The sequence below is a fragment of the Phragmites australis genome, chromosome 2 (assembly GCF_958298935.1).
Source record: "Phragmites australis chromosome 2, lpPhrAust1.1, whole genome shotgun sequence".
In the NCBI taxonomy this organism is placed as follows: Eukaryota; Viridiplantae; Streptophyta; class Magnoliopsida; order Poales; family Poaceae; genus Phragmites; species Phragmites australis.
Window position 1 is genome coordinate 638,673 of NC_084922.1, and position 69,968 is coordinate 708,640.

General features: G+C 43.0%; 6 protein-coding genes across 23 annotated transcripts; 1 reads left to right on the top strand and 5 right to left on the bottom strand.

Moving 5' to 3' along the window:
* Positions 1-475: 475 nt before the first annotated feature.
* On the bottom strand, positions 476-2,362 carry LOC133909734 (aquaporin TIP4-3). Its single transcript, XM_062352294.1, has 3 exons — positions 2,014-2,362; positions 1,099-1,334; positions 476-980 (listed from the first exon to the last, which is right to left on the bottom strand). Exons 1-3 carry the CDS (start codon positions 2,150-2,152, stop codon positions 609-611), a joined length of 747 nt encoding a protein of 248 aa, XP_062208278.1. The 5' UTR covers positions 2,153-2,362; the 3' UTR covers positions 476-608.
* A 2,628-nt stretch (positions 2,363-4,990) lies between these two features.
* On the bottom strand, positions 4,991-11,051 carry LOC133892269 (uncharacterized). 4 transcript variants are annotated; one of them, XM_062332958.1, is made up of 14 exons: positions 10,813-11,051; positions 10,602-10,668; positions 9,966-10,107; positions 8,614-8,873; positions 8,437-8,474; positions 8,258-8,337; positions 8,079-8,146; positions 7,237-7,528; positions 6,835-6,941; positions 6,697-6,762; positions 6,319-6,409; positions 5,769-5,836; positions 5,457-5,494; positions 4,991-5,360 (listed from the first exon to the last, which is right to left on the bottom strand). In XM_062332958.1, exons 1-14 carry the CDS (start codon positions 11,034-11,036, stop codon positions 5,174-5,176), a joined length of 1,728 nt encoding a protein of 575 aa, XP_062188942.1. In that variant the 5' UTR covers positions 11,037-11,051; the 3' UTR covers positions 4,991-5,173. The 4 variants fall into 4 exon arrangements, with proteins under 4 accessions (XP_062188942.1, XP_062188957.1, XP_062188947.1 ...); XM_062332973.1 differs by lacking the exon at positions 9,966-10,107 and having other exon boundaries at positions 10,813-10,956; XM_062332963.1 differs by lacking the exons at positions 10,602-10,668; positions 10,813-11,051 and adding an exon at positions 10,197-10,570.
* Positions 11,052-19,522: 8,471 nt separating this feature from the next.
* Positions 19,523-22,223, bottom strand: LOC133892348 (VAN3-binding protein). Of its 2 annotated transcripts, none has more exons than XM_062333073.1 (7): positions 21,662-22,223; positions 21,162-21,458; positions 20,959-21,054; positions 20,491-20,878; positions 20,260-20,409; positions 20,027-20,134; positions 19,523-19,923 (listed from the first exon to the last, which is right to left on the bottom strand). In XM_062333073.1, the coding sequence occupies exons 2-7, from the start codon at positions 21,453-21,455 to the stop codon at positions 19,718-19,720; spliced, it is 1,242 nt and encodes a 413-aa protein (XP_062189057.1). In that variant the 5' UTR covers positions 21,456-21,458; positions 21,662-22,223; the 3' UTR covers positions 19,523-19,717. The 2 variants fall into 2 exon arrangements, with proteins under 2 accessions (XP_062189057.1, XP_062189048.1); XM_062333064.1 differs by having other exon boundaries at positions 21,162-21,556; positions 21,662-22,221.
* A 1,917-nt stretch (positions 22,224-24,140) lies between these two features.
* On the bottom strand, positions 24,141-33,921 carry LOC133892295 (casein kinase 1-like protein 3). 11 transcript variants are annotated; one of them, XM_062333051.1, is made up of 17 exons: positions 33,651-33,921; positions 33,523-33,563; positions 32,912-32,981; positions 32,685-32,833; positions 30,530-30,625; positions 30,384-30,454; positions 29,818-29,879; positions 29,674-29,737; positions 29,057-29,141; positions 28,847-28,973; positions 28,681-28,745; positions 27,861-27,918; positions 27,165-27,304; positions 26,152-26,349; positions 25,888-26,066; positions 25,553-25,642; positions 24,141-25,418 (listed from the first exon to the last, which is right to left on the bottom strand). In XM_062333051.1, the coding sequence occupies exons 1-14, from the start codon at positions 33,724-33,726 to the stop codon at positions 26,155-26,157; spliced, it is 1,299 nt and encodes a 432-aa protein (XP_062189035.1). In that variant the 5' UTR covers positions 33,727-33,921; the 3' UTR covers positions 24,141-25,418; positions 25,553-25,642; positions 25,888-26,066; positions 26,152-26,154. The 11 variants fall into 11 exon arrangements, with proteins under 11 accessions (XP_062189035.1, XP_062188984.1, XP_062188978.1 ...); XM_062333000.1 differs by having other exon boundaries at positions 24,141-24,423; positions 25,314-25,418; positions 33,523-33,921; XM_062332994.1 differs by having other exon boundaries at positions 24,141-24,655; positions 25,314-25,418; positions 33,523-33,921.
* Positions 33,922-41,631: 7,710 nt separating this feature from the next.
* On the bottom strand, positions 41,632-42,216 carry LOC133909735 (protein SPEAR1-like). Its single transcript, XM_062352295.1, has one exon. It carries the CDS (start codon positions 42,152-42,154, stop codon positions 41,849-41,851), a length of 306 nt encoding a protein of 101 aa, XP_062208279.1. The 5' UTR covers positions 42,155-42,216; the 3' UTR covers positions 41,632-41,848.
* Positions 42,217-46,009: 3,793 nt separating this feature from the next.
* On the top strand, positions 46,010-55,193 carry LOC133892362 (transcription factor bHLH68-like). Of its 4 annotated transcripts, XM_062333086.1 has the most exons (7): positions 46,011-46,579; positions 46,778-47,066; positions 47,877-47,954; positions 48,387-48,452; positions 48,858-48,923; positions 53,350-53,412; positions 54,730-55,193. In XM_062333086.1, exons 1-7 carry the CDS (start codon positions 46,284-46,286, stop codon positions 54,883-54,885), a joined length of 1,014 nt encoding a protein of 337 aa, XP_062189070.1. In that variant the 5' UTR covers positions 46,011-46,283; the 3' UTR covers positions 54,886-55,193. The 4 variants fall into 4 exon arrangements, with proteins under 4 accessions (XP_062189095.1, XP_062189070.1, XP_062189077.1 ...); XM_062333111.1 differs by lacking the exons at positions 53,350-53,412; positions 54,730-55,193 and adding an exon at positions 52,904-53,330 and having other exon boundaries at positions 46,010-46,579; XM_062333093.1 differs by lacking the exon at positions 53,350-53,412.
* Positions 55,194-69,968: the final 14,775 nt, after the last annotated feature.

The window sequence follows — 69,968 nt, forward strand, 5'->3', positions numbered from 1 at the left end:
ACTATTATGCGACCAATAATAGTTCCATTAAAAATTCTCTGCTTCTTCGCAAATAAATTTAGTAATATGTAGCCCTCGCTTAGTAAAAGGTGTCCTTGTGTAGAGAAAAGAACTTGAAGACTCGTGTTATTGGATGTCCAAAGACTATTGATGGAGATCTAAAATGCAAGGAGGTTCCAACAAACTTTGGATTTGACACTGCTTGCAAGGACGCCTTACTGGTCCATATAATTTAGTGTCAGATTTGTCTTTTTTTTAAGTCACGGAATGTCTCAATAGAGAATTTCGGGGTTTTTCGTTTCATTTTATGCCAAATTGCGAATTATTGAGCTAGGAGTTAGTTACAGTAGAGAATCACTTCTGGATCTATTGATGTAAGTAATAGCTTTTGCATATACTTGATATTATTTTGTGTAATTTTTATTTTTGTTGGCACTCAACTAGTAGTAATAAAGCCTTAAAAAAACATGAGAAAGAAAGAACACACGAGACGACGCGTGATACAAGAAACCAAAGCTCGTGCATGCACGCTGTCCAAATTAAAGCCGGCCTGTACTACAGGAAGACGAGCCACACCCAAAACTTCCTTACACTCACATATGCCACGCTCACTCCTGCTGGGGCAGCAGCTGGTGGGTGCCGGCGGCAGCCATGAAGACGCACTCGTAGACCACCACGGCGAGGGGCCCGCCGGCCAGCGGCCCGACCCAGTACACCCAGTGGTGCGTCCAGACGCCGGTGGCCAGCGCCGGCCCGAACGACCGCGCCGGGTTCATGGACGCGCCGGACAGGGCGGCGCCGGCGATGGTGTTGGCGCCGACGAGGAGGCCGGTGAGAAGCGGGCCGATCCCCGGCGCCAGCTTCCTGGGGTCAAGGATGGTCGCGTAGATGACGAACAGCAGGCTGAAGGTGAAGATGGTCTCCGCGACCAAGCCCTGGATGGGGCCCACGCCCTCCGCCAGCGTGTGCACCGGAGTGGCCTGTAACATGACACGTAGGACGTACACCACAGAAAGGTCTCTCCAATTTCAATTTCAACGTGCTTTGACTGACATGATCTATGCGATAAGATCGATTATATATGTACGTAGCACGTACCAATCCACCGGTGAGGTATCTGAGCAGGATACAGGCCACGGAGGAACCGAGCAGCTGGGCGACGATGTACAGGGCTGACCGGAACAGGGTGATGTGGCCGCCGACGGCGAGCGAGAGCGTGACGGCCGGGTTGACGTGACCGCCGGAGATGTGGAACCCGGCCGTTGCAATAACCGCCACCACCAGCGCCTGCCCCAGCGCCACCGCCGTCAGCTCGCCTCCCCCGTTGGTCTTCCCTGCACGCGCGTACAGATAGTTACTAGTTTGGACTACCAACTCTATCTGTGCTAGCTTTAATTTTGATCCATCCCGGCATGCAATTGATTTGATTCAAGTCGTACGTGCCGATTTGCATGCATGGAATTGAAACCGGTGATCGGCTAGCTAGTACTATATACGTGTGTTCAAATATAATCACATGCAAGGTAATGAAAATTTCCGTATATGTGGCAATGAATGAACGAATGAATTTACGTACGTCGCAACAGGAATTAATTAATTTCGTATGACAGCATATCATATCCGTTGACAATTGCTAGCTGCAGGATTTGGATTTGGGAGAGTTGAGGAGGAGGAGGATTTGGGAGGATGCATGGAGAAGGCTGGCAAGCGATCGAGTCTCGTCGATCGGTACGTGTATGTCGGGGGTGTAGAGGAGGAGTTTAATTATACATGCAGGTGGCAATTGGATCTAGCTACACCCAAAGGTTCACAATCTACTGGAGTATTCCCTTCCGTTGTAGATCAACGAAGACATGGAGGCAGGCAGTAATATAATTAATTACTGCGCGCGAGATCGAGTAAATTAATTAATTTACTCATGCGCAATTCGCAATTAAGCTGATATATAGTTGAATGATTGACGACGGACAAGATGGAGCACGTTAATTTTTCTTGGATAGGGAGGATGCATACCGGCGCTGATGGCGGCACCGACGCCGATGAAGACGAAGAGGAAGGTGAGGACGAGCTCGCCGAGCACGCCCCGGAGGAAGTCCGGTTCCGACGCCTCGCCGCGGTGGCCCAGCTCCAGCTTCGCCATACCGAAAGTCATGTATCGATGAGCAGGAGGCGAACGATCTCTGCTGACACACTGTCACTGAAGCTGTTCAATTCGTTCGTGGAAGAAAGCAGCTAGCATTATATATATAGAGTCGTGCCTGTGCCTGTGCTTTCGTACCGGGATCTCACAAGTCAAAAAGTTTATAGTCGTGCGTCCCAATTACATTTCTCAGTGCACTGAATTACTTTCTGGAAAGAAGTTGTGCAACATAGTTGAGACATGTATCGTTCGTGCAACAGTAGTGAATTAATGGTACTGAATCAGGTTACAATTTCGGGAAAAAACTATATCTTACTTCCATGATCGCGTCTTTGATTTGGCTTGGAACAGACATATGTGCTGTAGTAGTGTAGTGGTGTGTTGTGCCTTTAATTTCTTCATGTTGGTCGATCCCCAAACTGTTCCTATAGCCGTGCATGTTCCATTGCTCCTTCCCGACAGTTGCCTAATCCGAGACAAATCGGAGGCCAGTTCACTCCATGTCGGGTCAACAATCACCAGTTCACTCTTCTTTCTTTCTTTCTTTCTTTCTTTCTTCTTCTTCTTCTTCTTTAAGAAAAAAATCTATCTAGCCATGCGTTGCGCAAGAGTAACTTGTAATTATAAATGCTAAAATCTTATTCTGATAAACAGTGATAGAGTTTGCTCGCTGATGCCACTAGGAGCCAGTAAACTGCTGTTAGCTTGGAAAGCGAGGCAGGCATGGCCATCGAGTGGATCGAAGTAGGATTCTTATCTATCGAACCAGGATTGCATGACGTTTAAATCGACCGACTCTTGATCCGTATCCTTAATCCGTCACACGAAGAAACATGGGACGCCAACTCAAATAAACAATCTTATCTATCTCATGCAGTCGGTTTCTCTGAAAAATATGAAAACACACCACAGGGCACCTCCCTCTGAATCTCATTGGCTCGCTCGATTGCCGTGTCGACCTATCATACGCTTAGCATAGCATAGCACGGATGGAAGGGAAGCCGACAGTAGCAGGCCGCGTCAGTCTGCAATGGGTAAGAGGGGAAACGGCAGCCGGACGCCATTGGCCTCCAAAGTCGTTTCCTTCTTCCTGTAGCAATGCCCGCTTTAGTTGTTGGTGAAGTCCGTCTGTCCGTGCATATATGGATTGGTCTGACGAAAAATCGCTGCAATTGGATTTAATTTCTCCATCTCGCACGGATGGAACTTTAACATACAACACGATAGCCCAACTTCTAGGCTTCAGTTTTTGCAAAGAAAAGCCTCCTCTTTAAGCAAAGGCATCATCCAAAATTCATACACAGTAAGCAGAGATGAGCAAGACCTTACAGTAGACGATTCAACTACTGCTGCCAGTGGACGCAAACTAAAATGAAGAAAGGATGAATGCAATGGGCCTTGAATTTGAATTACTACGAGCCACCATTCCAACATTACATGCATGCATGGACTTGAATTTATTCAGAAGAAAACATTCCACAAGGGAGTGCCAAGAAACAAGGCAGCTAGAACTCGGTGTCATCCCTGGGAAGCGGCTCGATCGTGGCCGCTCGGGCCCATGAGCAACGAGAAGGTGAGCACGTCCTCCATGGCCACGCCCACGCCCACCGCCAGTGCGTGCACGGGCGTGGAGACGCCGCCGGTGAGGAAGGTGAGGAGGAGGCAGGCGAGGGTGGAGCCGAGGAGCTGGGCGAGGATGTAGGTTCACCCTTTTTTTTCTTGAGGTGAGATCGACCTCCGAATGATCGCATCCATGGAGAAATCACAGACAGGTTCACATCACAGCTCCTGATTGAACGAACAGTGGAGAGCTGGCGAAAAGCTCCAGGCCCTAGCCGAGGCAGAACACTCTCTTCTCTTGTCATCCATCCTTGACCTTGAGCAGCGGCAGGAAGAAGGCACCAAAAGTTAGAGTGGACACCCGATTCGATGGCACCATCATTCGTATCGTCGCGTCTCCATCCATCTCACTCGATCGTCGACGCCCTTTTGGTTTTGGGCCTCGTTATTTCCTTCCATCGTCTGCTTGTCAAAGTGCTCCATCGTCTAGCTTGCGATGATGGATGGGGTGACGGAACGGAAGGGCCAATGGCAGGGAGGGAGGGAGCCGGAGGCACGCCGTGGCCACGGATGGCAGCGCAGAGTGCACCAGTCATGTCTCTGCTACCAGCGCGAGATCTGCTGTCCTTCCTTTTGTTATCTAGTCATTCATTCCCAGTGTTTGAGGAATCTGGATAAAAAAATCTTAGCACAGGTAGTGCTAGCAAAAACAGCAACAGCTCGAATCTACTCGAGATACTGCGGTGCTCTGTTCTCTCCAGTCAAGACACTGGGCAGGCTCACATGCATGCCGGTCCTTAGTATCTGGACTAAGAATTTGGGAAGAAATAAAGTTGCTTTTAAGTTGATGCATGTGCCATTTGCAACACAGGAAATGGAACCAGTGGTGTAAAGCAGCTCGCTCTATAAGCAGCTAGTAGCAGGTAGGTCAGTGATTTTCTCCTATATTCTTATCACCATCTAAGCACATGTGATAGGGGTCTAAGAGTCATCTCATATTTTGCAGCAGATGAAGAATTGCAAGGAGACAAATTGAGACAAAGCAAGAGCAGTGGAAATCACAACTGCTCCATAGGAGACAGACAACGAATAGGAACTACAGTATGATGAGTTCAAGCCGACTACAGATAGGCCATGGGTTGATTGTACATGGGCCACAACAAAAACAATGTCAAGACTGACCTCAACAGGGAGGGGAACCCTACTACCATTGGCATCCAGAACAACATACAAGGACAAGACATGACTGAAATCAGTGATTCACAACAGTAATTTACCACACACCGGTCCTAAGGGCATAAGGTTCATATACTTAAACCAGAACAACATACAAGGACAAGACATGACTGAAATCAGTAATTCACAACAGTAATTTACCACACACCGGTCCTAAGGGCATAAGGTTCATATACTTAAATTGCTGAAAGGTTTGAGCCCTGCAGTATGATACAACATAGTACGGAATTACATATCTCACCCCCTTTGCATGTCTGCAGGCAAGGGGATTGACGAACAGCAATGGTAGTATCCGCTTTCGTCAAACTTGAATCTCTCAGAAAGATGAACCTCAGGAATGTGATATTCACCCCATTCCTCTTTCCCGTATTTCCTGAATATACCCCGAGCATCAAATGAATCGTTCCATCGGTTCCATTTCTTGCTGCAGTGAGAACAGGCAGACACAATGTAAGCGAATAGTACACATACAACACATTACCAAGGTCCAAGATGCAGCAGAAAAGGTTATTGCTTTCACCTCTTCCTGTGCCGCACATTCATTATGGTCGCGTGCAACTGCCGTTGGAAAAGGACAAGGCAATCAACGTCAGGTGTTAACGGAAAAAAAGGGAATCATATTGTATGGAGTTTGAATTTGAACACGAATTTTTTATGCAGATACAAATGCAATGAGATTTCAGTATGTTTTGACAGGCAATGTTGCTGCCCTGGACTTTTTATAACTGGTTACCTATTTTGGAAAAAAAAGTTGTATACCGTTGTCAAGTAGATTGCCAAAAATGAAAAGCTAAAGAGCTAAGTAAAAATACTTCCATATACAATTACATACCTTCAATTCGTGTCTTGCATCCCTTTCAAGAACTAGGCCTGACTTGACAAAGGCATCAATTATGACTTCTGATAAAGTGGAAGTTAGTCAAGAGAAACATATACAAAATATGGTTTGACTGTATCACACCAATAAACCAATACTGGCAGTGACATCTAACAATAAACACACAATCACTTCTTAGAAACATCTAAAAGATAAACAATAAATAGACAGACTGCTTAATAGTTATCACTGTTGAAATATTAGTGAATTGCCCACCTTTTCTGTCAGCTTAGGCTTTTGGTTGAGTTGTTTGGTGCATGCAACTTAATATGGTATCAAGGCCAGAGATCTCGAGTTCGAATCCTGACGGACGCAATTAAATAAAAAATCGTAGCTGACTCCTATTTCCCCGTTTGAGGCCTGAGAGAGCCTCACGTGAGGGGGAGTGTTGGAGTGTGTTGAAGTATAAGTGAATTGCCCACCTTTCCTTATTAGCTTAGGCTTGTGGTGAGTTAGCTAGTGCATGCAGGTTAATAATCACTTCATCAAAAGATATAAAGGATACTGCAAGCACGTGCTAGGCGCCCCTCTTCACCAACTTCCAGCACTGGAGCATATACCACCCGAGCCTTAGCTGGCGAGCCTTTCATGCATGTCTGAATTTCATTGAAACTTTAAATCATCATAAAGGCTGTGGAGAAACTATCAAAATATCTTGGAATTACAGGCAAGTATCATAGCGCTCTGATATCAAATTTCCCTTCGGTAAAACTGAAAGAGAATACTGTGAACTGTAAAAAAGTGTCAAGAAACGAACATGCTGTTCTTTGGCTCAGATTCTCAACTCAATTTTTTTTCCTCCAACTATTCATGTATAAATAAGCTTCCAGTGCTGATAACAAGAATATTCAATGACATATATTCATATCCAAAGGAAACTCACCAGACCTCTAAGCTGTATGGAGATAGGTCGGTTTTCCAAAGCTTCATCTACCTGGGTAGATATCGACTGCATCCACGAAGCACAGCATTAAATTCCTTACTATTGTATCAGCCATACATCTTCCTAAAATGACAATACCTGGAGCACATCCGAAGCCTTAGCTATACGTTCCTTGTTCCACAACTTCAACATAAGAACCGTTAGGTGGAATGTTTTGGGTTTGATGAATATTGACTTGTCAATGCCTGAAGGGAACGAAACATTGTAATTTGCATAGAACAACAGAAATGATATTTAAAATGATAATCACAAGGACAAGAAAGTTTCTAGAGATTCCGTTTGCAATGAAGCTTTGTGCATTTCATGGGACATTCCTACCATGCTAAAGCATAAGTTTCAAGCATGCAGCTTTTAGGTAGAGACAACACAACTTTTTGAAACAGCATCAAAGTTCCATAACCAAAGTTAATGGTATTAACTCTAGGAATAACTCTAACAAGGAACGCAAGGCACTTGAGGAAACTGACAAAGCTTTTAAACCTGTTCGGGAGCCTTTGGTATCCATTTTCGCATTAACAGACTCTTGTTCTTGGACTTGCGGCTTGACGGAAACGCTTGAGCCATCCGGTTGCTTGTCCAGTTGCTTGTGGTCATGATTCATTTCATCAATAGAACCTTCACTTAGGCTCTCATCTTTATCACTGTCTTCATTAGAAGCAGAAAGCCCAAGGATTGAGCTCTGGAAGTAGTTCAGCTTGTCGACAAGATCCGGGTGGATAGCCAACGGAAGTGATATGAAATGAGAGTAGTCTAGCATTCGACTTTGAACAGACTGAAACATAGGACAAGTACAGAGTAATTATTATGATCCAGTGAATAAATAAGATCAGGAAAATGAGAAAACAGGCTGAATGAGAAAACAGGCAGCAGCTTATTTTTGAGCTGCACAATGGCAAGGAAGGATTCAAATTTATCCAAGGATGATATCTTTTGCAACCATGTGCACAGAAATGAGCAGGATACCATTATGAAACAACTGCTAGTACATAGTAGGCAGTAGCATTCACTTCTATGTGATGCGTTTGATAATTGGCACTAACAATTCTGCAACAGATGTAGGGAGATATGTTGATTTTGCACTTAATCTTTGATACATTATGGAGTTAACATAGCTAACTTATTAAGCTTGTATATTTAATGATGGATGGTATAGATAAGAACATAGAGTTGTCAATCTCACGAAATTTGTACATAAAACCAAACATAGCAAATTACTATTTTCCCACGTTATCGCAGCAAAGATAAATTAACATGTATAATGATTCAGTGAGTGACGTAAACATAAACTAATCATCTATTGCAGCAGTACATTGGATATCTACCTCTTCAAGAACATTTGCAATCTTCTGTGATGCTTTTCTAATACTTTCAGCACTTTTACCTTCAAGGACTGAAAAATATTCCAAGCAGCATTATAAAGTAACTTCATTTAGCTTTGAAGATAACTAGCAGCTTATCACATCAAGCATAATTTCAAAAAGAAGCATGGGTGTATCTATACCAACAGAAGTCTCCTCCGTTGACGATGGGAAGATAATTTTGACTCCAGTATCCTCTTCAATCTGCTTCTGCATAGACCCACTACATACCAAAGAATACAAATTATGCTCACAGATAAAGTCCAAGCATTATCCACAATGAAGAACTGTACACATGTGAAACAGGTCAAGAGATCCATACCCCTTTCCTTTCACAAAGCACATCAGAGGAGCATCTACCTGAAATGGAATGGCTGAATCTATTAATACCGTTCAAACACTGTAAGTGTAAAGATCACTCATATGTCAAGCAGGTAGAGAAAAAAGAGCTTAGTGGGAAAAAAAAAACAGATTACTTAGACGCATCTGAATGGCATACCTCAATAGAGGAGCAATATTTTTCAGAGATATCAGACCCGTCTAGATCCTTATTGAAGCCAGATACCTCCACATTGTCTTCTGTAACTACTTTAGTTGAACTGGATTCAAAACTCAAATTATTTTCTGACAATGAAGCATCGTTGGTGATAACTTCAATAACAACATTAGTTGTTCCATCTGATGTCAAATTCTCGCTAGCAGTAATGCAATCCTCTATGACTTCTTTCCTTTCAGAATTTGATATCTCATTAGTGTCACCTGCATCGTGTGGAATTATAAGATAATTCAGAAATGGGACCAGTGTGCCGCACACACAAACAGGTAAAACGAGACAGGAACCAAAGTAAGACAGGAAATCAATGATAAGTCATAAGGGAAAATGAAGGGACATAGGAAAGGTGCCACCTTCAGTAACAAGGGCAATCAGCTTCTGAAATTGCTTTTGAAGCTTTTTCTATCAATCGCAATTATCAACGGCTTGAAGTTATCAAATAAATAGTAACAAAATGACAGGACGGTAGAATCATCCAAGAGAAATTTCAAGCCAGGTTGCCAATGGATTGAGATCCTAAAGTGATGCCTATAAACAGAATAACAGACCATGAAATTACCAAATCCGTGCAAGTAACAATATCACTTCACACTAGCAGGTAAGCAATGTTCTTCAAGAACACCATTAATTTGCTAACCACTTGCATAGCATCACTTTTGTTCGTATTAAATTCGTTTAACTTACATCTGTATCCTCAATGGCTTCCACAAGTATCACTTATGGGAAAGGGCCAATAATCTAGGACACTTACTTGAAGTGAATAATGCTGGACATCATTTTAACAAGCGTCCTTTCAAGAATAGAACTTTTATGTATTCCTACCAAATCCATATAGAATTACCATTCACCCTATCATCAATGCACAATATGGCAGTATCACAAACTTTTAACTGGTTCCTGCACTCTATAGTCTTCATGGTTCACCTACTACGCAACATTTACTTTTGTTCTTGAACATTTTTTTCCTCAAGGTGAACCCTCCACAACTTCTGGAACCTATTCATGCCTCTTCTCCAATATAAAAAGTCCAAAGTACGCAGCTTCGAACGTCACGCATTTTAAGTTCAGTATGTTAGAAGGGCCAGTTTATAAAGTAACACTTGAACACTCAATAGACATGTTAATACGAGGATGTATTGACATAGGGATAGTATCTCCATACATATAGCAAAAAGTCAGAATTGGGGCACAGCAAGATTGAAATGCAAAATTTTTAGGGAAGGTTGAAATGCATTATGACTCATGATGATCTTGTGTCAAGGTGCAAAAAAGAATGCAGGTAGCAAATGGGCACGCGCCTTTCTGGGGAACTGCTGCTGTTGAGATCGGTCTCCATATCTGAACAGGAGACTTTATTTTCTTGTGTTTTGCCGCATTACTTGGTGGTCCTTGTGCCCCTTCCATCACAAATGAGGCCAACTTATTTTGACCAACTGATCCCTGCAATGATCAAAGCACTAATTTGGTGAAATACCACATTGTTGGATATAATTGTGAAAGCATGAAGTGGGGAATATGAAGCAAGAGACCTGGTCAGAGCATATAAACCACCGAATAAAAAGGTGATGTGTTGAACAATTCAGTGCAAACCTAGAAGATATTCAGATCTACAAGGTTGCTTTGTGCGTAGGCATTCATAATACTGCTAATTAAACTGCCATGCCCAACAAATTCAGGGTCATCCCCTAGTAACCAATCTGCCAACAGCGACCGTGAAATGTGAGATGTCCAAGAAAAAAAATCATCTTTGCAACCACGATTCCTAGTCACTGTCTGCTTCGAATTACTAACAGATTGCAACACGGATGAGAACCAGAAGGATACCACGACGAGCGACTGAGACCTTACTTAAAGACTCGCTAGTACAAATCCGGTACAGAAATTAACAGGGCGGAGCTTGTGCGGGTAAAGAAATTGGGAGCAGAGCGATTAACCTGGTGGAAGTAACGAAGCGGTGAACCGGCGGCGCATGGAATCAGAGGACGGGTGAGTCGGCTAGCCCTAACACAAAACACAAACAAGAAAAAGGAGAAAATAGCCTGGGGAGATAAGTGATTTGCGGACCAAAGATTGGATTTTTTGTTGGCCTTGGCGAGGAGGGGAACTAGGAGGAGAGGATTTGTTAGTAGGGAAGGGATGCGTCACCTTGCAATGAGAGACTTGCAGCTGCAGGCGAACATGGGAAAGCTTTGGGGAACCTTGACGCGGGCGAGCGGACGGACACGCGGCGGCTCGATGGGGCGCCGCGGCGCTGCCTTGCTACTCCGGTTAACAGCGACTGCGAGTGACTTACAAAATGGGCAGACGAACAAGTCCTGATCCAAGGGTTTAGGATGTCTTCTCGCTCTGTGCCGATTGATCGAAAGCATGTCTCGTTTACAAGATGTTCGATGCTACAGCTACATCAGTGGAAAGATACGCATACAAAAAGATAGGTATTAGGTAAAAAAAACTTAATAAAAAAAAATGCCGCTCGAAATCAAAGAACTAGTCCCATGTGGAAATGAGTGTTAGATATATGGGTCCAGCCTAAATCTCAAATGCCAAAATAAATCAAAGAACTTGTTAGATATATTTAAGAAGAATTCTAAATAAATTTTAAATGCTCAACTAAATATAGTTAAGGGTGTTTCTTTTAGTCTCACTTTGCTAGTGGAGGGAGATAGAGATCAACTTAAAATAAATTGTCTCATCCACTCCCTTAACATGTGTGGATGAGATAACTAGGATAACACACGCGCATCCGCTCGCTGAGATATGGGTGCGAGTGCACGATACCTACGTGAATGGTTCATCGAAATAGGATCTAGTAGCTTGCGCAGGTATAGCCTCCTTTTGTCGCCACACATAGTCTACTCCATCCCGCTATGCCGGCATGCACCTACAAATGGGAGAGCATGTCTCCGAAACCCGTCGTTCTTGTGGTCCTGCACTGGAGCGAATAAATAAGATTTTTGAGAAACTCTCGGCGCGACTGCTTATGATTTGCTTCCTCTACATCATCGTGGTCATCTTCCTCTACGTCCTCTTTGTTGTTATCTACTGCATCGCCATCAGGGGGTCTCTGCATCTCACGCTGTTGTTGGGTACGTTAACTATGATCCGTCATGTTCATCATGCTTGTTTGCCTGCTGTTTTTGGCCTAGAATATATTAGAGGGATATATGTCTAGGATAACTCTTACAGTATGATGATGATAGTCGATATGTTACTATTGTATATTTAGAAATTAAATTAAATCTAAATGTGCGTTTTTTCCCAACAATGACAAGAAGAACTTGACAAACTTCGGCCAAAGACCACCTATGGATCTATATGATATTTGTCGAATGATTGCTTTAACATAGTGCTCATTGTTACATCCAACATCCGAACTTCTATCATCGATTAAAGAGATGGCTGTTGTAGGACTGAGAATGAAAACTAGAGTGGCTGAGTGGACGAGGAAGGGGATCAGCCCCTGTGACAGCGGGAAGAGGTAGAGGAAGCATGCCTTCTTGGGAAGAGAGAGGCAAAGGTATTGCCATAGGGAGCAGCTCTGAGTCTCCTGATGCCTTTGAAGAAGTGCATGAAGAGGAGCGAGAGGAGGATAATGTGATAGGGCCTCTGAAACTTCACAGTCCTCTCAAAACAGTTTCACCATTTGATACTCCGAAGAAAACAGTCAACTACATGAAGCATGTTTCAAAGGTGAACTCTGAGAGGCACACAAATCATTTTGATTATGAGAAGAATGTCATTGACTACCATTTCTAGAATGACTTTCAATCGGACTTCTACGAGACGGTCATTCTTACCAAGAAGAAGCCTATAACCCATATGCAATGGATAGATTGGGACTATATGGCACAGAAGGATGATTCTATGTTCAATGAGGTTATAGCTGCATGTGAGCACAAAAAGGTGAAGAATATCATGGCTTTCAAATATGATTGATGCGAAGAAGTAATTGCACAATTCTACGCCACAGTCTGGTTCGATGGATCAGAAAACCCATTCATGCATTGGATCACTGAAGGAGAGCAGTACAAAGTGAGCTTTAGAGCTTTTGCTCACCATTTTCGGTTTGATACTCGTGATACTCATAAGGATCAGATTCACAACGAGCATCAACTCACTTTGGAAGAGTTAGACTTTATGTATCTTAATTATGGAAGAGTTGAGTTTGGAAAACTCACCGATATGAGGCCTTTCTACAGATGTTTGAACTCACTATTTCGACTGACATTGGCACCCAAAAGCGGAGATGCAACCACAGGGCAGAGTATCTCAAGGAACCTTCTCGCCACCATGTCCAATGATCATGCACCTTTTAGTGTTGCATATTTTCTGTGGGAAGAAATAGTCTTTACTTCAAAATCACCTGTCAAGAGTTGTAGGTACGCTCCTTACATCATGTCCATCATCGAGCATGTATCAAGAAGACTTTTGTGAAAGAGATCAAACACGAGCCATATCGTATGAGGCCTCTGAATATCAAAACTCCATCTCCTTCGCCATCTCCTCCTCGTGTCCCCCCGAGCACAAGGAAGATTGCCTCAAGACGTGCTCCTCCACGAGGATCATCTTTTATAAAGAGCGCTCTCAAGGCCATCTTCAATGTGTGTACTCATAATACCACTCAGATTAAAGAGCAGAATGTCGGAATGAAGAAGATGGAAAAGCGCCAAAAGGCAATATATGCTTCAATGAACCTTCAGCCGCCGTGCTCTCCTATTGCTTCAGACGAAACAGAGAGTGCACCCATTGAATTTGAGAATCCGTGGGCTTGGTATGATGAAGCAGCGATTAGTCCCTCTCCTCTTTTTGGTGCTTGATGCCAAAGGGGGAGAGATATCAGTTTCTTAGTTTCTTTCTTTTTCAGCTTTGAACTCTTATCTTTTCATCGCAGTTGGACATTGAGACATATTTATTGTTTGTGATGAACTATGTGGTTTGTTTAAAAATTTGTAAGACATTTCAAGTTAGTGTGATGCTTGTCGTGCTTTATTTATTAGATTGAGTGTGATATATATCTTGTCATATGCATCTTGAATACCTTTGTATACTCAATCTTATATCCCACGGATCCTAGGATATAGGGGGAGCTCGTGCAAAATTTTGTCTTAAATATGTGCATTTGAGCTCAACTCGATTCTCAATCAATGCACACATTTAGAGGGAGCTCGCCATATCTTCTAGAATTTAAAATCCTTTTCATTCAGCTATCTTTTGTAAGCTTTAATCGTGTTGTCATCAATCACCAAAAAGGAGGAGATTGAAAGTACATCTAGGTCCTCTAAGTGGGGTTTTGGCTTATTCATGACAAAACGATAAAAGGAACTAATATGTTTATCGAAGCTATGAACAGGTCTTAGTCTCAATTGTGAAGACTCACGACGATTGACGCCCCTCGAAAAGAAAAGAGAAGCTATGTGTAGTACTCAATAGGATTTAAATTGTTCTATCTTTGAAATTTAGTCTAGGTTAGTCGTACTATTAAGAGGGTTGCAATTGTTAGCTTTCATGGTGTCTCAATGCTCAAGATAACCTTTTAGAACTAATAGTTGAGAGGCACACTCACCCACGGACACCGGAAAAAATTGGCAGTGTGAACTGAGTTTGGAGTCTCCGATGTTCACCGGATACTCCGGTACTTAGTGTTTAGGCCGGAGTCTCCGAGAAAGACTCCGCCAGAGGAGCCTCGGTTCCGAATATTTTTAATTGTCCGGAGTCTCCAGTGTTCACCGGATACTCCGGTAGTTGGTAAATTTTTGGCCGGAGTCTCCGAGGGAGACTCCGCCAGGGGTGGCTTGGTTAAGCATTTATTTTTGATAGAAAAAGGCCAGAGTCTCCGGTATTCACCGGATACTCCGGTAAGAAAATGTTTTTGGTCGGAGTCTCCGAGAGAGACTCCGCCAAGGGTCGCTTGGTTAGCATTTAATTTAAAAGACCGGAGTCTCCGGTGTTCACCGGATACTCCGGTACCTGGAGAGGCCAGAGAGTCTGGCATGTCCCGGACTTTCTCTCCGTGGTAACTAAGTCTGGGCCGGAGACTTCGGTGTTCACTGGAGACTCCGGCAGTTCAACAGAACCGTAACGGCTAGTTCTGACACCGTTCTGACGCCGTTTTGGATTTCAGGCCGGAGACTCCGGTGTTCACCGGATACTCCGGGGTAGGTATGTTAGAACAGTAACGGCTAGTTTTTGAGGGTGAGCTATATATACCCCCACACCCCCTTGCATTTATTGCTTGCTGTTGCTGTGGAGCTCCACTTTCACAAAACTTCTCAAGAGCATTTAAAAGCCCTCTAAACATCTCTAGTGCCTAGTTTGCACCAAATTTGAGAGATTATGTTTGGAGTGAAGTTGAGTCAATTGAGCATTGAGTTCATCATCAAGCGTACATTGTGATCATTTCTCTTGGAGCCTTGTGCTCCTAGATGGCAAGACATCACCCGTAGAGCACCCAATCATTGTGGAGTGCCACGGGAAGTTTGTAATCGACATCGACTTGAGTAAGGAAATTCTAGCTTGATTTTTGTGGTCGCTAGAAGAGGATAGGGTTGGAAAAGACCCGACTCTTTGTGAGCTCCTCAACGGAGACGTAGGCACTTCTTTGTGAGATGGCCGAACTCCGGGACAATTTCTTGTCTCATCAATTGTGCAAGTTTTACTAGTTGTGTAGTTTTTGGATTTTTCCCATATAATTAGTTTTTGTGATCATCTTGCTATTGTCTCTTATTGTTTAAGCATTGTGCTGCTATTAGAACTAGTGTCACCTTTTAGACCTTAGTTGTACTAGCTTAACTTCAGTTGTTCCCGAGATCCTGTATAGACCGGATAATCCAGACTAGACTGGATACTCCGGACAGACCGGAGTATCCGACCTTCACCGGAGTATCCGGCATCTGTTTAATCCGCTATTTAGTTTTAATTTTCAGAAAAGCCTATTCACCCCCCCCCCTCTAGGCATCTTTAAGTACATTCAAAGCCCTATTGCACCGAAGCCCTGCCGCCGCTCTCAATCTCACCACGTCTGCAAGCCAATCGCTGCATACGCCAAAGACTCTGCCTAGATGCGATTTTGACGCACGCCATGAACACCAATCACAAGCCATCATCGCCATGAACACCAGCTGCTTCGCCCCAATTATCGTCTCGCAAGGTGAGCCCGGTTGTGCCTTCCCTTCCTCTATCCGGCCACTGGTGGCATGATTTCGTCGTGCCGCATCGCCGCTGGCCCGAACCTGATCCTTGGCATCCAAATCGGGGGCGATAGCCCAGTGCGATGTGCATGCATATGCTGCTGATTGCCCGGCCTTCGCGTCGGCTTGCTCTTTGTGCTTGCTATGTGCAAAGCGTCATGTCATCCCACCGTTGTACTGTTGGTTTTCCCACCAACCAGTGATGATAAAACTGAGGCCAGACCGCTCGTTGTGTTCCCTGTGGTGCCCCTGCTGCTGTCGTGCAAGGAGAAGAGGCCAGAGGCCATGTGGCTATGCAGATCCTGTTGTCCTGCTATCCTATGGCCACGCTATGCCTCTGCTATGCTGAGCCGCATCACACTAAGTCGTGCGGCGTTGAGATATGTTGTTGTGATCCCTCTGTTGGTGCAATGTGTTGTTGCTATCTTGATTATAGGACGAGTGTGGGCCATTCTCCTACATCCCCATAAATTCTGATGTTCATTGATAGAAGATTGCAGTCAAACAGTGGCTAAGACGTTTTCAGAGGACCATGTTGCTGGTTGTCCTGATTACTTGATCCTGATGCCAAGTGCAGAAAGAATAAATGTTGCCTCTGTGACTGATGCCTTTGTGGGTCATCTGTCATCACCCTGCTTTTGTGGTATAGCGCCTGTGTGGCAATTTGATGACGCTTGTCAGAAAGAATAGAGTGCCCTTGTGGTTGGAGCCTTCGTGGCCCACAGTGATTACCCTTTGCCTATGTGGTTTTCCGCCTTTGTGGCGTTAGCCTTTGTGGACATTGCATTGTTTCCTTTGGAGATGGTCGATGATGCCAAGCTAAGGCCCTCCTTTCCCCTTCCTATGCTTGGACGGGTGATGGTGGCCAGCTTATTTTTTCCTTGTGGTGACCGGATGTTCTTTCTAGCCCTAATGGGTACTCTTCTTCCTGTTGGTGCTGTCTTTCCCGCCAGTCCAATGTGAGCTCCCTGGAGGTACTGATGCTTGTGGCTATCCTTTTGTTGATTGGCCCAGTGTTGTGCTGTAGTGTCAATGATTGCCCCTTTTGTTGTTGCACAGCTCTATGATGTTTTTTTTTTTTGTTATCAGTGATGATCCTGCAATGTTGGCTGAGGATGGATATGACCTTGTGTCATCAGATGGGCTTGTGGTGCTGAGCTTGCCCGGTCTTCTTTGTTATTGGCTGGCATGCCTTTGTGGTTGTCTTATGCCAAGTTCTGCTATTATTTCTGTGGCTGCCTTGAGCTGAGCTCTTACATTGCCTATGTGGCTCACAGGTTATTACCCCGCTTTGTGGCATTGTGCCTAAGTGGCTGTTGGATAACATAGATCGCAAATATATGTGTCATTGCGACAAGAGCCTTTGTGGTCCAAAAAGTGACCACCCTCGCCTTTGTGGCTTTTACCTGTGTGGCGTCAGTTGCCTGTTGTCTTCGGAGACGACCGATGAGGATACGTCCGAGGCCCTGAAGAGGGAGTTAGTGAGTCAATCATGGCATCAGAGCTCCTGGTTGTGGCCACGCTGCCGCTTTCGGTCGAAGCTACGCGTTGTACCGCGCCTCTAGCTCACCTCTTTCTACATACATGATGTTGATGCCATATGTGGCCGATGATAATCTGGGATACATAAACAGTCCAAAAAGCTCATGCTAGACTGTTATCTTGTTTCTTTACTGCTTTTATTTCTAACGCTTACATCACTTGGTCTTTGTTGCATATGACTACAGCCTTGCAAACTTGTAGATGATCTCGATATGACGACCGTTAGCATAACTTAATCGGAGGTAGCCTGAAGAGATGGACGTAATTAACCGGAGTCGTTTTATGAAGCCTAAGGAACCAAGACAAAGCAATCGCCAGATCATTGAGATAGTCAGATAACGTGTACATGTATAATGAGAGAGATTGTACTTTATGAATTCGGCATGAATGAATAAAGTTTACATATTTTCGATTATTACATCCTACTATTTTTTATACTCTATATACTGACACACCCATAATATTACGTTCAAAGTTACATAATACAACTCAACGGCGCAAGTTTCTCTTGAATCCACGGAATACATGTAATCTAAAAATTATCAAATCAAATTAACAACTTTATCAATAACTCATTACATATAACACATTCTAACTTAGTTTCTCAGCTACGGCGAACATTTGGGTTTCCAAGAGACACAATTGACCTTGCACTCTTCCATCGTCCAGTGGCAATACTCTTTCCGACCTCCGTTCGGCCAGCATTAGCAATTCCGATAGTCAATACCACCGAAGTAAGCACACTTCGTTGCGACGCAAAAAAAGAAAAAAAAAAGAAAAAAAAGAAAAAAAGGACATCTTTCTCTCATCTAATGGCGTGAAGTTGACAGCAGCAGCGATAGAACTCGATCCTAGCATCCAGTAGCTGAGGATGATTTGCAATATTTTTGTGTTCATCAGTAATCCTCACATATATATCTGTCATAAATTTAATGATAAGAACACACGATGATCGCGTATACTTACACTGTACAGGCAATGCTAGTGATCCAAAAGCACAGCGAACAAGAACATGGTCATCACGCCGTTGTCCCTCATATTGGATCTTTGGGACCGAGCTGTAAGCATCGAGGAGGAACTGCTCCACTCCATATATATAGAGGTAGAACCTGCCCACAATCTTATATTTACTAATTGAATGTTTTTTTTTCCTCTACGTTAATCTAAAAAAATTCTAGAAATTTCTATAAAAATGCAAAACATCCGACCGTCGAATTAATTGATTGACTAACTGTAACCATAGATCAACAATCAGGTGAAACAACATAGAAGATTAAAAGACAAATCAAAGAGTCCAGCTCAAATACTACTTCTTGCCTTACCTTTCCTTCCCTTTTTTGTTGTAGATATTATTTGTCTAATAAACTCCAACTTAGTTACGTTAGCAATCAACACATTTTTTCCAAATCAATTATAATCAAACATTACAAAATTAAAACAACAGAATGCAAACATATTACGGATTATCACACAAAAATAATATCAAAGAATTTATAATGGGTTTCAAAAAAATAATATGAGATACGCTGACGACATTAAAAATAATAATAATTTCAAAAAATCAAGAAACAAATAAAAAATGAAAATTATAAACTAGATCTATTCCCAAATAATAAACATGATTCCAATATTATGAACAAAAATTATATTTATATTTTGCATTCTAATATTTAAATATAAATAGTTGATGTATCTTAACATACTACCATTATTAATATAAATATTTACAATTTAACTATAAGCTAAATTTCTAACCTGTGCAGACGCACGGGTTGATACGCCAGTGATAACTAATTTGTGTACGTTACCATATTGGCAAAGCTGGAGTATATGCTAAATGATTTCGAGACCACAATTATAGCGGTATAATCATCGATGAGTGAGTGAGCTTCCTATATATGGAGTTCATTATGCAAGAAGTTATAGACTTCCCGTACATGGTCAACAAGATAACAACTGTTTGAATGCTTTTCAGTTTCCGTTTCTCAGTGCACGCATGCCGTTAGACTTTCCTATCATTAGTCAGAGACAATCTGCAAGATTTTATTTACCTCAAATACAAAAATAAAATGGCCACGACTTTTAACGATGTAGCTTGGGAAAGTATCCAAAGCCAATAGCAAATTTATTTAAAGCATTCAAGCCCATATATACATAATCTGATTTAAAACGTCTATTAAGAGATCACTTAGTGTCCGCAGAAATTTAGCGAAAAGAAAATAAAGGAGAATAAGCTATCTTTACTTCGCTCTCCTTGTTCTCATGCAATATCTCACTTCTCAGCACAAATCAGAACATTTTTTATTTTGCTTTATTAGCATTTACAAGGCATTTTTCATGTTATCACGACGGTTGAGCATCTCTGTGATGCCCTGAACCCACTTATGCTGATCATACTTGTTCCTGCACTCGAGTTCGATTACCCTTTCAACTGTCCTGATTCCGAAGTATCCTCTCTTATGGCTTCCATCCTCAAGCTCCCTGCCTGCCCATGCTGGTATCTCAGAGCACACATCAAGGACGACACCTGAAAATGCAACATCACAGGTCATAACCCTGATGATGAGTTGGACGTAGCATCGGGTTTAAGAGTAATAATAAATAAATTACTATAAGTTTTTAAATCTTACACTTTTTGGTTTTGATGAAGGTGCCGGCCATATGTGCACTCTGCATCTTGATCACTACCTGGAAGCTGGAGTTTATGTACACTGTGACAAGCTTCCAGTGGAGGATACCTGCAAAAAAAAATTCACTTACTTTGGACAAATTTGTTGCCATCGTCTGATGTAGACATCTCAAGTTGTGATCAGACGTGTAAAGATCGAGTGTTATGTGAACTGCACACTGTTCATCGCCATACCCTGCCTGGTGCGTTTGAGAAGCTCGCCGCCTCTGGAGACAAAGGCCAACGGCGATATGTCCCTGTCCGCCTCCCTGCCGTCTCCGGGCAAAGCTGTTGCCTGAATCTCCTTGTGAAGCCTCGCCCTCAGCATCGCAGCCCCGCGCAGAGCTGCAACCATCCATGTCCACGTTTCGATACTGTTTCTTGCAGTGCAATTCCAAGTTCAGTTTCTCGGATTGTCGTGCGTACCCGTTGCCGCGCCGGCGGTGAGCGCCATGACGTCGCCGCTGGTCTGCGCGTTCACGGCGGAGTGGATGGCTGCCAGGATCTGGTCGTGGCTGGCGCCGATCGCCTGCGCCATCTCCACGCAGTGCGACGCCACCAGCGCGGCCGCGGACGCGACGGCAGCCGCGGTCTTGGTGGCGCCGTTCGCGCCCCCGTTCTTGGACCGCTGCTCCGGCGGAGGCGCCGAGAACACCGCCCCGGCCACCAGAGCCGCGACCGCCGCGGCGACACCCGCCACGGACGTCGCCGCGTAGGCCTGCGCGTTGCGGGACCGGGCCTCGGCGCGCTTCTTCTCCCTCTGCTCCTTGATCCACGCGCCCACCGTCTTCCCCTTCCCCGCGGCTCGAAGCAGCTGCACAAGCAGCATCATTAATAAGCACAGCGATTTGCATTATGGATTTGAATAAGATGCGTGCAGGTTGTGTTCCGCACCTTGACGTCCAGGTTGGCCCTGGGTGAGACGGGCGAGCTCAGTGCTCCACCGGCTTCACTTGCCTGCGCCGCCGCGGCCATTGCCGCGTCTGCTCTCTGCAGAAAACAACGACAGGATCATGGTTATGGACCCCGGCAGTTGCCAATCCGGCATTCCATTGGACTTGGAGCATGTGCAATGCGCGCTCGCCTATGCCTTTTACCTGTTCATGTTGATGGCTGTCAAGTGGTGGCCTCTGCTCCGTCGTAGCGACAGCGACAGAGGCGGGGGCGTCAGAAGCGGCCTTGCTGCTCAGGACCTTGAGGGCCTTGGAGATCTCTGCGGCTGACAAGCTCCATGACCTCGCGAGGAACTCCATCGTCTCCGTCGGTGTCTCTGGTGGCCGGACTGACGTGGGAGGCCACTTCTCAGCGGGACCGCCTTCCTCCTCGATGCCCTCGAGCCTTGGAAGCTGCGCATTATTGTGCTGCTCCTGCGGCTCAAGGCATCGCTCCATTGCCTGATAAAACTTGATGCTTAGTGTTGATTGAAAGAACTGGACTCAAATCACGCCAGTGATTAGTTTGGAGGAGTAGCGCTAGCCTTTGTATCTGATGGCTATAGATAAGAGTAGCTTGATCAGAAAACAAGTAAACCAGAAGGTGCAATTGCTAAGCATGCCAGAACAAAGGAGAGATCGAGCAACATGAATTCAGAACGTACAAACACTTGAAAGACTCTCAGAGAGGGATCCACTTCCAGAGACTGAGTTAGATGGTAGGATTTGCAGCTAATAGTGTCATCAACTCATGAAGTCATGATCATGTATGCTAGGATCTGTCGGAAGGAATTCAAACAAGTACACCATGTATGTAAAGGGATGAAGGACAGTGTCAGGTTGTCCCAATATATGGAAGATTGGATAAGACAAGCTATAGTCTGTGTTGTTAATTGCAGTACACTTGGGGGTATCATCATCATCTAGTTTAAGTCTCATCAAGTGTCATATGCCTTCCATTCCCCATGGCCTCTCCATAAAAAGGCTCAAAATTTGCTTTTGAAAGTAATGGGCTAGTGGCTAGCATCTTTTTTGTATTGTGCTCTTCTGTGGAGCCCTTGGAGTTTGGTGCCTTCGGTTTGAAAACGCAAGTCTTGTTTTATTATCATAGACACAGGTTTAATCGAGCAACTCAGGTAGTGCGTGACTAATTTTATTTTGCTAGCAGCATGATCCATTATGGTTATGATCGTGAAACATTTGATAAAAAGATGATGCATCTCTGACAGAACCGAACAGTTTTTGCTAAGCCAATTACTGGCCATTAGGCACATACTAGTCAGTCAGGATTTGGCATTCTTGCAACCATTTTTGTCTGCGATTTCTTTGAATAGATGCTCGTGCTTACCTTGGCATGTACAATGTTGGTACCTGCTGTAAGTCTGAACCCAGCTTACTGAATCCATGCAGATCATTCTCAATGCGGTACAGAAGAGTAGAAGGGAAACCTCGATTTCAATTTTCAGGCCGCATTGGCAGAGTGTATGTAATTGGGTGATGATGTTGTTACGTGCGCGTGATCTAAATCATTGGTAAGCAACAAAGGGAATAATTACAAAGTGCAGGCATCTCCAACTTGAGAAAAAATATAATGTTCGGCGCACCACATTTGCCCTTCAATTGCTAAGAAACCATATGCCTTTTTGGTTAGCATTCCTTCTGAATATAGTTAACTCCAATGAGATGATAATCAAAGCGAGCGTCGCATTTAGTCAAGGAGCTTAATTACCCCTTGGCTGCTTTGCCCGGGAGATAATGCAAAGAGGGTTCATATGATTAGGTCCTCACGGAAAGAAGATGATGGCTCCAGCCTTCTTTTTCTAGGTGCAGAGAATGATTCCATTTGTAATCCGGGTTTCCCGCAGTTCGTGCCAAGCATTTTGCACCTCGAATGGAGGGAACCGATCTGTTTGTTTTTTGGACAACCGATTATTTATGGATTTAATGCAAAAGATTGAGGTGTTCTTTTGTAAAATTATAACTTATGCAAAAGAACTGCAGCACGACGACAATCATATTCACTCTGGTTCTGGCAGTAGGGATTTTCCCTACTGTAATCCCCTCAAAAAAAATATATATTCACTCTGGTTGGAAAAAAAAACAGAGCTTACTGTAGTTTCTCAATTTTGATGGATGATGTTCCCTAGGTTTCCACCCGGGGTATTACAAACACCACGCACTTCCTACACATCAAATTCCAATCCAAAAGTTAAGATACCAAACAACTGCTGATTTGGAGAATCCAAAGCTAAATCTTCGGGCCCAAGATGTTGCATATTACCTCTAGGGAAATAGACAAAATGTCAAGAACAGGTCCACCTAAATCATCAGATGAGTCTATTATGAAATAATCTTATCTCTTCCACAAAGAAAGATGCACAAAGGTTTAAACTATCGATGATACATTTAGGCCAATTGTGGCTGCCCAGCTATGATGGTATGCACCAAGGAACGATGTGTAATATTTTCATGATTGCTAAATTTGTCCGTGCAGGGCAAACTAAAGGTATCGGAACAGGAAGGAAATTGAGCGGTTCACCTGCGCTCGAGCCACCTGTTTATAATTATGCCATCATGTTTGTTGATCACATCCAGTATGATAGAGGTTTAGCTTTAGCATGTCCTCACCTTTTCTTTTTCACCACTTCTTAGTGAGCGACATTATGATGTAGAGCTTGTTCTTAGTGCTTTCTGACATCAAGTGGTTTTAAGATAAAACTTGCTTCCTATTTCAAAATTTTGATTTACCCTCAAAATTCTGCTAACCGTACTGAGCAATACAACTAGCGGTGACACTCCAGGCAGTTGACAAAAGATTTGAGATTTCATTTCTTCCCTTATTCTCTTTTGCATGGCAAAAGAAATGAACACATTTCATAAAGCAAACATCTCGTTATCGCCATTCGTGCAACAAAAGATAAAGGTGGTCCATTGTGATAAGACCCTTTCCTAGTTTGGCGATAGTGGAAGGAGTCATTTGCTCCACAAAACCCTAAATTTTAGGGCAGCAACTCCAAGTGGGGAACCAAAGCGACCTTACCGACGTTTTAAGTACATTAGAGAGGAAACAAACAAAGCATCTCTCTTCATTTCAGAATCTAGGAAAGAATATGCATAGACAATGGCGGATCCAAAACAAAAATATTAGGGTGTCCCACTTGTTAAACTAGATGTTCGAGTGTCTCATTTATTAGACTAGAAGATATCATATATAACTGATACATATGATGAATAACTGAAAAATAAAAAATTACAGTATCTTATACACCCTCTAGCTCTAACATGGGTCCGCCCCTGTGCATAGATATAGGTCAGAGGAGAACACATAGGAAGGTACCAGAGAACAAAGGATAAATACAGTGCTTCCGGCAAACCATTAGCATGGACATCGGAAATGCTCCAAGTGGCGAATGGCACAGAAGATAGGCTGCATTGAGAATAACAGTCACTAGCACAATAAATAAAACTGCACTTGCGCTACAAACTAACATAACAGTTTCTCTGTTCCTGCCGAGCACCTTCTCTTTGCTACCGCGAAAACTCCGATGGCATGGCAAGGTGCAGATCAAGACAGCAAAGGAGCCATTCGGGCAGCGTACATAGCTAGTGACAGCAAACAATGAAAATGTACGCAACTGATAACTGCATATACAAAATGACTGCATCTCGACCGTCAGTAACTTATAAGTGATCCACAATTCAAGAGACATGAATGCAGCCTATGTTCAAGGCATTGGAAAAACATTATACCACGATATTCACACGGTGCTAGCAACAAGGTATTTGGTACTCATAAACAATGAAGTTACCGGAGATAAATACACAGGAATAAGATAGCAAAATCTGACTGACAGACTGGTTTATTTTATTTCATTTTCCTTTTCAACTGACAAACAAGATGTTTGATACATCATAAACAATCAAGTTACCCGAGATGGAGTATGCCACGTAGCACTAGAAAAGTGATTTTCCTCCGTACCTAAGGCCTGACGAAATGATACAGCACGACAACACAACCAAGCAAGTAACTAAGTTGTGACTCCCAACTCCAACGGCTGGATGGCCAACACGACAAGATAGTCTCAAGAAATTTTCTTATGCTATTGACATGGAAACTTGGAGTGCCAGAAAGTTTCATTAACTATCCTGAGTCAATTTTGTGCTAGCAAACCAGCGAATTGGACACTATACCTAAGATCCAAAGCTCAAACATTAGTTACTCGTTCTAATGAAACTATGTTCCATCAAAGTAGACACTTCACCAGAAGCAAGTTTTTCTAAAGCTTCACCAGAACTCCAGAAGAATTGGAAACTTACACTGCCAGAATAAGATAAGTGATTATAGCACCTCCCATGTCTTCAATTACCTCACCCCCCTTCGTGCCTTTTCTTTGGCTACTACTTGAACCATTCCACAGCGACCTGATGCCAACAGTAGATTTTCAGCTGAGTTAATATGAAACACATCTATAAGCAGCTTAGCATGTCACTAGTAAAGTTTATGAAAATAAATTTCCACCAGATCCGTTAAAAAAAATCCACCAATTGTGCAGTACCTGCTTAATATGCTCTGGATATCCCAATGTAGACAACATCTACTTAAGAGGAACGTACTCTGCTCCTGTTCAGTTGAGCTTCTTCAGTACCTAATGCTATAAACATTTAGATCACAAAGCTAACCTCAACAGATAATCATATTGAGACGTGTAGAGGATGCGTATGGATAGATAGCAGAAAGTGCATAAACCCACACCATCATTATTTGCAATATGCCCAGCCCATATATTTATTAACATATAAACAATTTACAAGGCATCCAGGATTATGACAATAAATGTTTAAGCAGCAGCCCAATTAACTGCTCGAGCATTCATCACAACAGCGAGCAAACCTTGCATAATTAGCAGGTAGCATCATCATCCAACGCATCAGTAACCACACCTTACTAACATACATTAGACATCATTATGTCTACATTGACTTTGTGATACTTGACTCCAAATCACCACCTCAAGAGAACAGGGGTCTCTGACTCTAAGCATTTCCTCTTTGCTCCACAAGAGAGATGATCTGTATAGGAACAGGAATGCATTACGGATACCGAAAGTAAGAATCACAGCCAAATGCTACTGTTTGACGAATCTTACAAGTTTACCTGTCACTTTGCTGGGGCATTGTGCTGGAATGTAGGAAGCCAATTGCTTGATGAGCTAGTCATGCTCACAAAACCCTGATTATGATGAAAAGCATCAAACTGCCCTATTTGTCTTGAACTACCATTATCTCTCCACCAGGAACTAGGAAGAGCAACAGACGTTGTCAGCTGCGCTTTTCCAGCATCCATGTCTTGTCTCTGAAATGGTCAACCATCTTATAAATAATAAGAATAATAAGATATATCATATAACTAATCAAGCGACAACAATAATTGGAGGAGTTCTGCAAGGAGGGCAAAGTCATCTTCCTCAAACTCACTCCTCACAAAGCAGCAACTTATTTTACAAAACTTGAACAGGAAACCCCGACAAGAAGGGAAAATTGATTAATTTCAAACTTTGTATTCCTACTAGCGACTAGCTAATAGGAAACCAATTAGATACTTCAGGAGAAAAATAACAAATGCAGCCTTATGAAAAACCAGGACCAGGTATAAGTATTTTTTCCCCTGATCAATAATAGTTGAGCCAACTATCGATGCGCTATCTGATAGCAGTGCCTGTCACATTCCAGCTAGCGGTGGTAATGTAATGGCCACTGGTTCCACAACAGCATTGTTCGCGCCTGGTACTGTAGCGTGAACAAGTAAGTGGTGATATTAAAATGGTGACATTGATTTTCCAAATTCTGGTCAACTTTGCCTGGTATTAAAATGTGTAGGTACCAAGCTCCTAGATTGCAGCAGATCCCAGAAAAATGGTGCAAAAAAAGTGGTGCTACATTGCTGTTCTACTCTTCAGAAAAGCTTTTACATAAGCTATCAACAATGAGACTTTCCTTTGTATTCAAATTTGCGTTTCAAAAATAATTAGCATATCATTTTCAATACACAATGTAAAAAAAAAAGAATCTAGTAGTGAAAAAACTGAATCTTGTGACAGTAAATATATGTTTGATACTATTACTCGCATGACAAAAGAGCAACATGAGAAGTGATTTGGTAGAACTTACAAGGTTCTGGGGAGGCTGGCCACTTGAATTGGGATCTTTGTCAGTTGTCTGTTTGCCTTGCAACTGTGTAGCTGTCCCTGCTGGATGGTTTGTCCCCACATGCGCCTGTGCTTCGTTATGATGAAAAACACCATTTACACCTGTTGATCATAAGGCCACTAATACATATCAATATTATAACTACTGATGATCGCTAATCTGATCTACCAAAAACAGATTGAGAGTGAACAGAAACAGATGTTGTGTCCTAATACTTAAGAAAAATGCCATACTACAGCTGATGGATGAAACCATGGCATATCTTTTTTGCATAGATGTCAAAAGAGTATGTCTTTAAAATTATAGCATCAGCTATTAAGTTTCACAAACTACAACATGAAGAAACTTCCTATAGAATTCTATCAAGATAAATAGTTTATCTCGTCGATGATCTATCAATCCTATAACACACCGCAAAAATAAACAAAATGACTAGACAATACAACAGACTAGTTCAATTCATCTAATTAATAATCTCTGAATCCTATAACAAACCAAAACAATATACAAATAAATGCTTGATCTCACCAATCATCTCTAAATCCTATGGAATACGTGACAATAAAAACAATGACCAGACAATTCTGTACAATATATTTGGTTGACCCTACATGAACTCATATGTACATGATTATCTAAAAGTGCAAAGACCATTACCTGCTTGTTTGTGGACATCTGTTGGGATTGGTCGAGTAATAGGTGCCCCAGGACCATGCTGCCAATACAAGAGGATTTGTTAAGTAGCCATCAAAGTTGTACCATTGCCTAAATAGAGTATGATTTAAGAACTGTTATGAGCCGCTTACATTTCTGCATAATGTTTCCTAAAAGACGAAAAATCATGAGCTAAGCCCATTTCTAGAAAAGAAAAGAAAGTGTTGCCTGATCATGAAATGGACTGTTCAGGACAAATAAAACAAAGCATCAGTGCTTTAAAGGCAGAAGTTGCAGATACATCAGGACGAAAAGTGGAATACCATATTCGTCCCAGCGGCATTCTTGCTCTTACAAAACACCACCACACAAATGTATACGGTGCAACCAAACCAAAAGAGATAACTGGAGAAAGGATAATTCCAGAAGTTGAAACATTAATAGAGGTAATGGAGAACGTTTGAATAGCACGGTTGTAAGACCTCCAGGTGTGAGACTACCAACCAGGACTCAAACCCTGGTTCTAGCAAAAAAAAGGCCCCTTGTAAGACCTCCAGGTGTGAGACTACCAACCAGGACTCAAACCCTGGTTCTAGCAAAAAAAAGGCCCCTCGTTATGTGTTCCCCATAGTCGTGACGCGGTCGCTCAGCGATCGCGTGCGGGCTGTTGCCGGCTTTCGGGGTCTTTTCTCGACCTTAATGCAATGCCTTCAGGATGTCTCTCCTCTTGGGTTGAGTTTTTTTTAATAGAGGTAATGACGGTAGACCCCACTAACCCCACCACCCCGAAGGAAAAAGGTATACAGAACGAACTCAGGCATACCTTTTGTTTTTGGCCTTGTTTATATTTCAAAACTGTCCAGTCAAAGACATAATCAAACTCATAACCTGTTAAAAAAATTAGGAAAATCTTGGTTTTAAAGTAATAAGAAATAAACAAACTCACATATAATATGTTGGACGAAATGCACTACTTAATCAGGGAATACCTTGGCGGGTAAACAAGTCACGAAAAAGGCGCTTCACAAATGCATAGTCAGGGCGCTGATCAAATGTCAATGAATGGCAGTAATGGAGGTAAGACGCAAATTCCACCGGACAGGATTTGCATAAGACCTGACAGTAAGTTTTCTCGATCAGTAATAAACACAGAAAAAGTTGTTTTCCAGAAGTTTGATCTGATATGTTTATGAGATAACCTCAATAGGAGTTGATATCTTTTTCTCACATATCTTGTCATACTTCTGCGTCTTTGTTGCAGCCTTTAGTCCCTGCCAAGGGAGGCTTCATACAGCAATATTTAACAGAATTATAGTTAGCATGAAACAAAGTCAAAGATGTTGAGAATTGAAAATTATTCTTTGTTGCAGCCTTTAGTCCCTGCCAAGGGAGGCTTCATACAGCAATATTTAACAGAATTATAGTTAGCATGAAACAAAGTCAAAGATGTTGAGAATTGAAAATTATGAAAGCTTTTATTTTAAACATGATCTAATGGGAGGAGGACATGAAACTCCGTTACTCAGAAGAATGTCCCGTAAGCCAGAGTTTGGTAATTATGGCAGTTGAACTTCAGCAAATCTATGTGCATTTGCAAATATTTTGCAAATCGTACATACATGGTGTTAGTTGCTAGCAATAACTTTTTTTAGTAAAAAGTGATATGCCGGTTTTATGGCATTATTAGATGCAAATTTTGCTAGTTGTCAAAGCAGGTTTGCAGTTTCTTAAGCACATTGCACCATGCTGTCTAACACACTTCACCACAAGTAGCATCACAGTAAGCGCTACCACACAGCAGAAAAAATAGGCTTACCTTCCTCGGAGAAAATACAGAAGAACATAGCCAAGAGATTCCAAATCATCCCTGCGACTTTGTTCTGCCAATAAGATCCAACAATAATGTCCAAAATCAAAATCAAATGGTGATGTCACAGGTAGTCGAAAGGTTATAACTTACCAATTCCCAGATGGGTATTGCAGCTTGCATAGCGTGCAGTGCCAGTTAAGTTCTTGTTTTCTCTACAGAAAAGCAGCATGTTAAGAAAAAGTTCATGAACAATTGATGTGCTTAGAAATAAATAATTAAATATAAAAGTTTGCAACAAAACTATTTTAAATCTTTCCCTTGCAAATATTTATGAGGGAATTTCCCTATTTAAAATTAAATTCTAAAAATAACCTACCCTGCACATATACTGATTCATGAAATAAGTAAGCAAGCTGCAAACTGTGATTTTAAGTCATGAGGTGGACTACTTGATGTGTGACAGCCTGACAGGTAAACCCCAAGCCACTGAGCCACTGCTAAGAATTCTCCATTTTTGTGAAGCCAAAGGTAAAAACTGAAAGTAAAAGAGCTATAGCACAACATGACAAAAGCACACGATTAGCTAAATGCACAAACCATATTCTGGGAAGTAAAATTATATGCTAGGGGAGAGTATATTTGGAACTTCACATTTTTACCGAAGTAAACCAACATCAAGTTTTACCGAAGAAATAATCTTAGAAATATAAATGTACCTGTAAGGAATATGGCGATTCGTAGTGGAATCCCGGTATCTTTTTGCAAGCCCAAAATCAATTATGTATACCTAATAATCACCAGAGACATTGTTGGTAGCGCATCCAGCACAAATAAGGGGTTTGAATGTTGTCGCATTCTGTACCTGATTTGCTTTCCGACCAAGACCCATCAGAAAGTTGTCTGGTTTAATGTCTCTGTGTAAGTAACCTTTGGAATGCATAAACTCTATTCTTGTAACCTGCCACAATTATTCACAAAAGAGTTGCTCTAGTCAATGATGCATGCTAGTCAACGCACACACGCAAAGAGAAGAAAAACATGAATTGTGTTGGGACACAGAGTCACAGAAAGATGCAAGTAAAAACTTAGAAGACTGCATTCTGTACCACACACATACAGCACTGAAGCATTTAGAAGGAACACAAGCTATGTGATCTGTTGAACTAGCGGATAATATAAATAATCAAGAAAGAGACAAAAGCAAGGTCCAAAGGACCGACGAGAAACAATAATTATAGCACAACACAACATTTCTTTTAGTAAGTAGTAACCCTAAGGAATAAAAACAAGCTCTTAAGTGTTCATTGACAATCCGAAATGAAAACTACTGCACAAACAAAGTTTCACATGGAGTCAGATTTCCAAACATTGTAGAAACTTCGCCGAGGTATACATATTATGCACAAGGTAATCACTACTACTTAAAAAATACGTAATGATTCCTGTACCAGACAGGACGTCCTGCCACCCCCTCCCCCGAGCTCTGGCAGGTGCTCCCTCCGCTCTCATCTCTGCACATCGCGCACACGCGTCTTCCGCAGCTCTGCGTCCGCGCCGCCGCTGGCCTTGCGCACCTACGCCGCTCCTCCCCGGCATCCCTTCTCTACGGCAGGGACATCGCTCCTCCCCGGCCTCCCCGACGCTGTGCCGCGAGATCTACCAGAAGCGCTGACGGCAAACCCTCTCACACCCTCACTCCTCCCCGTGTTGCGTGTCGTCCGCTGTCGTCACCCCTATCCGCCACAACCTTGCCGCCGCCCTTCGCCATCCAAGACGTGTCGCTGCCTTTCGCCGGCTAGTACGCACCGCCCCTGCTCGCCATCCAGGACACGCCGCCGCCCCTATCTGCCAGGACCTCGCCGCTGCTCTTCACCATCCAGGATGTGCTGCCCCTGCTCACCATGACCTCGAACTAGCACACGCGACAGAGAAGATCTGGATTAGCAGCCACGACCGCAAGTATGATAACCCGAACCAGTATTAGTGAGGAGAATTGCGCACACATGCATGATACCATTGTTCCTCTTTTATTCAGGAATATATTGTGGTGTTGCTCAGGAATGGAAGGTGCAGGGATGAGGCTGCAAATGAGCTGCTGTTTTTTTGGGCGATGACAATGATGCATTTGTATCCTGGTTATTTGCTTTCATCTGAACTTTCATACTTCATTTTCATTTGTTGCACCATGCATTTTCTCTAACAACACCGTGAATCTATCTATGGTCATGCAGGTTATGGTATCACCTCTCCTCAAATTTGCACCTTTATGTGCAACCTAAAGTTATAACTACTAATGATGAAGCTAAAAGCACTAGCAGTATTGCTAGAGGATTGCATGTTCGAGTTTGACTAGCAGTATACAGGCCAATCGTGAACCTGAAGCTGAAATCCAAAAGACAACGAGAACTCATCAGAAAAGAGAGTGGGATCTCGCGTTTGGATAGTGAGATTTTGGGTGAAATGTAGCTGAAAATTCTGCTTGTTTGATCCTCATTTATGTGCTCGTTTGAATGGTGGTTTTGGTGTCGTTAGATTGTGGTAGATCTAGAGTAGGTTCATCGTGGCATGGTGAAAGCATGGTGTTCTTGGGAGTTTGTTGAAGGGTCAGCCGAAAATTCAAATTTAGCTAAAAAAACACGCTCATTTTTCTTTTTTTTTAAGGGTTGGGTGTTTTTAGTGGAGGATTGGAATGCCATTACCAAATATGCGGCCTTTTTATAGGAAGGGGAATGAGATGAATTTCCTCTACCTAGTTGTTGTGCCTTGTTTTTATGACGGTTGTTTGTTCGCTGTAGGTATGAATTCCAAATGCAGTATGGTTTAATTGGATGGTCAGTGAGTGCATTGCTTGGCTATGCTCAGGGGGCGAAAGACAAGCGTGTGATTTCTTTCATTGATGTAAGCAATAACTTTTGCATATATTTGATGTCATCTTGTGCAATTTTTGTTTCCGTTGCAATACATGGGCACTCAACTATAACACTAAAATGAAATAAGCAATGCCAGTTTCCACTCACCATCTGATCTGCCAACATTAGGACAGTCTTCAGCGAGAACTTCCTGCCACAGTAGACAAACAGATCCTCCAGGCTTGGACCCAGCAAATCAATGACAAGAACATTTTCTTCTCCATCTACACCACACCACTTAACGTTTGCAATGCCACCTGGATGTCAGAACATCAGCCCCTATAAACTCATGATATTATCTTACATAAGCAAATTATTTAAATGATGGCACGTACTTCCCCCTTGGAGAGCGTTGTAGAGCTTTGCCTCGTAAAACAACTGGGGATGCTTCGTCTTGCTACTCTCCTGCCAGTGAGGTTAGCAATATTAGCTTTTCTAGTGCATAGAATTATATAAACCAAGAAATAATTAGGTATTAACAAACACACTGGAAGCAGACCTTTTACTTAACAGAAAAATTCAGATAAAACAATAATACTGGATTTTGGCTCTCACCCCATATGATCCTAATAAGAGATTTTACCAAAAGGACTATAATTTGCATACGAGAATCATAATCATGACCAACAACCACCATCACGTAGAAAACTAGCCAATTAGTCGTACAACCGAACTAAACAAGAACAAAAGGCGAGCTAGGACCATGCAAACCGCATCATTATTAGCATTTTAATCTACTCCTCCGCAGCTAGAACAATTAAGAAATTTGAGGCAACATTTTAGGACAGCATTACAGCGACCAGATCATCCGCCCCCACTGAATCCAGCAGACCAATCCATGTGCACCCCCCGCTTGATTAATCTTATCCGAGAATGCAATCAACAGGTGTCCAGTGAATCAAGGAAATGAAGAGAAGAGAGAGGAGATAGTCCAAAGCACACTCACAATCTTCACGGCGACGATCTCGTAGGTGTCCACGTGCGTAGCTGAAACAGCAGCAGCAAAATCGTCGGCACGGTGTAAAGCGTGACGAGACGCGGAAGGAATTGGAAGAGAGAGAGAGAATCGGTGACCGAGGTAGATCTCGCCGAAGGAGCCGCAGCCGATCTTCCGGCCGAGCTTGAACTTGGCGGCGACGATGCGGTCCATCTCCCCGGCGCGCGAGGCGAGGCCAACACCCCGGGGGAATTCAAGGACTGACCTTGGGGTTGGTTATAGAAGCGGAGGCGTCGCGTTGGGCCCCGGGGCTCCGATTGCTTGGCGCCGACGTCGGCCTGCGGCAGCGGGTGGAGAATAGACCGTCGCGCTGCGCCGCTCCCAAGTCCAGTGGCCTGTCCTCTCGGCTTGCCGTGTGGGGTGGAGCTTCGGGTGATCCTTCCTTGGCCTCTGCGGGTGCGGTGGGACCTCGCTGTCGGGGGGGGGGGGGTGGGGGGGGATTCGTCGGTGTGCTCTCAACTGAGACGGTAAACAAAATCTACAGCACGGGCACGGTTATCATCATGAAAAGCTGCATCGTCCACTCCGTGCTGCTGCTGGCGGCACTCATGTAATACCCAAAAGAAAAAATGTGACATCTTAAACCGTTGTTTGGTTAAACGATTGGAGATACCGATAGGTATTTCATCGAGATAATTTTGTTTTGTTCAGTGAGATCAGCTCTCACCCATATTCGACCCGACTCGTCCAACCTGCTCCCATCACCTCCAATCTAGCCGTTGTCGCCACTGCCTCTCGCCGCCGTCGCCGGCCTTCCGTCGCCATGCAGTGGGTGCAGGGGTGTGGTGGGGCGTGGAGAGGGAGGCACGGAAAGAAGGAAAGAAAAAAGAAGAAGAAGAAGTAAAGAAAAAAAAAAGAAAGAAGAAAAAAAAAAGAAATGAAGGAGGAAGAAGAAGGGAGGAGGAAGTCGTATGTGGGTTCACTGGTTTTCTTCGTTGGTTTGTGGTTCTACTCAAAGGTAATTTCTCTATAGTCCATAGATGTTTGTAGGAGGTTGAGATCGATCATCCACGTCGTTAGATGGGTGTGTTGTTGATCCGGTTAGTGAGTAGCGCATCAATTTAATTTGAGTATAACCGGTGTTGGATGCGAGTGTATGTCTATAATAAAAGTTGTAGTTCACGTCATAGGCTTTCTGATGGTGTTGAGTTTTTTTTTTTTTGGGTACGCAGTTTAGATATTTTTGGCTAATTGGTGTTGGTTCCCCGTGAGGATTAGCCCGTATATTGTATCTTGTTCTTTGGCCTTCAATCAAGTTAGAGGAGGTTTGTGCTTGGTGTCTTACGAGCTAGTTAATAGACGTCTTTCTGTAGCCTTTGATTGTCGGTTTTTTGAGGGGTTTTGGGCGTAGAAGTATGCACCTTCTTTTACTTTATCGTTACGATGTCTTGGTGCTAATTAAGTGTTTGTTCAGGTGGTGCCACTTCGATCGTATCTAATACCCGCCTTCATCACCAGTGAAGGCAAGTGAATGTGGCGGATGGCTACACTTTAACCTGTTATTTAGTTGCATCTATTCTTTTAATTGCAATGCATATATCTAACCTGATAAACTGATTATAAGTTTATTACCCTGTTATTTACCTTCTAGAAGTTTACTCAGTTCTCGATTTATAAATTGCAGGCCACTTGCAGTTGTTTATTACTATACTATATAATTCTTGAAGCCTTAAGGATACCCTGAAGTTATGTTATTGGTTATGTAGGAAGCATGTTGTATATATGTATGTCATGTATTGGAAGTTATGTCACAGTCTTCTGATCGTGACCGTACCGATACAACACCGCATGTTACCTGAGAAAGGGTACGGTGCACATGCTTACGTTATCCGAGGAGAGGTAAGTGTGCGAAATAGCATATCATATGCATATTTATGCATTCATATTAAGTTCTTTAATTTGTTCATATCAATATCTTACTTCTTTAAGTTAGCTTATATATATATGATACTATCGGTGACATGGGAACCAGGGGTCCTCGAGTCCCGAGGTCAGGACAGCAGAGTGCCACGTGGCGCCCTCTCTCGGGGATTATCTCCCCAAGGTCTGAGAAGACCAAGTTTCGGGAGAGGGAGCTCGGGGCCATGAATAGTAGTTCCCGAGTACCCGAGTTCCCCGATGACCCGAGAAGGCTAAGTTCCAGGAGAGGATACTCGGGGTTATGAACAGTGGTCCCCGAGCACCTGAGTTTCCCAATGACAAGAGAAGTCAGTTCCGGGAGATGGTGCTCGGGGCCATAAACAGTGGTCCTCGAGCACCCGAGTTCCCCGAGGACTCGAGCAGTCAAGTTCCGGGAGAGGGCGCTCGGGACCATGAACAGTGGTCCCCGAGAACCCAAGCAGTCAAGTTCCTGGAGAGGGCGCTCGGAGCCATGAACAGTGGTCCCTGAGCACCCGAATTCCCCGAGGACCAAGAAAAGGTATATCCGGGAGGGAGTGCTCGGGACTATGAACAGTAGTCCCCGAGCACTCACAGTTCCCTGAGGGTCTGAGAAGTCCTTCGTCGGTGGTCCCCACAGGGGCTCAACGGTGAGGTGTCAATTGGTGAGAGATTCGATGCTGCATTTAAGAGGGCGCGTGGCCTGTCACTTCCAACCACTCCCCCCACGCCTGCTGTCAGTTTCTGTCACAGTCTGGCGGGGAGGTATGGAGACATTTAATGCACAGGTCCCATCGAGCGTCATCCGGCCCGCCTCGGGATAACGTCGCAGGGTTCGAGGCGCAATGTCTGCCGCCCTGCTGTGTCAGACTCGTTCTGACCGGGCTGGCACACGGGGCTGCTCGGTGGCTGCCCGGCGGGCCCTCCCCGCAAAACCCGCTGAAAAGCGGGATGATGACTATAGGACCGGACGGGGGCGCGTTTTCAACCCTCCCCGTCACCTCAAGCTGCAGCCTATGATGGTTGCCTTCCACTTATAGCGTCTTGGAACTTGCGACATCCTTTCTGGGCACGCTACCCGTCCTGACGGGTATAAAAGAGGGGCGGGCTCCCCGGAGAAGACAGACCGAACAAACGGACCAAGGCTGGAACAACGAGCTCTAGACGATGACAGAACAAGCCCGGACAGCAAGTCTTCAAGACTAAGACAAGCTCACGAAGCTTTAGATTTAGAAAAATATTCTTGTAACTCAGTAGATCCTCAGAGAAACATTCTCAGAGTATTTATAGCACACACACAGGAGTAGGGTATTACGCTCCGCGCGGCCCGAACCTGTCTAAAATCCCCTTAGCATTTATTTCCTCCTGCACCCGATCATCCCTTCCACCTGCATCTCATTTACTCACATTCATTTCCCATACAAGGCGGATCCAGAATCATCCCCCCGGCCGAATCTCAAAGGGGTCCTTCCGGATCCCCGCTTGTGGAGTTCATCCTCCGACAGATACGGTTGTGAAGGATTATGCTAGATGATGTTAAAATGATTGATGTTATCATTAGACTTTCTTAGACACATTTCTTCTTGATGATGATAGTCGGTTTCATTTCTATCCATTTAAAGATGATAACTTAGTCAACTATGCTAAATAGCTTGTTAAAGCAAACTCGATTGTTAAGATTTTTGAATCTCAGCTTTGCTTTCCTTCCAGATCCATTTTGAAGTGACGACATGCATGTTGGATGGGTAACTGCACATCGATCGCACTTTCACGTTTCTCTTTTGATTAAGCTTGTTATGCTGCTAGTTGGCAACACTTTGTCTTGTGTTGTATTTTTTTTTCTTCCTATGATGGCTTAGTTGTATCATTGAGGCTTGTACCTCGTTTGCTAGGATTTTATGTTGCTAGTGTGATTATCTATAATCTGTTATTTGTTTCTTTGTGTTTGTTGCTAGTTATATCTCTAATTTTAGGAGATGTACTGTCGAAATTTACTTTAAACTTCGGTAGATTTATAGGTTGGTTTGAGTGATATTTCGAACTTATGATGATCTCTGAGGTGTTACAACTCACCTGGCGTAGCCGCATACTTTAGGAGGTCACCAACGCCGTCCGGGAGGCCAAGGATATGCCATCATCGAGGGTTATTGCTTGGCAGTCAGGGAACTCTACAACTGCCCAGCTAGCGCATTCAGTGGGTTAGAAAGCCAATGGCCGGTTCAACATTATGCAAAATTTATTCAGAGAATTTGTTTTTTTTTTCAATGTGGGCCTGGTGTTGCATGTAATGACTGAAAAAAAGTTAAGAGCCTTGGTTCATTGTTGAAAAGATGCACTTTTCTTTTCAGAGGAGGCTAGGTTTGAGTATTGAAAAGATAATAAACTTGGTGCATGTAATTTCAGATAATTCCAGGAATTGAAGCACAAGGAAAGAAATGTGTTCACTCCACTTCCACGCCGTCATGGAGCTTGAAGAGATGTTCCGTGCCTTCCCCACAGCTCGGCGTGCTTCTCCACGACGTCCTCCGCGACGAGGTCGCCCCTCCCAAGCCCGACGAGGTAGCATGTCACCCGTAGTGGTTTTCCAGCGATTCCGGCATGGCCATATCCATGTCCCCGCACTGCTGCTAGATCGACACGACGAAGCACACACCCAGCATCTCCAACTCTACGCGCAGCCACGGCGACGTACACGTCGCATCCACCCGCAATCCAGCCTAAACACGTGGTTAGCGTGCTGCTCGTGCGGCGATGCATTGCTTGCACAACCGACCGTGCGACTAGGCCGGAGCCGACCTTACGGCTGAAAAGCCTGAACTCGGCGTGCACGACGACGTTGTTGCGTCTTGCGACATTGTTGGTGTATTGAATAAGGGGTTTTCTTGTTATGAAAGTCCGCATATGAGAATACTAGTTGACGGTAGATATTTTTTATAAGATTGTGATCCTATGGTGCAACCAGGTAAGGCTCTCGCGATCAGCGCTCGGAATATTTAACCTTTTGTTACTCTATCGGAGTAGCAATTCCTCACTGAGGATGATAAAATAGGCCCTCCTGAGTCTATGACAGTAGGTGTAGTGTTAAATTTGTCAATCTACCGGATGACAGGGTGGCAAAAAACAAATGCCACCTAGCCCTCTGGCCACAGAGATAAGCATTGCGACCAGCCTCACTGGTTGCATGATAAACATTTCATCTTAACCTATCAAGTCGCATTAAATACTATTTACTCAACTATTTTCTTTCTCCCGATACCTCTTTCAGTGAACAAAGTCTTAACTAGCGTAGACATGCAATATCCTGTCCTAATATTAAATACTATAGGATAGCGTTGCAGACAAGCATGATGTCGCACGACTGATGAGATAGCATCCCAGACGAGCATGTGGCTTAGGACGACGAGACAGGGCATGCAAGTCGACCGGTGTAGGGTCTGTATACCTACGCTACCGAGGGGTAGTTGGTTTCGTTAGTGTTATACCTATCACGCTATTAGCATAGTCTATTGGTATGTATATTACTACTACTATATAAATATAGGAGGATCGGATTTATAAGAAGAAGAAGAACACATATGTAAACAGTTTATACTATCTATAAAATAATACACAGTATGTAGAACTATTATTCTACGAGATATAGATATCTGAATCTAAATAATTTTAATATTCTTAAGTTCATACCTACCTACCCACATCGAATACATCGATCACACGGCCATCACTCGGTGTACTCCAAAGTATTGTTAGAGATTGCTCTCGACAGACGTCTCAACGCGGAGGGAACAGTGGCGCGCACCGTTGGAGGATGTGACAAGACATGTTCGGCGGCGCCGACGGCTGCATCCCGAGCGAGAAAGCGCGGCGTTGCTCGACGTCAAGCGCGGCTTCTCCAGCGACCCGGACGCGTCGTGGATCGACCACCCATATCCCGGATTGCTGCGGGCGGCGTGGCGTCCATGGCCGCGTCGCGGAGCCCCGGACCTCCGACTACCGCGTCTCGCGCAGGACATCAACCGGGACAGCCTAGGCGCAAGGGCGTCTCCGCTCCCACTGTTCCTCGGCTCGCTTGCCGGTTTCCGATCCGGTACCTCATCCTCTCCTAAACGGACATCGCCGGCGAGATCCCGCCGCAGCTCGGAGACCCTGAGCGATCAAGGCGATGGATAAACGGCGAAAGGCTTTTCTGTGGCGAGGGACGGAGATGGTAATGGGCATCACCGCCGGGCTGTTTGTGCTGCGGCATCCGCGGTTCCGGAGCAGGCTGCCTGCCGTGCTCAGCAACTTCGTCCGGCCCTATGGCTCAGCTCGGTACTGCCTGCAGCCGTCGACCTCTAATGTTTCCTCTTTCTTCTTAGCCCTTGGTCAGGGCCGGTTCGTTCAAGCGGGTGGAGTCCTGATTGGAGGAAGCGGAAGGGAGTGAGAGGCGTCCGGAACGCGGCGGCGCTCCAGCGAGCTACGGCGTGCAGCGTTGTAGCGACGACCAGGAGTGGTCGGTATTGAAACCGCGACCAGCGGTGGACTGTATTTAAAGTACCGACCACCCTCGGGGCCCTCGCAGCCGTTTGTTCGGACCTGTACGTACGGCCCAGATCGGGCGTGGGTTGCACTCGGGGCTCGTCGTCCTTGTCAGGTAGACGCGGGCGCTGGACGACGCCATGGCGGAGGCCCGAGTACAGCGGGAGCATGATGCAGCACCGCGGCGGAGCACGGGCTCTGGCCTCGGCGGCGAGCCCGCTTCGTTCAAGAACAGGGTGCTCTGGTCTGGGCAAAGCGTCTGCGAGGCGTGGGGAGACGCGCGGGGGCGTCAGCTCGCACCTCGCCGCCCTCTTGGTCGTCGGCACTGCCGGTGTTGTCTCTGCTGATGCAAGTTTGCGACGCAAGATCGAAGTGTACGATGGTCAGCGAGCGCTACAGCAGCAAAGGCTGAGTACTTATTTTGTAGGTTCAGACTTTCAGAGTGGTCATGCATGAAGAATTGAAGCATCAGGTTGTGAACAGAAATCAAACGTGCTGCTCTACATGGAGAAATTCAAAGCACTGACAGCACACAATGGTTTATGTGCTACTTTCAAGGCAGCATGGTCCTCATATGACAGCACGCAATGGTTTGCCGTTTGCGAGCAAAATACAATTCAACGCATAGTTATGTTGCAGTTAGAGAAGTTATTGATCATCCATCTGAAGACAAAAGCCATATTTTCTGTTCTTGCTCAATTTGCAAAATATTTGTCAGGTGCATACTTGGAGGTGTAACCATGGGCCGTTTTCGAGGTGATTAGCCTCCTTTTGTCATGGCCGGTGCAAACGGGGCATCATGGAGGCTGGCCCCCGGGAGGAAGGAGAGGGGAAGGGGCCAAGCAGCATCCGAAATGCGGCGGCATCCTTGTCATGACCATACAAAGTGACGATGGCTGACAACCTAGCGAGCAGAGTCTTTCGAGAACAGCTGAGCTCGCTCTTGTCTGGTCGGGATTCCGTGGCGGCGTGGAGATGGCCTGCTTTGGGAGATCGAGCGCGCGGGATCATCGTGCGGCCTCTACCATTGCCGTCCTCTTTGCAGTCGGTAAAATATTAAACCGATCAAAATATTTCGGTTAAATTTGATTCTAGGAAAGTATAAAACGAACCAAGCACGTAAAGAAGAAGAAGCGTGCAGCCTCGTGGTGCAATGGCAAGGATTTGCATCTGGGTCTCACAATTAAATGGTAGAAAATCTTAGGGACAAATTTCAAATTTGAGACCTCGTATTTTGATTACAACTAGACTAACTGACTTCTTATGTTCCTATGGTGTTTGTTTGTTTTATATCAAATTTTAAATTTGACTATTTTATTTTATTTTATTTTGATTAGATAAATCATATTTACTCTCAACATTTTCTCTCAAATGTTTGTGTTGGAACACATGCATTTCCGCCTGGGGTCGGAAAAGTTTATTCTTAAATTCATGCCAAATTTATGAGATATCTCTACATCACAAATAAGCAATGAGCTAGCTAGGCAATTAATAATCTAGGCTCTATCGTCGGTGTTCCCCTCCTGCATGCATAGGCTCAGCTGAATCAGCTGATCAAGCCCACTCCCAACCCAGAACACAAGAATCGCTGCAGCTATAATCTCAGCTCCAAGTCGACCTCCTCCGCGCTGGACCCGTCGCTCGTGCTCACCCAGTAGTGCTGCCCCAGCCTCTGGCCCGGCGAATCCCTCACGTCGTGCGGGAACAGCGGCGGCGGCGGCGGGCTCGAGCTGTACGGCAGCAGGTTGTCGTAGTACTGCACGCCGATGATCCCCCGGTCCGTCGACGCAAGGCTGCAGTCCTGAAATCACAGTGAAAATGTCCGATCAGATGCGGGTAGTGAAAGCAAGCAAGCAAGCAATGTGGCGGCCGGCGTTCCTCAGTGTCGCAGGGGACGTACCGTGAGATATGGCTGGAACGACGACGGCGCACCGGCCACCGGAGCAACTTTTGGAGCGGCGAATGGCACCTGCAATCTGACATCCTGGTGCGGCGCGTGCGGCTGGCCGGAACGGCAGGCGGCCATCATCTGGTTGTGGAGGCGGATCTTCTCCAGCTGCGCCACGCCCAGCCCGCGCTGCGGCGGCTTGTTCGCCTTCTGCTCCGCCGCCTTCTTGCTCCCACGCCTACTCGCTGCCCTGCCGCTCTCCATGCACATTTCCTCGCCGGCGTTGGTGCTTCCCATCAACTAGCTCTATCTGCGCGATGGATTTGTGTATGCAAGACAGCGACAGCTGCTCATATATTAGACGCACCGGCACCGCAGATCGAGCGCTAGCTAGCTAGCTAGCTGTATGGGATCCGAGAAAGGTTGAGACCGATCAGAATGGCCTCCTCGATTTTGTATCGCAACTTCCAAGAACGATCGATCGCTCTGGTCATGACTTTTGTGTCATCCATGGTGTCTTTTAGGCTACTTTTAATACTTTTTTTTGTTAGGTGATGCTTAAAAGAAGAAAGAAAAAAATAATGTTAAAGAATAAGTTTTTAATGGATATATGTATTTGGCTAGTTTCGTAAGATCTTTTAAAATAATTATTATCTCACTATCATTATGATTACTTAAAAAGCTAGCTTCTTTCTAAAAATAAGTTTATTTTATTTCATCTTATCTTTAAATTACTTGCCACTTTATCTTTTTACTTATATAGATATTAAGTAATATTTAAAAACTTAGCATGGAGAGTTGCCTTAGAATCCGCAAAATTAACTGCTGATTAGCTGCCAATCCAACGGCCATGGCTGTTCTGAGTCTACATGTCTTAAACAAAGCCCCACGCATGTCGCGAGCCTTGCAATTTGCATGATCCACTAGTGGCATGATCGGTCCATCATGTTCCGTCCATCATGCCATTTGTTTTTGCGTGGAGTTGACGACTTACGTAGCATTTGCCAAAGTAAAGGATATTGTTATATGGGGAAATATAACTTTGTAATATATTTCGTATGTACGATCTATCTTTGATATTCACTTCTCTTATTTATTTATTAATTTTCTTATATACTTTATATTTTTTTACATAATATTTTAACACGAATTTTAACATAAATAGACAGTTAAAATAAATGATACGTGCTTTGCGGATTTTTTCCTTCCACAAGGTGTGTAAGATACGCATGCATGGCGTGGGCTTGGTTTCACCCAAATATTTTTGCAGAGCTCGGAAGCATCTGATCGAAGCTGCCTCCTTCTGGATTAATTTGTTTTCGATCCAGACGGAGTGCGATTAAGATGCATTAATTGGATATCTATTACGCAGCTAATTATACTTGTACCACGCGAGACTTGCAACCGTACGTGTCCGGGGCACTGCCCATATGCTATTGCTAAGCGTGATTAGAGCAGATTTGCTCAGATCTTAATTGATTTGCGCAGATTTTTCTAACATGCACCGTGGTAGTTGGTACTGTGCACTTTGAAATGTGATCTTTCTAGGACTCGGCGATTTGTAGGCAACTAGCAGGCACGTTAACCACTGTGTTAAACAGTTGTTAATCACATACAGCACTGTGCAAAATCAATCGGGATGGATTCTAAAACAAAAACAATTGGGTTCAGAGGTTGGTTTGGAAATCATCTCGGAAGATCTGGTAGATCTAACTCAAAGATTGCATAAAAAGAAAAGACATCAATTAATTGATAGATCAGAGAGGGGGTGACATTAACAATCATGCATTAAAATATTCATGTTTTTCTCAACTAAACAAAGAACAACTACAATCACTCCAAGAAGACAGTTACACTCGTTCGGGTATTATAAAGCACTATTAAATCATAAAAGGTATAGTACCAGCTAGTCCACGTGAAGCGAGTGTAGATTTTAAAGCAGTTATAACTGGATTATAACGATCACCAAGTAAAATTAGTACAATCTTAAGACATCCTCTAATCATTGCTGCTTTACGATAAAAGTTCATTTTATCTGGAAGCATATAAATGCATCCGGTAAAATGTTCAAAAGTTCGCTTCAGAGCCTGAAGCCATCTCCTAGAATTCTCCTTTCTGTTTTTCAATATTCTACTCAGATCAGATCAGTATACTTCCAAGGAACATTGCCGACCAGGACCCAATCGCCATCCTTATCTTCATAAGTCAGCACAAATTCACCATCGTTTTTGCTCTCAGGTACACCATCCTTCCTGGTATGACGTTAGACCCACTCCTACCTGTAAGGACATGTAAACATATAAAAGAAGTTCTTCTCACACTAAAACTTGTAACAACAAAACACCTAATAGTATTATACAACATTCTTATTTTTTATAAATAATTCATATTACCTAACATGAAGAAATAGATATATTGTATGATATATCAAAAACCCCAGGAGGGTCCTCCATTTTGGATCCCTATATATCTAACTTGGTGCAATGTGCACCTGAGAAGCTTAGATCCTTAAATAGTCTGACAAATGCTCTTGCAGGGATTTACCTGGGAACAGGCATTGCCCTTCAATGCTTACTTTTTAGAGATCTAACCTTAAAGATCAGACATGTAGGAATTCATGGTGAGGTGGCACTGCTATAATCAAAGGTTATGAGGAATGATAGATGCAAAATTTCCATATTCAAAGGGATAAGCGTTGAAAAGTTGATAGTACTTTACATGAAAACTAACATAAGCACAAGCATTAAAGTTTCTAATATGCAGGATTAGTATCTCCATTTATCAATATCGAGCACTGGGAAAAGGTTCTAAGACATAGAAGTTACATTTTATTTTGTTCCACCAGAAATGCTATATGCTCAAAATAGGTCCGATAGTTGGGAAGTTCAGATAAACAATCCCAAAATGTAATGACACGGTATCTGTAATAAACAAACTCATGGGCCTTGAAAAGAATCCTCCATATCACCTTTACAGACCTGGAATTTCGCTGGAGAGTTTCCAAACAAGAATTGTCGATTCTTAACTCAGTGGGATAAAATTACTTTGGAAGTGTAAACATATGTTTCTGCTACTCCATGTGAAATTTGATTGCAGCTTAAAATAGCAAGAGTTTGTACAACACTCAAGCAATCTCACCGGTGCTGAAGCCAACAAACATTTTCTCAAGCCCCAAAGACAGTTCCTTGTAGTTCTTGTAAGTCTTAAGGTCCGCCTTCCTCAGATATGGCGCACCATCCATTCTGAGTTGCTGACCTTGACATACAGAAACCCCTGCCCTTGCTTGGCATCAGCTTCCTCCTTGCTGCTCTTCAGCTGGTTGGTCGCCATCGTATTCTTGCGATAGCTGCGAACTGGCGGCCATCCCACCACCTGAGCCCTGCACAAACACATCATCACGCATCAGTAATTCAGTATGTGAGCCAGAAATGGAGGCAACAAAGCAGTTTGGTTTTGCTACGAATGCAACAAGAGTTAAAGTACATGTTTGAACCAAAGTAAACCAAGAAAGCTCAAAGAAAATAGATGGTTTTCAGAATAAAGCTTGAATTGGTACGGAAGCCTTTTTCTTTGGAGGTAAAAAGCAGGAAGGCAGAAATTTGACAATTTCAATTCAAGCCAAGTGCAGAAAGTTTGAAATAGTAGGCTCCCGTGAGTTTCATTACCAAAATTCGAATGAAAAACGCACACTTACTTAATCTTAGACAAAAAAAAAACATGTAGAATTAAGTTGATTCCTCAGAGCAAGTTAGTAAACGCCTAAACGGATCCATAGTGCTAGAAAATATCCTACTTCAGGCTCCTCATTCGTCAATAAGATGCGTGAAACAGTGTCATATCCAGGGTCAAAGAACCTTGATTGGGATATATAGGGCAATAAGGCTTGTCTTTTCGCTACTAACAATCATCCATACTAAATTTATTGTAGCTGAAAGTTAGCATAAGAGCCCCAATTAACAAATACCACCCCCTCCACAAACCGCTCCTTTCACCCTGAAATATTGTGTCACACGCACCTTTCCGGCATCACTTTTATTGACAAAGCAAAAGTAGGGTGATGACTGATGAGGGGGAAAGGATAAAATAAACATACTAGAAAAATAAAGAGAGGATTGAAAGAAAAAAGTTCATAAATAAAGGAGTGAAGCAAAAGGAAGCAGCAGTGGAAAACAAAACAAAAGCCCAGATTCCTCTCCAAACAGGTCCTATCATTTTTTTCCCTCTCTCCTTCTCTCTCTTGCTGTTGCTTTCTCTCACTATAGAGACCCAATCTCTAGAAAGAGAAAAGAGGAGGAGGACAAGCAAAGCTACCAGACCCAAAAGATCGACCTGAGATTGCACAAGAGAATTTGCAAGATGGCGGCTGGATCCTACAAGTTCTAGCTGTTGCTACAAATACTACCATCGTTTGATTTTGTGCTCAAGCATGACGGGTGGAGGAGAATTCAAGAGCTCTTTGGTACAGCAGCAGATGATATGGAGTGGTACAGACAACAAGAATATGATGAGTAGTTTGATGCCTTGTTCTGAGGAGCAAGAGGCTGCCTCCCCCAAGATGCCTCGTCCCTTATCTTCTCCTTCAATGCTCCTCCCCCAGCAGCTCCTTCAAATCTCCTCTGGTCTAGCTCCCGGGGTGAACAGGGCTGCTACTACTTCTCTTTCAATTGATCTCAGTGATGGGCAGGAGAGCAACATGCAAGAGTCATGGAGCCAGCTGCTTCTGTAAACACCTCTCTCTCTATATATATCTCCACCCTCTCAATTGTCTTTGATTCTGTCACGTTTGAATACTATAGGAGTCCTTGAATTCATGTAAACTTTTATAATTTAGTGTTAACTATGTATTTCTAGCTTGTTTGATCAGCCCTTTATCTAGCTAATTTGTTCTCTATCACTCACATGCCTGAAACCGCAAAACAGTGGGGGATTAGTAGATCATGAGAGATACAGCACTGCCACAGATCTACTGTCAGAAGGACTAGAGGAGGGACCAATGCATCATACTGCAGCAGCTTACAATTTCTATGGCCATGGTGGTGAGGAGATCCAGACATCGGGGACCAACAAGTCTCAGGTGAGCCAGATGCTCTTGGCATCCTCTCCAAGGTCATGCACCACCATAAGCCTCGGCAGCAACATGCTGGACTTCTCAAATAGCACGGTGCCGGCACCTGAGTTGAGGAATCATCACTCCGATAACTCTTCTGAGGTGAGCGAAACCGACTTTTTTTTCCATCTTGAATGAATTCTAAATTCTTTTTCTCTTCGGTAAAAAGCTGTGTGCTCCTTCCTTAGAAAAATCACTTCAGTTTGTTGTATATATTCTACCTTCTGAATGTCTATCGTGCATGTTCCGAACTAGAGACGGAGCTTAGGCCAGGCACAACAGGGGCCACGCCCCCCTGCCTTTTGCCCCAAAAAAAAACATCGGGTATGCAGCCCAGTCTATGTGGCCTAATTTTGTTTATGTTAGAGCTCACTAGCTTACTCCAGCGGCCTATGAACTAGCGTTGTTAGCTTATATAACAAGATGAAAAATGACTTTCTTATTAATAGCTTGCTAGTATGGATTGAGGGTCAAATTATAGGTAAGTATAGCTACAAAGATATAATAAAAGATTTTAAGGATAGAAAGCGTGAAATAGCTGATCTGTAGTCGCTATCATTTGATTGTACATGGAATGAACTGAAAATAATCCATTCTCATATAATCCCCATTTAAAGGTGTCTCGTCTATTGCAAGATTGGACATGTAACAATTTGAATACTACATTATGTCAAGCAACTAGTTTATCCCCAATAATATATCTACGGAAAGAGAGGTTTAACTGTAAGGAACGCATGACTTCCACTACTGTGGATTACTTCCAACTATATTATACAATAACGGATACTATTCACTCAATAGGGATACTCTCAACCAGATATCTTTCCAGAATCTAGTTTGGCATCTGTCCTTTGTTGATTCTCTTGAGTCACTGCTTATTAATTGGATCTTTGTTTATTCTCTTTGTTTCAGGGTAACGGCACTGCAAGTGGTTCAGCTCCTAAGAAGGCTAGGGTTCAGACCTCTTCTTCAGCACAATCTACTCTAAAGGTTTTCTTCAAGATCTCTCCTAAGTTTGCCCTTGTGTTCATGCAATCTTGGAATCTGGCTCTCACTCACATTCTCCCTGAGACATAGCCACGCATGCATGCTTGCACCCAGAAAGCAAAAAACACTTGCATGCTTAGGATTTTTCTAGTTCAGATGGACCTTGTCTTGATCAATTTAAATATAGGTACATGCTTAAGTCTGCAATGATGCAAATGCATGTTTTTATTTAATTATAACGGCACGCGGAGGTACTAGATTCTCCCCATGGAAGTATATGCACAAATTAATGACTTATCAATTACCATTGTCCATCTTATTTTCACTAATTTCGGTAGTTATATATGATATACGCAATGTGAAGTAGTCCTTGTTGCTTACCATAAATAATAAGAATGGTACGCATCTTTCAACATATACCAATGTTTGTTTCAGGTCAGAAAGGAGAGGCTTGGGGATAGAATAACTGCACTTCAACAGATAGTATCCCCATTTGGCAAGGTACATCAACTTATATATTAGCTATACTGCCTATACATTAGTGCGATAGTGCTAACACTGCAAGTAGAAAAAAGAAGAAATGTGCAACTAAGCAGAAGAGCTCTCTCTTTACCTCCTCAGCCAGATCTGCATGTGCATGTATATATTCTTCTATAGCAGACTAGCGCAGCATGTCAAATATTCTCATGCATGATCTTAGCTGAACCTCTCGTCATGCATATGCGTTTCACAGGTGACAGGTCTGACTATATATTCTTTTGCATCTGGTGTCGCATAAAAATATAGTTTTGCCCATGCTTCCAGCTTGCCTTTAATTTCTTTTCAGCGCCTGCAGCTTCTTTCACGCTTTAGCAGTGAAAGTGTAAAGAAAGTCCCTGACACGTACGTACGCATTCCTTTTTGCAGACTGACACTGCCTCCGTACTACAGGAGACTATTGGCTATATTAGATTCCTCCTGGGTCAAATTGAGGTCCAACCCCTCTCATTAATCCGATCGATATATATTCTTTTCTCTTCATCTATCCTTTCTGAATCCAGATTTATATATTCAGCGCTGAATTAAGATGTTATCAGTATGTGCAGATAGAAGAGTTCTGGAGTGTAACATTCAGATTTCTGCACTCCTCAATTTTAAAAGGAAAACATAAAACTTGTGCACCCTAAAGTAGCAGAAGATGACGAGTCGTCGCCAAATTCATGATTTAGTTAAACCAGTTCATAGTAAACTTAACAAGCATTTAATTTGGAATATGAGCTGTTTTAATTATTAGTTAGCATAATTTAAGCATATGATATTAATTTTCATGCATGCAACAAATACTGAGTACTACTAGGTAAATTTTTCTGTGCGTGACAAAAAATATGAGCATAATGTGAGGCCCAGTGACATAAGGCTTGTTTGGTAGCTTCTATGAGCTCCATGCCTGAGGGTAGCCTGAGATTTCGATGGTTCATGCATGATCAGGCATGTATGCCTAAGCCTGAGGAAAACACGAAGCAAAGAGAGTGCAGTATATGGCTGAGAAAGCGTAAAACTATGAAATACACTTCCCTAACACATCTCATCCTGGGAGAGCAAAACAAAGCAGAGGGTCCGACTCTGTGAAGCTCGCTGGCGGCAAGTCTCGGCCGAAGAGGTGTTGCAGACCAGAAAAACTGAACAAGGGGAGTCCACTGGTGGAGGTTGTGCAGCTGCAGCATAGGATGGATGGGGCAGTGGTTGCCCGTGGTGATGACGAACAGCCGGTTGTTCAAATAAATTGGGTTATGGGTTTTGATGAGGGAGTAATAATGATAGTTTTTCTGCGAGGAATCGGGCCAAGGTCTCACTGTTGCAGACATCAGGGTGGCGCCATGGGAACAGTCGTTTCCGAGAAAGAAGGTGGCGGCAGTGCTCGATCTGGTGGCCAAAAGTTACTTTTTTTTTGGGTGCGAAATGCTCATGGGAGGAAGAGGGGTGTACAACTAGAAGGAATTATGGAATAGTTAACTGACATCGATGAATGATGCGACAACATCTTCAGACAAGCTTTGGGATGGTTGATTATCGTTGTAAGTGGATTAGCAAGCTTCGTCCACCCATGCCTGACTCAGGCGTCATTTCTTAAATGATTTATCCTACCTTTTCACCTAACCCACCTCTCTTTTAATTGACTGAGATTACATACTCACAATAGAGCTACTGACCCTAGAAAGAAAGTTAGGAAGACATCAAGGTAATGCGGAAGCAACAAAAATTAGGGATAAATCAAAGTTGCAAAACTACTTAAGGAAAGATAAAAGTTTAGACATACCGAGTTACCGACTAAGATTTAGTATTGCTATGAATATCTTAGTAGATGCTCAAAAGAAAGCTTAGATTGTCAGTAGTTGAAAACCCAAAGAAGAGTTACTGAATAAACACTTGGCGAACTACTGAGTGAAGAGTTCAGACATAGTAAATGAGATCTAGTAAGACTATGAATATCTTCAATAGTTACGCAGTCAGTGCCTCAAAAATACAAAGCTCAGGCTGTTAGTAGTTGAAAACCCAAGAAAAAGTTACTGAAAGAACACTTGCAATCTATTGAGTAAAGAGTTCGGACATATTGAATGAGATTTAGTAAGACTATGGATATTTTAAGTAGTTATGTAGTCAGTTAGTACCTCAAAAATATATTTAGCAATTCAGAACATGCTACAAAAGAGAACTACTGAATAAAGTCCGAAACTGAAAAGCAACCCTCAAACTTTTTGCAAAAAACTCCAAATCAATTCAAATGAAGTCCAGATCTTACGAAACTTAGTGGGAAGGTAGATATCACTACGTGAAAAAAGTCATTAGTGACAGGTGATAACAGGTATTATCGCGTAGTGATGGGTCATCGCTCGTCACTATTAAGGTCATTAGTGATTGGTCATAACCGTAACCCGTTACTAATATTGAGTCATTAGTGACGGATCGCAACTGTGACCCGTCACTATTGACTAAACATTAGTGACGGATTGTAATCTTGACCCGTCACTAATGACCGATGAATATTTTTCGTATTTTTTGGATTAAAAAAATTCACTCGAGCTATCCCAACGCAGGCCCATCCTATATACCTCACAAGATACACTTTTTTTACATTGTTTTCAAGTTTACGTTCCATGTGAACCGAGCCCGCGACCTCCTCCTCGCGCTTGTAGCCACCTTACCACCTCTGCTATCACGTAGTTATGATAGAAACCGGATATTTTATCCTTTTAACCTTCTTTGCCAAATATCATTAGTAATGCGTTATAACCATGTCCCGTCACTAATGACTAATTTTACCAAATTTCGTATTCTAGTGTGCTGATGTGAGAAAAAATAAGAGAAAAATAAAAAAATTGCAAATACCATCATTAGTGACTGGAGTTGGTCATTAGTGACGGATTACAAGTTGACCTGTCACTAATGATTGACATAGGACGACCCGTCACTGATGAGTGGATCATTAGTGATGGGTCAAGTTGTGACCCATCACTAATGACTGGTCTAGGACGACCCGTCACTAATGACTGACCTAGGATTACCAGTCACTAATGACCATAATTTGACGTGTCACTATTATCATCAGTGATGGGTCATGTTACGACCCGTCACTAATGACCACTCATTAGTAATGGGTCTATATCTGATCCCAATCAGAAGACACATTAGTTACGCGTCCTTATTGGACCCGTCACTAATAGAACATTAGTGACGCATGTTGAGCAGCCATCACTAATGTGGTGTCTCCTTTGTTGATTTCTTACGTAATGTATAACTATAAAGAAACTTTTCCAATAGAAACCAAACCAAGAACTCAAGAAAGTTTGGAACTTTTTCGAAAACTTAGAGAAGGGGAAAGAAAAAAACAACAAAAGTGAGAAAAATGGATTTGGATGATCTCGTGAGAGATCTTGATATCAAGTATTTTGGGAATGCTCTCACAAGTTATAGCTGTCAGAAACACCACAAATCCGTCTCAAAAACCTTATATTTGAAGGAAAATGAAATATCCCCCCAAAACACCAAAATCAGGCAATTTCTTCAAATCCTCCACTTGAACTCATAGGATTCATTTAGATCAAATCCCCACATCCTTGCTCATAAAAAAAATCATCAAAAACACAAAATCCAAAAAAACTAAGCAAACTTGCAAAACTCGCAACGAAACCAATAGAAAAGTAAACTAGAAGGGGAGGCACAAGAGATTTGGAACAAACTCTTCATTGATATGAGAGAAATTACAACCAAAAGTCAGAAGTCACCATACTCCCTCCCTCTTTTATTTTAGAATATATGATTTCTCTCAGACTCTCATTTCTTCCTATCTTTTCTCTCTTCACTTCCTCTCCTATCTCTAGGACTCTCTCCAAACTTAGGATATTTTTCTAAAATATCCCTCTCCTCCAATACACCCAACCTACCACCGATGACATTTTTATCCAAACATTTCTCCTTCGCCCAAACACTGTTGTGCCTTTCATGACTTAGCTTTGCCTCAACACAAGCTTCACGATGGTGCCATGTGCATCTCCATGCGCACCACGGGTTTTGAGGCAAAACCATAAAACTGACTTTCACTCTTCTCAAAGCATGATTTCCCATCGCCTACTTATATCCTAAGCAAGTCTTTCGATGTCGATGCGTGTCACATCGTCCCACAATCCTAACCACTGGCAAGTCTCTTTCGCTCCTCAGGCCACCTTGTCATTTGCAGCGGCATCCCGCTCGCTTTAACTTGGTCAATATGTTGTCTTCATCAACCATACGATACTTCCTGACCTCCCATGTGTACGGTGTGGATCACCCATGATTTCACTTGGCATCCCGATCGTCTGATCTAAATATCCCCGCTTATAATAGATCCTTCTCAACATTGACCGTCATGTTGACTCTATTACTCGTTACAACTATTGAACCGTAGCAGATTATTAAACATATACCACATGGTCCAGTCATGGAGGTACCAAACAACACACAGGCTGCACTTCGGCATGCTCCTGCCCAGCGAATCTCCACGAGGGCAGAAAGCAAACAATGTATGGCCAGTTTTACATTAATGTTTTGACAGGATCACAGGAGGTGGTCTGTAACTAATGTGATGAGATGTGAGTAGGTGAAACAAAAAGAGATGTGTGGGACTGGGTGTAAGAGCACGCCGTTAAAGGTCCTGCATGCATGGCCATTGCTACCGCAGCAAGTTGCATGCAGTAGCAGTACATGCATGAGTGCGTGCTGCCTTCTTCTGTCGTGTGTTCCAGGCACTACGCAGCATGCTGTCTCTCTTGATCTCTCCCTTTTGTATAGCTCGCCGATCTCTCTTCTCTGTCACATTCACAATTGCACATGACTAACTAGTAATCGGTTCTTATTCTGTGTGTGCTGCATGGTGCGTACGTAGGCTCTCAGCTACCCGTACTTGGGCCATGGCACCGGGAACGGGAACTCCATGCAACAACAAACTGTAAGTCCTCTCTCTCTCTCTCTCTCTCTCTCATGGTACACGCGTGTGCAAGAGCGAGAGCTAAGATGCGCGCACACGTGCAAAGGTGTCTTAAAATCAAGATCTTGACACGCACGCACTTTGGTCGACTTTAGCTTCCTGTAGAAAATGGTTACGTAGCAAAAGCTAGATTTTGCAAAGCCTGGTAGTGTATACTGTTCATGGGATGAGCAGGGGGAAAATTGAAGCTTTTTAGAGTCCTTTTATAGGAACTACCATTTGTTTTCTCTCTGAAAGGAATCAATGCTTTAATTGAAGTTCCATCTGACTCCAAAAAACACTGACACATGATGCATGGATATGTATGATCACTAATGCTATCTTTATAACTTGCTAGTTACTGCTGAGGGGAAATTCGATCCATGGGCAAAACTTGTGTTACACACCAGAAACAAAATAGAGTACATACTCTGTGTTATGTTGAAACCTTAGACTTACTAGCCCATGCATGCTACCTTTATGTGTCGTTTTTGCTACACATGCGCGAGGAATTTTAACAGAATAATTCACACATTTTGGATGGAGTATGCATAAACACTATGCATACATACATACATATACACACTATACTATCTCCTAGGTATGGAATAACTATTCTATAACTCAATTCAACTGAACTAGCCACCTCACCGCCCACCGACCCAATCAACCCTTACCGCTCCTCCTTCGCATAAATAAGCATGACTTAAACACTATATCATATTCATAAATATATTTGCTTATACATGTAAATAGTTTACTTTATTATTTTTTTACAAAAGATCTCTGTGTGTATATATATAACACGACATAGTGTTTCACTGAATTTGATGCACTCGCCAGGTCAGAAAGTAATAACTTTTTAACTGAGTGAGTTCAGGTCATCCCGGCGTGCATGATGCCTACTTTTTCCAGCTCCAGCTAACTGATTACAGCCAACCAAATTATCACCAATCGCTACACATTGACACGTAAGCGTGCAAATGAAAGTTGCAACCGGACATCGAACACTGTGGGGCCGGCGGGTGCATAGCTTAGCTGCAGATCGAGCGCTTGTGATTCAATGATAGTATTGCACGTCCGCTTGCTAGATCATTTCGGACAACCCGTCGAGCGACTCTGACAAGCCGTCTTGTCGTAATATATATGCATTATATTCAGGGACCGGCAGCACACATGCCCCTGCTTAATCCGATCGAAACCGACCATATATACGTACCCTTAATTTTCCTGTCACATATATGTGTGTGTAATTAATTCTGATACGTACGTATGCCAATTTAATTTTGGTATATGTAGGACGCAGAAAATGGCGGCGAGGGAAAGAAGGACTTGACGAGCAGAGGGCTGTGCCTGGTGCCGGTGTCCTGCACGTCGCACCTGCCCGACGACAACGCCGCCTCCGACTTCTGGGCGGTGGCACCGCCGCCGCTCGGCGGCATCGTCTGGCGATAGGATGATGCATCCAAGCATCGATCTTACGTACGTCTCAGGATGCACGTACGCGTACGAACGTGGCCGGTTTTGCTCTACGACGTCCATGGATCCCGCCGTCCATTGCATACCGTAAATATATACCATTACTTAGCATGCATATATACCTTGATGCTGCATGCTTCTGTTGATTGTTTGGTTGCTTCATCAGTTATTCATGGAGCGATCTGTATACCTATACCTATATGTATACATATGTATAACCGTACGACATGGAGATGCAACACATATATCATCAGGAGCCGTATGTATGCACACTATATTATATATCTATGTATGTATTTTTTTAATGGCGCCACTATATATATGCATGTATGATTGTGGGCTGTGACTGCCTCTGTACCTTAATTTTAGATGCGCATACGTACAGACACCCTGCGCACGTACATGCAGATAAGCAGCCTCCGTGTCACTCATTTTTGTAAACTGCATCTGCATCTTTGTGAGTTTTTTATATTTTCTAGATAAAATAATTACAAAAATATATCCCAAACGAAAAAAATTGCGAGACTAGGTGCCTATTTTTATATAAAAAATCCTAGAAAATACTTCATGTCAACTCCCGACGAACGCTTCTCAGGGGGCGGGTAGGCAATCATAGTCTATTTTTATATAAAAATAATATAAATCCTAGAAATTATTTAAGCTAAAAATAAAAAAAATCCTAGAAAATATTTAAATGAAGATAGAATAAATACACACAAGTGAAATGATAAAACCATATTGAATGTAGGATAGAATGTGTATATGAGATGAGTACATAGATTTTAAACATTACTAATGACATGTATGCTACATCTAAAATACATACATACCTTAGGTAATAGATTAAAAATGAGAAAACTACTTTGAATTCAACAGGTTCAACAATTAGTAGCATAAACATTACGGATGAAATGACCTTTGAAGTTGTTTGTTCCTTATCTCTCGGTCCATCCATTGGTAATAGTATTCTTGGGATTTTGGTCTACGTGGTGCCGTGTATACGGAAAATAATCAAAGTTAGGATCCCAATCATCTGCCCCACCGTTAGATAATTCGCAATGACGTGGAGTTCTTTGAGGAGTTGACATGAAGTCATTATCGTCAGAACCAACCTATTTGATTGTGGCAGAAGTGGTAGAAGCACATCATCTTGTGGTGGTTGTCAAGCGAACACCTTTTCACGGTGGCTCGAACCACCGCCACTTTGGCAAAGACGTGGAGGTCTCAACGACCACATCTGCGTCTCCAGTTATGTCCGGGTAGTCAGCCGTTGCCGAAGAGCAGATGCAAAAGAATAAAGTTCTCGATGAGTTTGTTCAACAACTCTTCATCATGAGGAAACACCTAGTATAGGAAAAGAGCATACGAAAATATAAACGTGTCTTAGAAGTGCAACCTAACAAATAGTGGGGACATATAATAACAATAAAAGTACCTTAATGTGCTCCTTGTACTGCTGAGGCTCGCTTGCTAAAACACTTTGCTATGTCGGCTAATTCGTACACCCTGATATATCTCTGATAACACTCTAGCAAGTATGTCTTTATGTCCATGGAGGTCACAGAGCTTACCATTCGCCTCCATTCCTCCGTGGTGAAACAGGGATAACGGGTCATGGTCTATCGTTTTGACAACACTTTGTTTAGGTTCTCCTCCTTGAACACGTCATCACCTTTTGCATGGGTTTCCTTCGTAGTCTGTAGGGCTATCATTGAGGATTTGGATGTCCATGAGAATGCCTACTTGAGGAGCCAGCCATGATGTGGTATAGGGTATCAAATGGTAGTGGTGTTTCGAAAAACATCATAAACTATGATGTCATGACCTTCTCATTACCTCGGCCTCCCATTTTATAAGTAGGGACCAATGGTGTATGAACCAAGTGTAGTTATGTAATTTAGAGACAATGCATGCATTGGATGTCTTCCTGCAACGACCAGTCACTGGACTCTGAGTAGTTGGCAGTGTGCGGCCACATTGCTCTGAAAAGGTGGCAACGAGCGGTTTTATCAGCCTGAAAAGTTGACAGCGAGGGGTCGCGTCTCCTTGAAAAGTTGGTAGCATGCAGTCACATGGGATTAAGAAACGCATTAATGCCATGGTAAGTATTAACGTATGAACATGTAATATATAGAAAGTAGATATGTACGAATCGAAGATGCATCATGAAACAAACATCTAAGTTATAAAAGCAAAGATAAAATCCTACTACTGTCTCTTCCGCTGTCGTCAATTGTTCCCACCATCATGGTCTTGTGGCCGCTACCGTTGGTTCACCCTCACGTGGCCTCTAGAGTAGGTCAGGTTGTCCGATGGAACAACCTACCTAGTAGGCCTCGTAGCGATTGTAGGCATTGAGACCTCCTCTTGGGTCTGCTGCGTCGGTAGTGGAGCACCGGGCAACTGGGACCTCATGACGACGGCGTATTCCGAGGTGGCCTCGAAGAAGTCCCTCACGATGTCGAATGTGGGATCTGACTCAGGCTCATCCTCTTGACTCGAGTATGATGACTGTGATGTTGCCGTCGTCATCCATGCTTAATCACTTGAGAGGCCTACGAACAGATGAATTTATTACATACAGTAAATGCAAAAATGAATATATCAGTAAAAATACAATGTTGTACCTGTATGGTATGTAGGGGAAGCTATAGACGGCCCAGCCTGATCGCCGAAGTAGGGTGCGAACGATGGAGGTGCAGATGCAGACGTCCTGACTTCGTAACTGTAGTAACCTACGGATGGATGATTATATTATATATACTATTGAATATATTGAATGAGATAGTATATTAGTGCCCATTACCTGAGAGGCCAGTGTACGGTGAAGGTGTCGACGCTGGCCATGGTCTAGGTGTCTGCACCGTTAAGTGTGTAGGTACACCCAACATATTTTTTTTTAAATAAATGCATCAGTAAGAAAAGAATATCTCTAACTAACGTGCGTATGAAAAAGGCATACCTATTATTACAGGCCCTAGAGTGTGTGATCGAGGTGTTGGTGTCGATGCCGGCCCCTTTGGAGGCCGTTGCACATCAGACCTCTTAGACGACTCTGCGTTGACCCCATTGGACCTGAAAGGGGCACCGACAACGTATGTGGTGCATCAGCATGAGGTAAGCTTTAGGGCCCACTTGACAAATCCCGCTACATCCGCCGCACTAAGCTGCATCCCTTGCCTGAGGCATCCCATGACTCCAGCCATGTCCTTATGGATATTGTCAGCGATATGGGAACCGGGGGTCCCCGAGTCCTGAGGCCAGGACAGCGCAGTGCCACATGACGCCCTCCCTCAGGGACCATCTCCCAGAGGGTCCGAGAAAAGCCAGACCGGGAGGGGGTGCTCGGGGCCAAGAACAGTTGGTCCCCGAGCACCCAGAGTTCCCCAAGAACCTGAGAAGAACCAAATCCAGGAGGGGGTGCTCGGGGCCAAGAACAGTTGGTCCCCGAGCACCCAGAGTTCCCCAAGAACCTGAGAAGAACCAAATCCAGGAGGGGGTGCTCGGGGCCAAGAACAGTTGGTCCCCGAGTACCCAGAGTTCCCTGAGGACCTGAGAAGAGACAGGCCCGGGAGGGGGTGCTCGGGGCCAAGAACAGTTGGTCCCTGAGTACCCAGAGTTCCTCGAGGACCTGAGAAGCCCCTTGGCAGGTGGACCCCGTAAGGGCTCCACGGTGCGGTGTTAATCGGTGGGAAGCTCGATGCTGCATTTAAGGGGGAGCGTGGCCGGTCACATCCAACCACTCCCCCCCACGCTTGTCATACTGAGTACATCAGTCCTTGCCACCGCCTGGCAGGAAGGCGTGGGGACAATTAATGCGACAGGTCCCATCGCACATCACCTTGCGGGGCCCATAAAGGAAGACTGCTTGAAGATATTGTCGATGGGCTTGAGACGTATCGCCTGTCGCCCTGCCGCGTCAGATCTGCTCTGACCAGACGGGCATGCGGGGATATTCAGTGGCTGGCCGGTGGACCCCCCTGTACCTGCTAAAGTTGGGGCGTAATGACCGACGGGACCGACCGAAGGGGGCATTTTCAACCCCTGTAACATCAAACTGTAGACCCATAATGGTTGCTTTCCATTTATGGTTTATGGAAACTTGTGCCCCCATTCTGGGCACACCGAGCCTCCCCCGATAGGATAAAAGGGGGGAGCACTTCGTAGAACGACAAGTGAGAAAAGAAGGCTAGACAAGCGAGCAAGTTAGAGGCTTAGAAGATTGAACAAGCTCAAAGAGACCGGCACTTGAAGACCGAAGCTCGAGACTTGATAGATAGATCAAAAAACCTTGTAACACAGGGATCCAGAGAAAGGTATTCCAAGAGCATTAATAGCACATCAGACACACATGAGTAGGGTATTACGATCCGTGCGGTCCGAACCTGTCTAAATCCCTTGTGCATTTACTCCTACCAGCAGACAATCATCCGTCCCGCCTAGATCTCATACATTCGCATTAATCCCACGTATGAGGTAGATCCAAAATCAGCTCCCCGGCCAAATCTCAAAGGGGGTCCCTCAGGATCCCCGCTTGCGGTGTTCATCCACCGATAGATATCGTATATGATATCAGACTAACAAAAATGATAAGTTACTTAAACATACCTCTAATGTAGCGTCCTCATCCCAATGGCCCAGGTTGGCCTTTGTATTCGAAGCGACATACGACCGAACAATATCGAGGGTGTAGGTGACCCGTGTATATGCGTGGGATGTACCACTGCAGGTACTCCTCTTAGCATGGGTCCAAGAAAGGATGAGGCTCCTCAATGACATCCTCAAAGGTATGATCCCACGCCGAGACGTATGACGCTAAGCGATCTACCCAGAGGGTGCCACTCAGTTGCCTCTTACGTATTTGATTTTAATTACCTGTGAATGTGGGGCTGAACGGTGCAAACGTTGATGAGGGAGAACGCCTGGAAGCATCCGAACTGCCTCATCACATGGTGGGATGAGTACTCCTCGACGTAGATGTCAAAGACAAGTGGTTTCTTCACAAGCCAGCAGTCCTCGTCGCAGCTGCACAACAGAGACAGACTGAAAGGCGCCTGCTCATGCATCTTTAGGTGGTTGTAGGGGGTCCAGACCATATCCTATGGACACAAACGATCAAACTACACCCTAAAAAGCTCGTACATGAAGTGGGCCTGCTCGTGTGCCCAGTGCGGCTATGGAGAAAAATAGTATAAAGTCTGACTAAAAATATTAGACAAGTAAAGTAGAGCTATGTTTTTTACGTGATGTCGACACCACATCAAGCCCATGGTGGGCCCGTCCTCCTTGGGTTCCCCGCACCGTTCCTCAAGGTACGAGGACTGGTCCACAACATGCCGATTGATCGCGAACCACTTGTAGGACCACAACTGCAGCAGGAGTGGCCACCCAACAAATGTGGCTAGCAGCTCCTTCTTCGTGCGATGCATATGTGCTTTCTTTATAGCTTTCTCCATGTACTCACATAGCATCGATCCATACAACATACATTTATCTATCATCGCCTTCATAGCAGTTGCGTAGCAATCAATAAAATATTTACAAGTTTCATGTAGAATACCTTCAACAATTCCAACAAGAGGGAGGGGCCTTATACCCTGCATAACCTAGTTATAGACCTCAACAAGATTAGTTGTTATTATCCCATATCTCTCCTCCAGTATCGTACATCAAGGTCCATTTCTCTCTAGGCTCATGTTGTATCCACTGCGAGAAGTTTCTAACATATGTCCCTGACCTCCTTAGTATCTAGGGAGTATCTATTGGGATGGGTCTAAGAGCATCATGCTCATCTCCTGTGTCTGCTATCTTAGTTGATTGCTTTGTGGTTAGTTTGTCTAGCCTTGCCCATAGGATGTTAAACTTTCTCTGTTGGTTTTGGCTGCACAATTTTTTAAAAAAGATTCATCAAGTGCTTGTTTTTTAATTGTCTGTAAAAATTTGTACCCATATGCCTTATGCACCACCCGCTCTTCAAGTCTGACCACTTTTCTCTTACACACTGTTAAACATTGTCATATTGCATATTCAGCAAAGCCTACAATAACCCTGCATGTCTATCATGAATCAAACATATATCAAGCCGATCTAGAACAATAGTATGCTTCACCCACTCAAGGAACCAATAATAGCTATCCACGTTATCGCTGTCCACAAAGGCAAACCCTAGTGACATGACTTGTTTGTTCTCGTCTACCCCAATTGCAAACAGTATCTGTCCTTATACTTCCTAGTGAGGAATGTGTCATCCAAGCAAATGATGGACCGACAATGTCTAAATTCCTTGATGATTGACGCAAATGCAAATAAAGCACGCTACAATACGAGAAGTTCAGACACTTCACTCGACGGGTAATGCTTGATGTCAAAGTAACTTTCAGGGTTTCTTGCATATATTGTGGCTAGTTGATGTGGTAAGTTGTCATATGATGCTTCATATGACCTAAACCGCATCTCAATAGCCTTTTGTTTCGCCCTTCATGCATTAGCGTAGCTTATTGTGTACTAGAACTTCTCCTCGATAGCACGAATTATTGATCATGACTCATAATTTAGGTTGTTCACAATCTCTTCATACATAATATTGGCAACAAAAGTAGATATCAGGTTCCGGTGGGTGAACTCTATTTCCTTAATGTGACAGTTATGCTCCCTAACTATTGAGCACTCCCAGTGGTCAACCAACTTCCCTCTGAATGCGTGCACCCGCCACGGACAATCAGGCACTAAACACTTGACGTCGTACTCTCTTTTTCTTAACTTCACAACCTTGAACTACATTCGTAGAGATAGCGACCAATATTTTACTGCATCAATAACAACCTCCTTACTAGGATGCATAGCACCCTGTGACACCTCGTTCTCATGATATTTTCATGGTGTCTGATGACCCTCATTGACCACTACCTGTGATAAATCCTAATTCCTCGACCTCCTGATCCTCCCTCTCCATCTCTTCAATTATGCTAGAGATGTGCTCCCCTCATCGGCCACACCCCTCGGTTGCATCTCTTGCACATCCCCAATGTCCTGCTCATCCCCCACAACTGTCGAGTCTGCTTCATCCACCACAGTCTGGCTTGTTCCTGCTGCTGCTTCTCCATCGTTTATCTCTGTTGGATCCTTCTGGTACGTCTCGGCTAGTAGCACAATAGGGAGACCACATTCAAATGCTATATCTATGTACTGCCTCCAAGTAGCTAGCCGTCACATTAATCAGGATGAGCTCCTCGAAGTACCCCTGAGTAGCATGGTATAGCACAACTCTTAGCTGCTCATGGTGCTGGGGATCTAGTTGAAAATGGCACATCAACCACTTGCACATGCCCACTATGGCCCTCTTATTGTATCTACTGAGTCTCTTAACAGTATGTTGAAATCCAAAGAGATCTTCACCGCTAGGATCATAACCAATATGTCTTTCACCATAATATATCTAAAACTATAGCTTATCGGACATACCTAAAAACATCTGAAAATATATCCAACATTAATACTGAAACCATATACTTTTGATAATCAAAATATTGACAAAATTATCAGGACATATGATCATCTAACAGTATGTTTAGTTCACTACAATCAATATTGCTCATAAGCAAACTAACCACTTTCAACTAACTAAACCCCCGTCTACATTATAAATTTCTAATTATTTATAATTATTACATACATTGCCATTTTATAAAGTCTAGATACTTTAAACTACCATACTATAAATACAACTATACATCTAATGGATATCCTACCATATTGAAATAGATCTTTATAATATACTATAAAAGATAGAAAAGCCTCATTTTCTTATTACCGTGTTACACCTTAGATCTTATATAATGTAACTACTGTTATGTAACATCCCAAATCGTTAAACATGTCATTAAGCATTCATGAGCATCATTATTGAAGCTTTGAGCAAGTAATTGATTCAATTGAAATTAAATATAAATTGATAAATTTAATTGAAAGTGATGTGTTGTAAAAACCTCACAAAATTTCTATGCAACCTAAGGATTGAAATAATTTTAGAAATTAGTCCATGACATATGAGTAATATTAGTGAATTTTCCGAGATTTTTGGGATTCATTTTGAGTACTTAATAATTGAAGCAAGTTAGCAAAAGTTGCAACTTTGAGGAATTTTAATTTAAGTTTGGCTCAGGTTTTTTGGTCAAACAAATTAAAATGGGTTGCACATAAATTATAATTTCTCATAAAATTTCTCCCATAAATTTTGGAGTTTGGGAAAATATACTTTTGGATCATGGCGGTCCACTAGCCACCCCCTCCATAGACCTCCCTCTCTCTATGCTCATTTGATGGCCGCCACTTTTTTTGATGAGGAGGTCAGCCACCGAGCCACGTCGCCAGCCACCAAGCCCTTCCACGGGCTTTGACCGACGCCCTTATCTCTCCTCCTCTGCAGCTCTCTCTCTCTCTCTCTCCCTCTCTCTCTCTTCTCACTCCTCTCACTCAGCTGAGCTCCACCAAACAGAGAGCAGAGCTCAGAGTGGCACACCACCGCCAAAATCCCACGACGCGGAGCCCTAATCCATGAGCCCTGAGCCTCGAGAAGCGAAGGAGGTTGTCCACCACTCCGTCGTCGAGTCCCATGCGATCCCCCTCAGTTTCCCGATCGGATTTCGTGTGCCGACGCTCTTCTTCCCCAACTTTGGCGTCTCTCTCTACCCCTCACAGACGTGCCGCTGTGCAACAACCTTTCCATCCCAACCGAGCACATGGTGAGCTCTGTGGGGTTGCTCTCTTCCCTTTGCGCTCGTTATGTCTTGATTGGCTCGATGCCAACGCGGATCTCTTTGGGAGCCGAGCGCCGCCGCCTCTGGCCACACGCCGCAGGTTGTTCCACGTACAGGCTCTCACCCTGAGGACCCCATGGTCGTTTTTTTTCCTTAGCATGCCGTAGCACGCGCTCCTCTGCCCTGTCCACGTGCGAGCATTGCCACCATAGTCCTATTGCCGCCATGCTCTGCCACTAGCCGCTTTTCGGTCGTCGTCGTCACCCATGCATGCCTTAGACAGGACCACATGCTCGTACTAATGCCCCTGCTACTCTTTCCGCTCTGCGCTGTCGTGCCGCTTGCCGCCGGCGAGTGCCAGCCAAGCCGGCTGGCCGTGGCAGCATAGTGCCGCCATGGCTCAAGGTCCATTTGGACCGGGTCAACAGCCTGGCCCCACAAATCCATGTCTATGGCTAGATAGTTCCCAACACAAGAATTATTTAGAGCTTTTAATATTCGGTAAATTCAGAAAATCAAAATAGATTAATTGTTGTATTGTTAAATCGGTTGAAATCTTGTTAAATGCCTAGGAAATTGAATGTAGATCCAAATTGTGAAACCAATTTTTTAGCTTTGTAAGACCATGCTCTACATATTAAAAATACTAGGAGCCATGTGCCGAGTTTTCTTTAATTAATGAAATATGTTTAAGATTTATTCATTCATAATTAATTATTGGTAAGTCCAAAATTAGTGAAGCAATTTTGTTAATCTTGCTAGTATATGATCTGTTTACAAAAAATATACACCTTCATGTTAAACATATTTAACTTTCTATTTAGGATTAAGCTTTGTTTTAAGCTTAATTAATTCAAGAAAATATTAAATGTTTAACAATAATCTAAATTAAGAAAATCTTGAGGCTTTAACCTCATGGCATGATGTATTATATCTCCACTATCGTCTTGCACTATGGAGCATCTCTCCTCGCATTCCATCCATACTTATTGCGATGCATCGTTCCTTATTTAGAAACTGATGCTTCGCAGAGTCATGTAGTTGAAACCGAGAACGAGCCACATGAGTTTTTGGAGTGCTGCGCATGAAGCATCATGCAAGCATCTATCATATTTCTTCTATATTTTGGTGAATTGTTGGTCAATCTTTTAGATATTATTATATGTCGTATGTGCATGTCTAGCTAGTTGATGTCGGGAATGTGAGTAGATCATATTTGTTGCATTGTACCTGTATTGATGAAGTTGTTAATCTTAATCCTTGTAGCCTGGGTATAATGTGTCGGGTCTAACTTAAAAGTGATGGGGTAATTGATTAGCCTTTTCATAGTCACCGGCAGAAGTCGAGCGATGGATATCACCATTGTTCGTGAGCTACATCATTATCAATTATTGTTTCAAAAGAAGGACAAATTGGGATGATGAGTTGGTGAGTTTTGAGATGAGATGTGAGAGTTTCCAGGGGTAGTTCGGGAGTGGAGACCTGGGTTTCATAGAACTCTTGCATCGATTAAGCACCATCTGTTGATGTCGTTGGCTTAAGCACTTTTCGTACTTTCACATATTCAATAAATATACGAATGAACCGATTATCATACGCCATGCTGGTGCTTGCCTTGTGACACTATGACGCGTAAGAGAAAAATAATGGGGAGAAGCAAGTTGTTGGGGAGCAGGAGGTGTCTGGGACACACTCACGGTAACCCCGGTGCCATAGAGGTATATGCAAGTGGATAGTTCCAGGTATGAGAAAGGTTGTCTTTGGGACTAAGAGGATGGACCCGAGTCGTGTAGGTAAAGATGTATCCCTGTAGGATATAAGAAAAATTTAAATTGCCACGCTATCGATTATGAGCATGCTTAAATTTTATCTGCATCAGTCGTAGAGTTTCATTCAGTTTGGGAAATGAAAAGTATGTAGACTTCTGGGAGAAGCATGTCCTGATGCTTAATTGAGTTGAGCAAGTTTACAATCTTGGAGATTTTGATTATCGTTAATTAATATTAGTTGTGCAGGTCATCATATTGGTTAAAATGGTTTTCGCTAAGTTAACTTAACTTTGTGGCTTTTCCTTGCTATTAATCCAAGTGTATTATTTTTGGAGTTGGGATAGTATATACATATACTGTGTAAGTCTTGCAAGTACGTTCATACCCAAGTTGCTGCCCTTAAGTTGATGCACTTAAGTTGATGCAGGTACGACGACCTCGTGTACGGATACTTTTATCCTACCGATGTCGGAGATGAGCAGAGTAGAGAGGAATGTCTAAGTTAAGCCCGGTGGTGCCTTATAGGCAATAGTGCTACTGGCATTTTGTTTTATTAATATCTTTCTACCTGTGAACAAGGTCTGTAATAAAATTTAAATTTTTTGCACTCTGTTTATGTCTTGCAATGATACTATGTTGTAAATGGTATATGCTATGATCTTAGATTTTGTTGAGCATATATCGAGACTGTCGAAATTACTCTCGTTTTAATTGATTAATTTGTCGATTAAATCAAGTGTAATTTGAACGATTCTAACATGTTATGTCGCTAAATCCTAGATCTACTAGTTTTTTTAAGTATTAATAAAAACAAAAGCCTAGAAAATTTATCGAAAACCAAGATCCGAGACGTTCGTAAATCCAAAGCGAAGCCTCTCTTTCTTTGTTCTGGATTTAAATGATTATTTAGGTTGAATTTTAGCCTTTTATAATGGGGGGTACGAACCGCCCCTGAGAGGCGGCAGAAATACCCACCCCTAAGAGGGTGGTAAAGCCTACGGGCCTGCCACAGTGGTGCTCCCGGCGCTACGGTGGCACCCTGCGTGGCTTACCGCCCTCTCAAAGGGTTAAGCTTTTCTAAGTACGGTAGACGTATATTCTTGTGAATTTTCTCGTTTGAAATATATTTTTTAATTATTTTGTCTAGAAAATATAAAAATAAAAAAACTCCATTTTGTGTAGCAACGTGGGGCGAACAATCCAGCCCAATCGAAACGCTTGCCCAACACGAATTGTTGAGATTCTGTCCGTAAGCCTTTCTTTGGATGAGCAGATCCGTGAGTTCACACTTTTGAAATGTTGATTGGACGAGCAGGCCGACATCCCTCGAAATAAAAAGGAAAGACCCACATGGCCCATCTATGACAGACCTCCGAGGCCTGTCCAGTCTCAAGCCCGTCCTTCAGTCAGTCGTTGGCCAAGCAATCAACCAACCAGGGTTTTTTTTTTAAAATAATAATGTTTTAATGAAAAATTGCTAAAATAAAATGAAAAATGAAAAATTAAAAAAAATAGTTGTTAGTTGGCACTCGGAGCGCCAACTTGACACATGTCAGTACTTGTAGTGCTGACTAGACTCTTGTGGGCACTTTGAATACCGACAAGTGACCAGCTCAGCGCCACTGAGGTTATTAGCATGCACGAAGACTTGTCGATATTTCGAGTACCGAAAAGTGACCAGATGAGATCTGTTAGCACCTTGTTGGACGGTTGAGTGGAACATGTCAATATCGCTATTGATCTGTAGAGCGGGACCTGTCAGCATATAGAATGCCAGCAGTCATATCGGCGCTCTAAGTAACAAAATATCTCTTTCCTCACGACCACGTGTGTCACATGAGATATTGGCATTCCAATTGCTGAAAAGTGTTTAATCGGTACTTTTTAAATTTTCCAATAAAATAATATTTTAAAAAAAATCCCTACTGGGCTTGTGACTCCTGCAGCCACATGATCTGCTGTCGTCTACTTGTCCTGCTACCACCTCTGCAGCATTTGGATATTGAGATTTGGATGCCCGCGCTCGCTCCACGCCTCCTCCGCCAATAGATTATTAATCGATCGATCTTCGATAGCACAAGTTTGATTTCGCTTAGCTTGCATGTGACTAATATAATTAGCGGGAGAACCTACTTGTTTCTATGGCCTGACCTGGCCTTTTTAGCACTCATATGCTGACCTTGTTTATCTGGTAACTTTTTTTCTTAATCAAGTTCTAGTAATTATGTATATAGTATAGTCTCTTTTAACTGTGCTTAGTATTTGCTTAATTTACACATTCATGTATACATGTTTAAGAACTATTCAAGTTGCTAGGTTATATTAAACTTATGTACCATCATCGTTCTTATGAAAGATTGCTTGCCTTTCTTTTTTACTTGCGAGTATTGAGGTGTATATGAAACTGGCTTGAACCATGCTTTGAAAACTACATTGTTTATGCATAACCCAGGAGATTTACTGATTGATCTTAGGCTGTTCTTATACCTTTTGTTTAGTGTATAACCCAGGAGCTACATATCAGGTGTTTTTATGTTTAGTGTACTTATACCTTTTGCTTAAGGACAAAAAAAAAATGATATAATGCATTAGTGTACCTATACCTACTTGTGTCGACAATATTGTTCCAGGTTGAACTTACATTAATCCTGTCTAGCCAAACTATTTAGTCTTACATTCAGTCTGCTAATAATGTACTTGTCTTTTCTGTTATCCCTGTGCTACTATAGTAATTATTTGATTTTTTATTTTATATATCCATGAATACATGTTTCGATGTAGATACATGTTCAATACGTTAGACTATTAATTAACTTGTACTTGCTTTTCTTGTTCATGGAAGGATACACATACTGTAGTTCAGACTTAATTTGTATTACAACATAAATTTTATTATTTGTATATATCTACCTCCTCATTTGTACCTACGTTGTTTTCAGCTGCTGGCCGGCTAACCATTCATCTACTTGGTTCCGTAAAAACCATGCATGTTTTTTCCAGTAAAACCTTCACCTATGCATGCAAAACTGAAATATACGAGTGACATGATTATAGAGTAAAATACGTATAATTTAGCGACTTCGCATTTGTTAGTCGTCGTCAACAGCTAGCTAGGTCGATCTAGGGGCCGGAACCCACGGCCAGCCGGCCTGATCCGGCGATCACGCGCGCATGCAGCTGCCCCTGTCCTGTTCGATACATACGGCCACCGTCACCGTGATCAAATTATAGGAGAGATCACTACTTAAAAAAACAGACAAACCAAATATAAAATAAGTAACTCACTGATGATAATAGTGATCAAATTAGTAACACGTCACACTATATAAAAAATAGATAAATAAAATATGAAATAAGTAATGAATCACTGATGATAATAATAGTAATAGATCATAGTTATAATCCATTACTCATGGACCATCATAGCTAATCATTAATAACGAGTCAAATTATGATCTATCACTAATAACTAACTTATCAGTGATAGGTTATCCTAGCCAGTCATTAACGACATATCAAGTTGTGATCTGTCATCAATGACTAACTCATCAGTGATATTTATGGTTGTATATGTATGCGATGCTAATTTTTTATTTTTCTCTTATTTTTTCTCACTTCAGTAGCATTAGAATATGAATCATTATATATTTCTGCTTAACTTTGATGTAAGGGATAGTGACTATAGATACAAACACGAGTTTTGAAAATAGTGTAGAAACTTCAGGGGTGAGAACTCGATCTTTTAGTCCAATTTTGGCCTTGAATAATTTGTCGTACCCGACAAAGTAGTAGAGAAACGGACCTAACGTTTTTAGGTGTTTATAGAAAAAATATCAAAATTAAAGTACGTATATAAAAGTTATATCTATTTTGTCAAAGATCACTTCAAATTACCTATCAAATTACAATTTAACAAAAAAACAGTAATAAGTGATGACTTATGACATTCTACAAAACTTTTTAATAGGATAAAATATCCGATTTCCTTTAGAACGCACGTGAGGGTGATGTGGTAAGTGGCAACATACACGAGCGGAGGTTGCAACTTTGATTCCTATGAAATGCATTGTATAAAAGAACATTAAAAAATAGCATGTGATATATAGCAAGTGATAATAGCCCCTGCATTTATATGTCATAAGTGATGGGTCATAACTTTTTTTATAAATAACGGGTTATAGTTATTATCTGTTACTTATGACTTTTATTAATGATTGGTTACCCAGCTATTATGATCAGTCAATAGTGATAGGTTTAGATCTATCACGGTTATATATATATTGCACCGAAATAATTCAGTGGTGACGACAGGGAAGATAGATTATGTGCATGATCCGTTTGTCTTTTGTTTTATCATAAACCAGTGCCCTACAGTGCCAGTGTACAATAAGTACTTGACAATAAGTTCTTGGTTTCCCTCGCGGTGCACGAGGAGGGCACTTTAAAACTAGCAAGACAGCCAAGTGGTACAAGCGTGGTTCAATTATTTTTTAGCCATTGAACCTATATAGGAGTTTACTACTATCCTATATTT

Coding starts and splice junctions, on each gene's coding strand:
- LOC133909734 (XM_062352294.1), bottom strand. CDS start 2,152: ATGACTTTCGGTATGGCGAAGCTGGAGCTGGGCCACCGCGGCGAGGCG. Junction 1,335..2,013: donor CGGTGCCGCCATCAGCGCCG/GTATGCATCCTC, acceptor ACGCGCGTGCAG/GGAAGACCAACGGGGGAGGC. Junction 981..1,098: donor GATACCTCACCGGTGGATTG/GTACGTGCTACG, acceptor GTCATGTTACAG/GCCACTCCGGTGCACACGCT.
- LOC133892269 (XM_062332958.1), bottom strand. CDS start 11,036: ATGCTTTCGATCAATCGGCACAGAGCGAGAAGACATCCTAAACCCTTG. Junction 10,108..10,601: donor CGCTTCGTTACTTCCACCAG/GTTAATCGCTCT, acceptor TGATCATTGCAG/GGATCAGTTGGTCAAAATAA. Junction 6,763..6,834: donor AGGCTTCGGATGTGCTCCAG/GTATTGTCATTT, acceptor TCGTGGATGCAG/TCGATATCTACCCAGGTAGA.
- LOC133892348 (XM_062333073.1), bottom strand. CDS start 21,455: ATGGAGCGATGCCTTGAGCCGCAGGAGCAGCACAATAATGCGCAGCTT. Junction 20,879..20,958: donor GGGCCAACCTGGACGTCAAG/GTGCGGAACACA, acceptor CTGCTTGTGCAG/CTGCTTCGAGCCGCGGGGAA. Junction 20,410..20,490: donor CACCGCCGGCGCGGCAACGG/GTACGCACGACA, acceptor GGATGGTTGCAG/CTCTGCGCGGGGCTGCGATG.
- LOC133892295 (XM_062333037.1), bottom strand. CDS start 33,726: ATGGACCGCATCGTCGCCGCCAAGTTCAAGCTCGGCCGGAAGATCGGC. Junction 32,982..33,522: donor AGATCGTCGCCGTGAAGATT/GTGAGTGTGCTT, acceptor CCTCACTGGCAG/GAGAGTAGCAAGACGAAGCA. Junction 27,305..27,860: donor AGATGTCCACAAACAAGCAG/GTAATGGTCTTT, acceptor TATGATCAACAG/GTGTAAATGGTGTTTTTCAT.
- LOC133909735 (XM_062352295.1), bottom strand. CDS start 42,154: ATGGGAAGCACCAACGCCGGCGAGGAAATGTGCATGGAGAGCGGCAGG.
- LOC133892362 (XM_062333086.1), top strand. CDS start 46,284: ATGACGGGTGGAGGAGAATTCAAGAGCTCTTTGGTACAGCAGCAGATG. Junction 48,453..48,857: donor TAGTATCCCCATTTGGCAAG/GTACATCAACTT, acceptor TCCTTTTTGCAG/ACTGACACTGCCTCCGTACT. Junction 53,413..54,729: donor ACTCCATGCAACAACAAACT/GTAAGTCCTCTC, acceptor TGGTATATGTAG/GACGCAGAAAATGGCGGCGA.